We start from the raw sequence: 60,948 nt of genomic DNA, 5'->3' as shown, positions 1-60,948 counted from the left end.
ATGTGGCGGTATCACCTGGCATCATGTAGGCCGGGCAAGAGCTCAGCACATTCTGAGCCGGCCTAGAGACCAGCTTGGGCTGGGTGCCAGCCTATCTGCTCGGCTGGAATGGATTGGCTGGGTGTCGGGCCAATAATTTGGCTGGGTGCTGGCCTAAAGGTTCCCCGGTGGAACTGCTCTTATGGTCACCATTGTGTGATTTATTAGCACTAGGAGTCAAACTCAAAACATGTTGTGTGGAATATGGGCCTGAAATTTATCCCCAATCGCTAGGGGTGGTGGTTACATTGTTCCTATTTAGGGGTGGCAACGATTCAATTTGGGGACTAAAATATTATATCCATCCCAATAACCATAAAAATCAACCATATTCATAACCGCAAATTAACTATCGGAGATTATCCATAACTATACCCATCAGATAACAGATTCCTCATCAGTTAACGGAACTCATTTTCGTTAATAACAAAAATATATATTCGTTCAGTTGACGCATTATAATATAATAGATATTAATTTTCTCATTATAATATAATAGATACATTGATGATGTTTGTTGATGTTTGATCTCTCCCTTAAGCACCGTTGAGTTCTCATTGGTTTTAATTCAAAACTTTTGAACTTTCTCACAAAAATGCAACTTTTGTAATTCTCAAGGTAATGAATTTGGTGAATATAATTGTATTATTCGGATCGGATTTGAAGAATGATACAAATCGGAAACCCCTATAACAATATCTGAAACCATAATGGGTAAAATTTCAATTTTCCTCATATTCAAAATATAACTGATTTTCATCCCCAAATCCGTTCCACTCGGACATTATCCACGATTATCGAGTTTAACGGTTTGAATTGTCATCTCTATTTCTATTTTTATTTGATGTAATTGACCAAAACCCAAAAACTTCTGAAGGAAAAAAAAAAGAGAATCGTTATTAGCACTTAACATTCTCATTTTGCACTCCAAACTTCCTATATTTAGAAAGAAAAAATACAGCGCAGAATGAGATTTTAAAGTGGCAATAATAGTTCCAAAAAAAAAATATGATCAATGCTATAGTAGTTACACCTGTTTGGCCCAATGCTGGGAAAAACAAGAACCCAAAAAATGTGGCAGGTGTGTGTGTGGAAGTAGTTTCAAATTGCATACATCTTCTTATAGTCATTGTTGAGGAGCTCAGATTCAGACATTACTGCAGACAACGACCACGATCGCGATCTGCTGTCCAACGATGTTCTCCCAATGCTCCTCATGTTTTTCGCCTCAATCCGATGCCTAACTACCCAGAAACACATAGTCCCTAAAGTTGCAGCCATAATTACAGTTCCTATGATTGTTACTCCAATTGCTAGCCACTTCTGTTCGCCCACCACAACGAAAGAGAGCGCCAAAAATGCCACGGAAACAAGCACGCAAGCCAACCACATCAGCTTGTTGATGATCGCCATCATCTGCTTCTTCGCCTTGCTCTCGATTACCACCACTGAAGTTTGCACCACCACGACAGCAAGAGAAATGAAAAGCGCAATGGAGTCGAAGATGAAGAAGATTATGAAGGCGAGTTTGGGAGCAATGTTTGCCTCGCCAAGTGACTGCCCCTTGGGAATGTCTCCAGGGTCATCAACGTATTGGCCAGGGATTTGGAAAATTGCTGCAAAGGTGACCGTGGCAATGAGGACAGCCACGACAGTGTTTGAGTTTATGGCATTGTTGAGGCCTTCCGAGTGCATTTTGTGAAGGCGTTTGGCAATGCCTTGGACGCGTCTTCTGGTTTGGCGAGTGTGTTCTAGCTGGTGGTGGACTTCGTGCTTGATGTCACTCACTGTTTGTTTCAGCTCTCGAGCTGGGTTTCTTGCTTGTGGCTTGATTTCTTTAGCACTCTGGACACCGCGCTCTTGGAGAAAAGCTTTAATGTCCGAGTTCCCAGTTTTCTCGGCAGTGTCAAGGGCAGTTTCTGCAGACTTGTTTACTGCCCTTGTGTTGGTTTCACTGTGTTCGAGTAGCGTCTTCACAATCTGCACACATATAAACAGCATTATGCTCGTAAGATTGAAACGTACAATCTCTCTGTAATTTGGTAAAGGGGGTCATAAATTCATCCGATGAGCCAATCAAAGGTAAAAGAAGCGTAAGCTTATACAAGACTACTATTTTTCCAGAAGATCGAGATCTAGCGGTCCATTGCACTATAGCAACGCATAGGCAGCTGAGAGCATCCGAACATAACATACTCTATAGGCTAAGAATTTTGTTGAAAGCAAATCTTTATTGCTATGATGCATTCTACTCAACTAATAAAACATGAAAACTCATAGTGGTCAGGGAAAAGGTCAGTTTACCTCCCCTCTACCCTTCCGAGTAGCTATATGCAATGCGGTATTGTCTTTGTTATCCGCCATGTTTATCAAAGAAGGATCTGCGTTAATCAACTGCTCCACCACCTCAAGATTCTGCCCCTTAGCCGCCATGTGAAGTGCCGTTTGCCCCTTCTTATCCACACGTGTTGCGATACCAGGCTCCTTGTCCAAAAACGCTACCAGAACCTCCAAATGACCATTTCTCGCCGCAGAATGCAGCGCGGTCTTGCCATTGCTTTTAGCAATGGTTGCCAGGCTGCTTCCTGCTTCCAACAGAAAGTTCACCACCTCGATATGCCCTTGCGCCGCAGCTGTGTGCAAAGCCGTGGTGTTTGATAGATCCACCGTCATGGTCAATTCCGGATGAGCCTCCATAAGCACATTCAACACATCTGCAAAAAACCCAAAACATTAATCCGCCACCGAAAACAACATAACACGAAAAATGAAAAAATAACCGAAGGGTCTCATGGTAGACCGTAGACATACCCATATCCCCTTGTTTGGCAGCAATGTGGAACGCATCAAACCCGTTTCTCGCTTTGATTCCGGCGTCAGCGAGATCATAGTACTTGATCATCTCCCTGACCAAATCAACATAACCATATTCTGCAGCAATATATAGTGCTGTTTCATCAGATGAGTTCTGCTTTGTCAATAACTCCTTCAACGCACCCTCTTCTGTATTTTCAAGGATATCCATCACCACCGCCATGCTTCCTGACCTCGCTCCGGAATGCAAAGGCGTGTCATCGCGCTTTCCTGTTAACTGCTTCGTCATCTTCTTCCGGGGCAAGGTTGGCTGCGCCGCCGCCTGCGGCTGCTCAGCCGAGGCCGCCTCTGCCTCCATTACAGTAAGTTACAAAAATATCCCCCTTCTTTCTCTCTCTGTCCTCCACAAGCTAATTCTAACACCAACGATTGAAGAAATTCTCCTCTTCTTTCCGGCAAAAACCAGATCAAAAATTGAAGTTTTGATCCAAAACAGTCATCATTTCTTCAAACCAAGTCAAAGAAATTCAAACTAAAATCCCCTGAATTCCAGCAAAGCCAAGGCCTTCGAAATCGTCTTCTATCTCACACCTCTGGTTCTGAATTCTCCTCCACCCCAAATCACTGCCCTGTTTCCACAACAACAAACCAGAGCTCTACCAATCAGTCCCATCTTCAACAAAAAAAAAAAACACAAAATCACATAAACAAATTATGGGTTTTTGTTGCTGCACTTTTCCCAACACATCCCAATTTCTCATTCAGTTTTTAATCCAATAGAATTTGAAAAATTGGATTAAAAACCAAAGAAAAAAAAGGGAAAAATAAAATGAAGAAATGATATGTACCTGGGCTTGAAGAAACAGCAAGAAACTTGTATGTTCTCCTCCACCATGTAACTAAAAACAGCCCATAAAATTCAGGAGCACAGCAATGGGATCGAACAAACACGCTGTAAAAAGATATTTAGGAGACAAATGAAAGGAAACAGAAGCTTTTTTTTTTCTTTTTCTGAGAAGCCCGTTTATTTCGGAGGTAGAAAGAGCAAGAAAGGAATTAGCTTATATTGTACATGCAGGTGAATATGTACATTTCAGGAAAATAAAATAGGCCAAGAAATGGAAAATTATTTTTTAAATTAAATTAAAAAAAAGGCACTTGTATTGTACGCGACAACAGCAACAGCTGCAACTTTTATGTGAATCTAAATCGAACCCAGAATAACCAATAAATGATTGCCTTTTGTAAAAGGTTGTATTGATATATAACAATGGTTATATATATATATATATTTTTTTTTTTTAAGGGGATCGGATACTCTTTCGGGATTGAAAAAACTCATAGAAGCATTTCAGCATTTTGTTATATTTTGTTATATTTTCCTTTTTCTGTTATTAATTTTGATATTTATGAGTCATGACCTATCTACTTCTATTGATAAGAATGCCACATTTTGATAAGAATGCCACATTTACTTTTCGAAAATGTCAAACTTGTTTCAACCAAAAAACTAATTCTACCTAACTTTAAAATTTATGTGTTTATGAATTTTTACAAGTTATATGACTAGTGCTTTTAGGATTTGTTTGGTGGTACTTTTAAAATGATTGAAAGCATTTTTGATAAAATTGTTTTTCCATGATTGAAGAAGCACCAGCTATACGCTTCTTGTAGGAAGCACTTAAAGTATTTCCATGATTCACTCGCATTTTTACTAACGATTGGTTACAAAAGCACTTTCATAAAAGTGTTTTTGATCATTTCAAAAGCACTTTCAGACGAGCATTTAAATAACTGAAAGCGCTTTTGAAAAAAAAATGTTTTTGGAACTAGTGAAGAAGCACTTCAAACAAATTTTATCTAAAAATGCTTGCAATCATTTAAAAGCACTTTTCAAAAGAGCTCATGCTAAAAAAAACCATCGTTTCTCTCCTCTTTCCATCTTTTTGAGCAGTAAAAATGGTAATATGATTGATTATCAAAGCTTCCATTGACTTAAAAGTAGAAGAGAGGAGGAGGAGTGGCTTATAAACACTAAACAATTGACTCCTGAAGAAGACTGCCATGGGACATGCAACATAACACCTCTTTTGCTTGCGTCACAAGTTAAACAAATATCAAATAACAAATAATTTTCACACTTTTTCTTTCATGCACACCACACCGTTACTTTTTTGTGACTCATAAACCGAAGAAAGTAGAAAATAATTAAAATTCAAAAATAAACATAAATGACAAAATGAGAAAAAAATGTGTATAAAAATCATTTTCCCTTATAAATGGATCGAGATGGCTCCACGTTTGCTGTCCCGTATTTCATGTCTCATTTGTGTCTTCGGTTTAATTTTAAAAAAAACTAATGAAAATAATTTGAAAATTTTGAGTTTTAATTATAAAGATAAAATAAATGGTAAAATAAATAGTAACATGATTGATTTTTTTAATATAAAAATATGATTTTTCTTTAATGTGAATAGTACCGAGAGTTTTTCGTTAAAGTTTTCTTAATTTTATGACAGGTGTCTCCTACGTTACACCCACATCTAACACTGTTAACTTTTTATAAAATTCTTTAAAAAAAAAAAATTAAAGAAACAACTCTCAAGACCCACCCCCAAGACTTTTCATGTCTCTCTCTCTTTAACTCTCACCTGGGAATTCTTGGGTTGGACTGTGATTTAGAAGTCAGGTGTACAGAATTCAAACGACGGTTCCAATGAGGGGTGCCGTCAAGCACAAATTCTCAAAAAAAATCAAAGAACTACATACCATTGCTATCATGATTGATCAGATCTGGAAAAAAGAAACGAAAAAATTAGAGCTCCGACCGTTTCGCTCCCAATCGCAGCGTGTGGGCTCCGGCCCTCTTGGCCGACCGATCTCGCCGGTCTCTTTATTCACAACCCATCGTCGTCATCTTCTTCTTCTTTAGCTTGATTTTCTAGGTTTTCTGCGATGAGTTCAGTTTGCTCCTTGCTGGGTTTGTCTGTGCTGGGTTTGCGATTGCGAGGAGGACGAGCACAGAAGCCGAGTGCCCTCTCTGTGCTGGATTTGCCATTGTTCGATGAGAATAGACGCTCCAGATTAACCGGTTTGGTTTAACATTTGGTTTTTATTTATTTTTTAATTAGTTTTATTAAAACTTAACAGTGTTAGATGTGGGTGTAAAGTAAGAGACACGTGTCATAAAAATTAAACAAGAGACACAAACGGGACACGAAATCCGGGACAGCATACCTCAAGCCTAAACTCGTTGGGTTTTTTATTTTTGTTTTTGCATACCAAATTGTTGGTTATGGAGTGCTTATATGAAGCGCTATAAAAGTGCCAGTGAGTAAAGCACTTATCACACAACATGTTGCTTTTTCTACTCCACAAATATAATTTGGGATTTGGTTTGGTTTACATAGTGATGTCTCTGAGATTTCCTGTGCAAGTTTATAAAAGAGTCCCTCCTTCTTAAGGTAGTTTCCAAAAATATAAGACAATGTATTGATGCTAGAAAATAATAATTTAAATCAAAACAAACTTTAGAACTCATTGATTATAAGTTCACATATATGGTTAAATAACAAGTAAAAACAACTACAAGCATAACTTTCAGTAAATAATTAAAAACAGTTCAATCTAAAACAATCAAACAAGAAAAAAAAAGCTTTAAAACTCTAACTTTAAAGTTCCACTTTAGTATATTGGATTATATATAATGAAAACAAATCGCTTTTTGGATGTTATTAGCACTCAAAATATTTCATCCTACGCTCCGAATTTTATATTTAGAAAAAAATATTTACACTTATGAAAAATGCACAATAAGATTTTAAATTGCTAATAAAAAAACTTAAAAAAAATGTATAACATTATTACATATAAATATTAAATGACAAAAAATTTTGAGAGCTCCTTTAAAGGTGTCACATCCCGGCCCGGGCCCCCACCACATCTCGGGCTCAACTTCGCAGTAGCACGATATTATCCGCTTTGGGCCCCGACCACGGCCTCACGGTTTTGTTTTTGGAAACTCACTCACACGATAACTTTCCAGTGGGTCATCCATTATGGGATTGCTCTCGCACAAACTCGCTTAACTTTGGAGTTCTGATGAAATCCGAAGCCAGTAAGCTCCTAAAACGCCTCGTAATAGGTAAAGATGAGAATATACATATAAGGCATATAAGATCTACTCACATTGGCGATGTGGGATGTCACGATACCAAACTGATACACCCCGACCCCGGATGTCCACTAGGACTTCGAATCGAGTTGTGTTGGCCGACACCTGGAAGGTGACAAAGCCATAAAGTGTAGTGACGTGGAAAATGTGAATGAATTTAAACCTAAAAGTACCTAAATACAAGAGTGCGCTGTGAGCGGGAATGAACCCATTTCACACGTGACGTCAGAGTATAAGTAAAGTACAGTAGAGTGGATTGAGAATCATACCATCGAAGGTAATCTCCAATACTAAGATTTGCCACGAATCTCCGTCGATAAGAAAGCTCAGCTATTATAGCCTGGAGGGACGAAAAACAAGGGTGAGTGAGCCTAAAAATAAAGTTTTAATATCGCCCAGGGGAGTGGACCATGTAAGCCTTATATGTATATTCTCATCTCTACCTAGTATGTGGCATTTTGGGAGCTCACTAGAGGCATGTGCGATTGCACTTTTCGATCTCCCCAAAGCGGAAAGGGATAATTTCGGTTCCATTCTATCTAATTCTCCTCATCAAACATTATGGACCCTTGAAATTTGATCTAACGATTAAAGTTATTATAACTTTTAAAGTAGGCTCCTATTTTTAACCGTTGGATCGAATTTTAAGGTCCGAATTGCTTCCCCCCCCCCCCAAAAAAAAACCCAAAAAAAAAACCCACCAATTTACAAAATATAATGGATGATGGGAAAACACCACTAGAAGCTCAGATTGCCACAGGCATCACATCAAATTAACAAAAGTTGACAATAGCCTTTGGATACATGTTCAACAACGATTTCTCCTAAGTTCATAATTTCATAATCTTTTGTGATTTTCACACATGGAGTACGTGAGTCCATCTTTAGAATTAGGGTCATGCATTATAATCACACACTAATACAAATAATTAAATCGTTTGATAAAAGAACATTTTCTTTCATTCATTATTGGTACATTATTTGAAGGGAAATGCTAAAAAGATTTTCTCAAAGTGAGAATATCTAAAAATATTCTATTATTTCACAATTTAACATTAATTTTCGTACCAATCTTATATAATATTATATAAAAAAACATGCGGTATCAGAAATCTTATCAAAAATTTCAGAGTCTCGGAAGGTAATGTGAATTCCAGCGTAAAATGATTGCACACTTTACACAGTGTGTGGATCGATTTAATTTGCCAAAGGTGGGCCCGGGTCGGCTAAAACATTTTGGGACCTATACGCAGGTGGACCGGGGCTGGTTGTGGACGGAGGCGACAACGCCCACGTTGCCACGGCAGTCCAGGACAAGACAAAATCCACGAGTGAAAGTGGACCCCACGCGCATTTGTCAAATCCCGCGGGCCCGCGCCCGACTATCGCTGGACGCATCACACCATTTGCTGGAGAGTGGAAGCACGCGCCGCGTAATGTGCGTACAGGGATGTGAATGCGTGGGCCGACAATTGCTGATAAACTCAGATGGGTTATATCCGGATTAACCGATAACGGGGGAGATCCCAACTATCAGAGCACACCAACCCGACACCAGAACAAGCAAGATTGCCTAATTTTCAGCTAACCGATTATTCCCCTTGATTTTTTTAGCTCAGAAATATCCCTCTGATTTGGAATTCCTGATTAAATTTATACGTTTTTAATCGTTTTATCCACATGATTTTTGGACTCATATGATAGAATTAAGGATTTTGAATATCGTTGGATCGAAAATTCAGGTTAATAGTTTAATTACATAATATAATAGTTTGGTTTACCAAATTATAATCAGACAAGAGAATGTGTCTTGACGGTGGTGTTGATTTCTAAAAACACTTTCGAACTATAATCATTTGAGCGATAGTTGCTGTTTATAATTTGACAACATAACAACTTATAGTTTCAGCCTATTTGACAAGAGTATGCTTCTTTATGGTGATCTAATTTTATTTTTATAATCTCCTCAAACTAGACTTAATTCAATGAAGAGTCTAGATTAACCGTTTGAGAATTTGTCTTTTCAAATTATGTGACACAAGAATATTTCTTCATCAACATATATTTAAGTCATATATATGCGAGAAGTAACCATTATGGGGTAGGTCAGTGTGTGATTGGAGATGAATTTCAAGCAGTATTCCACATGATACGTCCTGTGTTCGTTTTTTTGTGGTGGTGAATCACACGATGGTGATCATGAGGAGGCTGAAATGCCTCTGTGAGTCTTTTTAGCTCCCATAAGGGTAATCTGCCTTGGCAAAGACATCAGTTGGTCCATTTAAAAAAATATATATACACACACATACATGCTTCAAGGTTATTAATCATATTGCTAATTACCTCTCATGTTTATATGATATTCGTCCATGTAAATGAATCTTTCATAGTGATCATGAGTTAGCAAGCATGAGCCATGTGGTATTGTTCTAACTTAAAATTTTGACTAAGTTTATTATATGTCATTAGTGGTTCATAAGTTTTGGGTTTATCTTCATAGTTATATAAAGTAATCTTCTAGACTTATATGAGTCATGGATGACGTACGATTGACTTTGTGAAAAGTATAGTGGAGAGAGTAAACGTTGAGGTGTTATTTTCCTAAGTGTAACACAAAGTCAATTAATTAGAGCCCCCCTAATCTTAATTAACAAGGATCTCGTAGAAAAATGTGACATAAAATAGTAGGACGAATTGAAGTTTGGTGGCTCAGAGGGAGACTGATTAACCATATATATATATATATATATATATATATATATATATATGCCTTGCAATGCAAAGGTCCAAAAGGAAAATGATGGATGAGACTGTTTAAGTCCAAAATGAGGTGAAAATCAACGAATCGGAAGTCAATAACCACTCTTTTCATCTCATAAGTTATATAATATATCTAAGAGAAATACTAAAACGACTTTTACAAAAGTAGGACTCTCTATTATCTCATATTTTTCACATGTTTTATAATGTTGGCAATGAAATTGATGTTAAACTATGAGAGTGAAAATATCTATGAAATTCATGTTACAAAAATATAATTCTCTATTATCTCATATTTTTCGCATGTTTTATAATATGGGAGGTTGCTGGACCAAATTTGTTTAGTTGTTTTTGTCTGTGGTTGTGTGCCAAAAAAAAAGTTGTACTTCAACCTATTGCTCTAGTGCAACCGTCACCATTGATTTATAGGAGCATGATTCTTTTCCCTTCTAATTTTTTTAAATGAAAACTAATGAAAATGACTTGAAAACTTTGAGTTTTAATGATAAGGAGAAAATAAAAGGTAAAGTGAATAGTACCAGGATTGACTTTTTAGTGTAAAAATGTGGTTTTTCGTTAAAGTAAACAGTACCAGGTGCTTTTCGTTAAAGTTTCCTTTTTTTAATAGTCAAAAGAAGACAAAAAATAATATGTGAGATGAGAAAAGGAAAATAGATGAGAATAAGACGGAAGAGAATCCTATATCCATAACCAAAGAAATTACAACATTGAGATAAAAAAAATAAAAAGAAATGAAGCAGAATCTCTTTAATATAGAAGTCAATGATGGCCAGCAGAAATCATAATTTTCCACCTTTTAAAAAAAAAATAAAAAATAAAAAATATAAGTACTTAGTATCGAAGGAAGCACAGAAAGCTGCATAGTTGGTGCTAACTGGTAAATACAGCACCAATTAATTGTATATTTAACTCACAAAGGCCAAAATTAAAAGGAAAAAAAAATATTTTTATATAAATGTAATCTTGTGCTAGGTTATGTTATAATTAATTAATTATACACAAAACAAGGCACAGGGAAAAGCACTGTTTGCGTGTTTGTTTGTGCCCCCAAATCCAATCACAGACTACCTACTTAGTAAAATTAAAATATAGTTTTTTTAGTACATATATTTTATATTAAGGGAAAGATGAGTTTGGTCAAGTCACATAATGAGCAGCCTAATTTAGTATCGAATTTGTCATTCACAAGATTCGAATCTAAAATCTTTTACTTCCACATGAAAAAAAATATCATCAGATCGTAATATTGAGTGACAAACTAAAATATAGTTAAACACATATAACTCACATGTATGTTCTGCAACACAAATGTATAATAATTCCTTGCCTTCAGAGGCTTGAAATACTTTTTGAACAGATTGTAAGATTGTATTCGTGGTTTCTCGTTAGAAGTGATTTATTTTTTAAATTAAAAAAATGCAGAGTAATTCTCCGCACGTGTGGTTTGCACGTGCTGATCCAAACAGTCCTCCCTTGACCCTCCCATGTGGGAATCTGTGCGCTGAGTATAGTGCACCAAAAATGTTGGTGTCATTCTTTCTCATTGGGGGGATATTGTGACAGAAAATTTTCAGGCTGCTTGTGCATCGCTACATCATATTTCTAATTTATAATTAAGGCTCCTGATTATAGTGCTATTATTTATTTATAGAAGAAAATGTAGCAAAAGTTTTTTAATTTTAACTCAATTGAAGTAATGATCTTTCTAAAAAACATGTTTATTAGTCTTTTAACTCATCAAAACGTGTAGCTATAATCATTTTCTTCAACTCCGTTAAAACTTCAGTTAAAAGAGTCACGTGTCATGCACGTGAGGTTGAATTAAGAGGAAAATATGGAAAATCAAATGTGAAAGTTATTGCAATGGTCCCTCAACTTTAACACAATTGTAGAAATTGTCTCACAATTTAATCCAATTGTAGCAATGGTCTTTCAGCATGACTCATTTTGATGAAAGTTTTAACGGAGTTGACCAAAAAAACTATAACTGCACGTTTTCATGAGTTAATGACCAATAGTCACAAAGTTTTAGTTAAATGATCATTAGTACAATATTTTCCTATTTATATTACAAGACATAAATTAATGACGTTACATGTTATTGTGTTACAGTGAATTTTCCTTAATTTTAGAACATGTAAACATCATATGCTTATCTAGTAATATAATATATGGTATTATATATTTATGAAAAATTTATAGGAAAACTAATGAACAGGGCTTGAAAACTTTGAGTTTTAATGATAAGGACAAAATAAAGGGTAAAGTGAATAGTATCATGATTGATTTTTTAGTGTAAAAATGTGATTTTTCGTTAAAATGAATAATATCGAATGCTTTTCGTTAAAGTTTCCAAAATTTATTGACTTGGGCTTTGCTTTCGCCATCATTGACTCACCAAACACGGATTGCTTTCATGATCGTTTATGTCTATCAGCATTTTGTTCGTACACACTACTACTGCTAAACTGAAATATCCAGTTTTCCAGTCAAAACAGTGCAACTTGGAAAGCTTCTAGGTCTAGTAAAAAGAAGTAAATGGAATAATATGAGCCCAACTGCAGTTTTGGTTCTTGTACACGTGTAGTTTGCGAAATTTTACTATGCTCCGATAAATAGGATGTGTCGGTTAATATATCCAAGTCGTTCCATCTACTTATTTTGATACATGTTTTAATTCTGATAATATCAGAGGCTGTTTGATAATTATTTTATTTTTACTTATTTGAATTTTGAAATTGGGTAACTACTTTCGGTTTCCTAAAAAAACGAAACTTCAAAACCAAAAAATGAAAACCACTTTCTTAAGTTTTCAAAACTTTTGTTTTTTAAGTTATATTTTTCTAAAACTTGAAAACTGAAAGTAATTACCAAAGTTTTCATTTTTCAAAAAAAGTAAAAATTGAATACTAAAAATTGAAAAACAAAATGATTATCAAACGTTTCGTTAGTCGTGTTTTTATGTATAGTTGAACTTGATTTCAAACTTACAATGTATACCACACATAGAAGAATTTACATGACACGAACGTATTATCAGGGTGACGTCTTGTGCTAATAAAAACATGCAAGTTTTTTGTCCATATATCTCTGTTTCATTAATAACGACACCAAGTGACAATGCACCCGTGCCATGTAAGTTCTCTACCACACAAACCCATAAAGTGAAAGAAGAGAAGAAGCAACAAAAAAATGGATCCTAAGCAATGTATCTAGTCAAGTGGGAAAAATAGTGAGAGGGCAATTATAAGACAATATGCTCCACCTCTTTGCCTAGCTTTCTCTTTTATGGACTCCACCTACTCTCCACAAATGGGCACTTTTTAGTTTTTACCTTGCTGGTAAAGTCTCAGAGGTAAATCGCAGTTAAAAACACAAATCATCTGACAGAAGCTTTTACCAATGTACTTAAATCCAACATGAATTGTAACCGGGAAAAATTATCCGGCATGAGAATCCCTCATAAGAATTATCCTTCCTATAGTTTGCTCGGATTTTCACTTTCGATTTTGCAATTTTTTTTGTTGCATGCTCGTCTCGTGGTTTCATTCGGTTTCACTACAATTCAATCTGTCAACTAAGTCGAGATTTTAATCCGTTTTTGTGCACATCTTTTCATTTAAAAAAACCCAAGCTGAAAGGAATATTGCCTCATTTGACGGATTGGACTAACTATGCTAACAAAATAAAACTACAATGGCAAAAATGCAACAAAAAAAAAAACTACAAGGACAAAAGCGAAAATCCAAATGAAAAGGGACCGTTGTTGCAATTTAACCAATTAAAAAAAGGGAATTTTCATGAAAAGAGCTTGGGCTAAGTTTATTTTAACAAAAAATCATGCTATAACTTTATTTAATGAAAAAGACTTCAATTTTAATGGAAAAACTATTAAATTTTAATAAAAAGGACAAAAAAACATAAAGAGATACTTTAGATGCGGTCCCTAGCTATGAATATTCTTTGATTGAAACCTGGTTGGTTTTCAATTTTTGATCGAAGTCCCTGAAATTAATGTGATAATTTATTTCTATGTATGTTACTATATTTTTTAAATTAAAATTTGAAATTTATAGTTGTTTATATTAATGAGATTTTAAATTAAAAAAATCATAATTTGTGGGATTAAAAATATTAAAATATAAATATACTATTATGTGTGTGTGTGTGTGTATATATATATATATATATATATATATAAACATGGGTACATTCATCAAAATTAACCAAAAAATTATTGTACCAAAACATGGGTACATTCTTCAAAATCACTAAAAAAGAACAAAAAAAATGATATTAGGCTTAATAACATTAGTAAATTTCTTCGATTAAACTTGACATGGATACATTCTCAAATCAAAGAAAAAAGAATGTAATCATATAAGATTAAAAATGGATTAGAAAAAAATTGAATAGATTTTATATAAACCATGGTACATTTTACATATAACAAATTGGTATATTTAAGAATGAGTACATTTTAAGACTAAAATTTTGAAAAAAATTACATGAATGGGTACATACATATAACATTAAAAAATTGAAAACATTTTTTTTTAAAAGCTAATGGGTACAAACTTATTCTAATTTATTTATTTATTTTGGAAATGTTTTGAATTGAAAATTAGTTAAGAGTTTAATAAAGGTGTGAGTATTAAAATTCTAAAACAATTATTAATTTTTATTTTAAAAAATTATGTAACTGACATGTAAATTCATTATTACATTAATGCTAGGTACTTGGATCAAAATTTGAAAACTAATAAGGTTTCAGTTAATAAACATTAGTAACTAGGGACCGGATACTAATTTTTCCAAACATAAATTTTAATGAAAAAGACATAATTTTAATATTAAAAAAAACTGACGATATAAAACTTATTACATTGTTTATGAAACTTAACGATACTACACTATTTATAAACCTTAACGGTACTACACTGTTTATGAAACTTAACGGTACTACGGTATTACACTATTTATGAATCTTAACGGTACTACACTGTTTATGAAACTTAACAGTACTACGATACTACACTATTTATGAATCTTAACCGTACTACACTGTTTATGAAACTTACTACAGTATTTATGAAACTTAACGGTACTACAGTACTACACTGTGTATATACGTATATTTTTTTTTTTGCCTTAAGTAGGTACGAGTGAAATCTACACACACACACACTATTTATGATACACATAAAAATACATCTTATGAGATTCTAGTACTAGACGTTTGTTTGTGTTATCTTGCTTTTTCAAAGGCAAAGTTTGTGAATGGAAGTGACATGTTTTGCAATGCAAGATTAAAGATAATTTCAAGTATTGTTGAAGCATATTGGATGGATCATAAACAATGCATCTGGTCAAGTGGGAAAAATAGTGATAGGGCAATTATAGGACAAGCTAATCTTACCTCTTTGCCTAGCCTTCTCTTATATGGACTCCACCTACTCTCCACAAATGGGCACTTTTTAGTTTTTACCTTGCTGCTAAAGTCTCAGAGGTAAATCGGAGTAAAAACACAGATCATCTGACAGAAGCTTTTACCAATGTACTTAAATCCAACATGAATTGCAACCGGGAAAAATTATCCCGCATGAATCCCTCATAAGAATTATCCTTCCTATAGTTTGCTCGGATTTTCACTTTCGATTTTGCAATTTTTTTTGTTGCATGTTCGTCTCGTGGTTTCATTCGGTTTCACTACACCCCAATCCGTCAACTACGTCGATTTTTCATCCATTTTTGCGCACATCTTTTCATTTCAAAAAACCCAAGTTGAAAGAAATTGTGCCTCATTTGACGGACTGGACTAACAGTGCTAACAAAATAAAACTATAGTGACAAAAATGCAACAAAAAAAAAAAAAAACAAGAAGGACGAAAGTGAAAATCCAATTAAAAAACATACCATATACTATTGGGTCCACACTACATCGAACTTTAACGATCTGAGCCATTTATTTTCGAGTTGCACCTTATAGATCACCCTTGCAAAATATTTGCCAAATCGGAAATATATGTGGCATTTAATTGAGTTCAAAGAAATTGACAAACACTTTGTTCTCTATGAAATAATGAAATTTCAACGTGATAATTAAATTGGCAAATGGTTTCAGACTAAATTGAATTTTTGCAAGGATGATCTATGAATCGAGACTTACAATTTGATGACAAGTAACTGTAATTAGCTACGATAAGCCACCATTGTCAAATTACAGGTATATAATTCAAATGAACAGTGATTAAAAACAAATTATGTTTTACAAGCATGTGTGTGAAACTGAGTATAACAAGCAAGGTTATCTGTTTTTGTACCGAATAGCTAATAACGAAGAAAGGGAGTCCGAGCCTTTAGAAGTGTTACTGAAAGCTGCCGAGACACTAACGGCTGAGAGATTTGAGCAGATCTTCCATCAAACATTCTTCACGGCTTCAACCATCATCTTATACAATGTGAATCCACCTTCATGACAGGCTGGCATTTTCGACGCCATGTTCTCTAATTCAATCTGGTATAAAGAAAATTTCATGAGATTTGCATTGAAACTCAAAACGGAAGTTGAGATTCATGAGTGGTCTATTGTATCACAAAAAGCAAGGCATTGTTATTCATCTCAACTTGTTTTGCTGTTAATGAGGAAGATTAGTGTCTCGTCACAAGGTCCCCAGAAGTTTGCATCACTATTGAACCATGTTTCAAACAGTATCACCATAGCTCGCAAACAACATTACCGCACAATTACCTCTTGCCATTCTACCATCATTGACAGCAGAATTTAGATAGTTCAACTTTAACTAAAACAAGCATAAAAGTTAACTGGAATCGCTCCAGGGGAATCACACCCGTTCTTGGCCTCTCACCAAGAATTTTGTCATCTCAACAAAATAATCCCATACAACTATTGGAATTACTGGGGATATTTGGAAACTAAATCTAATCCCAATGAAACTGGAAGTAATCTTAATCCTCATAAAAGTAGGAAATCAAATAACTAAAACCAGATACTGAAATACTAAAACCCTAGAGAGTAACAGACTAAAAAAACACCCTTTAATTTAGGGCAGCCATCACTTCTGTTCCACATCACCAATACAGTAAATAAAACTCATCGTGAGCAGGAAAGATGCATAAAATGTGTAATGGACAATTAGGAAACAAACATACAGATGTACTTACAAGGGAAGCTGAAGGTACTCCGATTTCTTCAACCACCTCACGAACAATGCTCTCAAACATCTCCTGACAAACTTTGTTGTTAATAGCTTTGGAGTCTGTCACGTACTTACAAGGATAAAAAAAAAGTTTGAAATGATCTAGATAATGTGTGGCTAGCATATATAGGCAACGATGAAATCTCACAATGCAGCTAAAAATGTACTAATTCCTGCAGTAATACCTTCTGATCTAACCAGGAATCTTTCCCACAAGGGATTTAAGTTTGTGCCCACAAAAGTCCTGCAAAGCAAGTAGGTAACTGATTTAAAACCCGCAAAATAAAAGGCTGATTGTATATCCTTTTAAAAAGTGGCATCCGGTTGTAATTTGTTTCTTGTTTTCCTAGTTTCATAAGAGGAACCAATTACAAACTAATTTCGCTTATCAAGTATCATGGAATTAGAATCTGCCAAGACAGAATAAAAAACATTTCCACTTTGTTCAAGAAACCATCTCTTCATGAAACTGTATAAATAAGCTAAATTACTTAAAATGCTATCCACCGTCAATATTTTATTTTATTTTATTTTTAGAAGAGGTAATAACTGTGAATAAGCGCATAAATCTAAAAATGTTATTATTTATAAAGGAAAATGTAGTAATGTTTTCTTAACTTTAATCAAATTGGAGCAATACTCTTTCAATTAAAAGATGTGATTATTGGTCTCTTACTTAACTCATCAAAACATGCAACTATGGTCTTTTTTTTTTCAACTTCGTTAAAAATTCCGGTAAAATGAGTCACGTGCCACGCACGTGAGGCTAAATCAAGGAGAAAATATGAAAAATCAAATGAGAAACTTGTAGCAATGGTCTCTCAACTTTCACCCAATTAAGATAAATAATCCCTCAACTTAAACACAATTGAATAAATGGTTCCTCAAATTTAATCCGATTGTAGCAATGAATCTTTTAATATGACTCATTTTGACAGAAGTTTTGACGGTCCTGACGAAATGGATTATAACGGCACGTTTTCATGACTTAAGGACCAATTATCACATATTTTTAATTGAGGAATTATTGCTTCAATTGAGTTAAAATTAAAAAACGATTGCTACAATTTTCTTTGACTTATATTATAAGACAAATTAAAGATGTTACGTGATATTGTGTTACAGTGAAATTTCTTGAAATACAGCACAACATGTAAACATCATATGCTTATCTAGTAATATAATGTATGGTTTATATTTTTATTAAATTTTTTATTGACTTGGTCTTTTGCTTTCGCCATCATTGACTCACCAAATACGGCTTGCTTTCATTGTCATTTATGTCTATCAGCACTTTTTTCGTACACACTACTGTGGGTCCAAACTGAAGTGTCCAGTTTTCCGGTCAAAGCAGTGCAACTTGGAAAGCTTCTAGGTCTTGCAATTAGGAAAATTAATGAAAAGAGTTTGAAAATTTTAAGTTTTAATGATAAGGACAAAATAAAGGGTAAAGTGAATAGTACCATGATTGACTTGTTAGTGTAAAAATGTGATTTTTCGTTAAAGTGAACAGTACCAGGTGCTTTTCGTTAAAGTTCCCCTTGCAATTTTATATATGGATCGATCATTAGCCCAATTGCAATTTTTGTTCATGTACACGTGTAGGTTGCAAAATTTTTCTAAGCTCCGATAAATAGAATGTGTCGGTTAATATATCCAAGTCGTTTCATCTACTTATTTTGATACATGTTTTAATTCTGGTAATATTTGAGACCGCTTGATAATTATTTTGTTTTTACTTATTTGAATTCTGAAATTGGATAACTACTTTCGTTTTTCAGAAAAAACGAAACTTCAAAACCAAAAAATGAAAACCACTTTCTTGAGTTTTCAAAACTTGGCCTTGAGTTTCTAGTTTTGTCTTTAAGGTTTTATTTTTCTGAAACTTGAAAACTAAAAGTAATTACCAAAGTTTTCATTTTTCAGAAAAGTAAAAATTAAATGCTAAAAATTAAAAACGAAATAATTATCAAACGTCTCCGTAGTCTTGCAGTTATGTATAGTTGAACTTGATCACAAACCAAACAAAATTACAAGACAAACATTGCCAAAATTGAAAGGATGAAAAGAAAATAAATTATAAAGATCAGCAGCCTATACAATGTATACCACACATGACGTGAGCATACTGCTACGGTAGCGTCTTGTGTCAATAGAAACGTGCACATTTTTTGTCCACATATCCTTGTTTCATTAATAATGACACCAAATGGCAATGCACCCGAGCCGTGTAAGTTCTCTGCCACACAATCCCATAAAGCGAAAAGAAGAGAAGAGGCAACAGAAAAATGGATCATAAACAATGCATCTGGTCAAGTGGGAAAAATAGTGATAGGGCAATTATAAGACAAGATACTCTTACCCCTTTGCCTAGCCTTCTTCATGGACTCCACCTAGGCACCTACTCTCCAGAAATGGGCACTTTTTAGTTTTTACCTTGCTGCTAAAGTCTCAGAGGTAAATTGCAGTAAAAACACAGATCATCTGACGGAAGCTTTTACCAATGTACTTAAATCCAACACGAATTGTAACCGGGAAAAATTATCGGCATGAATCCCTCATAAGAATTATCCATCCTATAGTTTGCTCGGATTTTCACTTTCGATTTTGCAGTATTTCTTTGTTGCACGTTCGTCTCGTGGTTTCATTCGGTTTCACTACAAAATGCAACAAAAAAACTACGAGGACGAAAGCGAAAATCCAAATGAAAAGGGACCGTTGCTGCAATTTAACCAATTAAAATAAAACCATATATCACAGATTGTAAAATATGTTTACCACTATTGGTGATAACAAGTTGATGACAAGTAACTGTAATTCAAATTAACTGCGACTGTAATTCAAATTAACTGTGATTAAAAATAAATCATGTTTTACAAGCATATGTATGAAACTGAGTACAACAAGCAAGGTTATCTGTTTTTGTACCGAATCGCTAATAACAAAGAAAGGGAGTCCGAGCCTTAGAAGTGTTACTGAAAGCTGCCGAGACACTAACGACTGAGAGATATGAGCAGATCTTCCATCAAACATTCTTCACGGCTTCAACCATCATCTTATACAACGCGAATCCACCTTCATGGCAGCCTGGCATTTTCGACGCCATGTTCTCTAATTCAATCTGGTATAAAGAAAATTTCATGAGATTTGCATTGAAACTCAAAACGGAAGTTGAGATTCATGAGTGGTCTATTGTAATTTGCTTCACAAAAAGCAAGGCATTGTTATTCATCTCAACTTGTTTTGCTGTTAATGAGGAAGATTAGTGTCTCGTCACAAAGTCCCCATAAGTTTGCATCACTATTCAACCATGTTTCAAACAGTATCACCATAGCTCGCAAACAACATTACCGCACAATTACCTCTTGCCATTCTACCATCATTGACCGTGACTTGAATATTAACAAACAAGTAAACGAAAGAGTTCCAATGCAAACAATTGTTTAGAAAATACATACATGATGGTGCATCTCTGTCCGATAAAAGTTTGAACTTACCATTGGAACTGTAAAGAGCTGAGTTGATTCAAAGCTGTCTTGGGCACTAGAATACAGTTTTGGAATCTCCTTTGAGCTGAGACTGCATTTCATGAAGAAAAATGCAGTTGGTCTCACATTAAGCTCCCTGCGGGATAGACCGATAAAAACTTGCTCATGCTGCATTATGGCCAAATGAGTAACATTAGATACTTTTTAGTCAGAGAGGAGAGGAGTTACTAAGTAGTATCAAAAGAAAAAGTTTATTATCGTTGGATAATAAAATGCCTTAAACCTAGAGAGTCCGATTGGTGCAGACAGCATAATTTAGATGGTTCAACTTTAACTAAAACAAGCATAAAAGATAACTAGAATCGCTCCAGGGGCATCACACCCGTTCTTGGCCTCTCACCAAGAATTTTGTCATCTCAACAAAATAATCCCATACAACTATTGGAATTACAAGGGATATTAGGAAACTAAATCTAATCCCAATGAAACTGGAAGTAATCTTAATCCTCGTAAAGGTAGGAAATCAAATAACTAAAACCAGATACTAAAATACTAAAACCCTAGAGAGTAACAGACTTAAACACCCTTTAATTTAGGGCAGCCACCACTTCTGTTCCACATCACCAATACAGTAAATAAAACTCATCGTGAGCGGGAAAGACGCATAAAATGTGTAATGAACAATTAGGAAACAAACATACAGATGTACTTACAAGGGAAGCTGAAGGTACTCCGATTTCTTCAACTACCTCACGAACAATGCTCTCAAACATCTCCTGAGAAACTTTGTTATTAATAGCTTTGGAGTCTGTCACGTCTTTATGGTGATGGGATATTATTCCAACTTCGTGGGGCTGTTAATCATCAAACATTATGGAATTAGAGGTCGAGAAAACCCAAAGGATAAAGCAATAGAATAACCTTCTTATCATTACTACAAGGATGAAAAAAAAGTTAGAAATGATCTAGATAATGTGTGGCAAGCATATATAGGCAACGATGAAATCTCACAATGCAGCTAAAAATGTGGTCGCAAACTATTTTTGTTTCAGTTATGATACCTCTGGATGGCCTCCTGGGAATACAAAGTGTCCGGGAAACTCCCCGACATTGTTACTTCTTTGCAACACTAGTATTTTCTTGTCAGATGTCTCCACAATAGCACCATTACCCAATGGACTTGAGGTGTGTTGACAACGTATGGCATCATCTACAGACAAGCAAAGCTGTAAACGTCAAAGAAATTTACGAACCAAGTGAATAATTATATGCCTTCTGAGTTGAATTTACCCATTGTAAGGCTTCATTATCATTAATTTTACCAAATGCTCAGGATTCCAACAGGAGAAAATATTAAAGATGATCAGGGACTCAAGTTTGTGGGTGTGCGAAAGACAAAAATGAGAAAAATAATGGAAGCTCATTGAGAAAAATGTACTAATTCCTGCAGTAATACCTTCTGATCGAACCAGTAATCTTTCCCACAAAGGATTTAAGTTTGTGCCCACAAAAGTCCTGCAAAGCAAGTAGGTAACTGATTTAAAACCAGCAAAATAAAAGGCTGATTGTATATCCTTTTAAAAAGTGGCATCCGATTGTAATTTGTTTCTTGTTTTCCTAGTTTCATAGGCGGAAAGAACCAATTACAAACTAATTTCGCTTATCAAGTATCATGGAATTAGAATCTGCCAAGACAGAACAAAAAACATTTCCACTTTGTTCAAGAAACCATCTCTTCATGAAACTCTATAAATAAGCTAAATTACTTAAAATGCTATCCATTGTCAATATTTGTTTTTTTTATTTTTTTTTATTTTTAGAAGAGGTAATAACTGTGAATAAGTGCATAAATCTAAGAATGTTGCATTAAAGAATCAGATTTAGACAGTATATATGCCGATTATTTTGTTTGTTTGATTGAGAGAGAGATACCTATAATCTGTCAGACCAAGGTGGAGGCACACATGAGGCTCTTGGTTAGATCCACCTCCACCATTCCATACATGTTGTCCATACTGTATGATTATCAACAATGTACACTAGATCAGTACATTACATGAATATCGAAAATCAAATGAAACTACGGGTTACAATTTCAGACAGAGGGATACTTGTCAGGAAGAAACTAAATGATCCTGCCATCATACTACATAAGTTTCATTGTCAAAGACGATCCACATACCCTGAACTTTGTCCCATTGTACAGTGACGGATTTTTCTGGACCCTTTGATCCCATATCTATAAAAACAAAATAAAACAGCTTAGCCATACAGTATAGAAATGTGAGTGAACACAAATCAGAAAACCAAGCTTGTGATGAAAAAACCACCGAAAGACGCTTGCGTATTCAAGAAAATAAACTCAACCCAGGATCCTAATTTGCAGATACTCCAAGTAGATTTTGTAATGGAACAAACAAGCTCATCTAATTCCTACCAGAACTGGGCTCCCCAAAATGCAACCCATAACACACTGGACTGTTTCATTTCTCCTTAAATTTACAACTCTCTCACCTATCAATTGTAAAAATAAAAATAAAGAAACCCAATACACAATAAATACATAAATGAACATAAATATAGAAAATGCAGCTTACTGACCACACATATACATAATTACACAATCAAAAGATCACCTCAGAGATAGAATTCTCCAAGTTGATGTCTGGGTGGGGAATTCGATCATAAACTCCATCAAAAACCACAGAAATCTATAAACCAACAAAACAAAACTTTCATCAGGTTTGTAAATCATATGCATTTGAAAAGATTACCATTGAAGTATGGCTTTGTTAATCATACAAATCAAGTGAATGATGGAAACGAAGAGTTGAAGAACCTGCGAGGGTGAAAGACCAGATGGGCATGCGAGCAGCAGCCTGTAAGGCTTAGTGATCGTTTCAATCTCTGCCTTCTCCATTGGAATAGCAAGCGCAGACCAATGTCGATGAAAGTCTTCTGGGATTCTGAGAACTTTGAGAAGCCAACGCTTGCAAGCAACTGGCGAGGATGGTTGCTAACTTGCTCTATGGTCCAGATGGGCTTGGCCAGCTGGGTTTTAAAATTTTAGGGCCCAAGATAAAACTTTTGGGCTTTTTTATCAGGCCTGGATCGAGTCAGGCAGGCCCATTGACCAATCCAATGTCTTGGTCCGTTAGGCTTACCAGGTTTGTATGTTAGGAAGTTGTTGTTGTCACTCGGAGATGTATACACCATGCACTCCTCTTTTCTTCGTCAACTGAAGATAATATCTTTGTTTTTATTGTCAAACATGGTCAAACAAAATGCATGTGGGTTGGATCCAAAAGAGGAAGTTTGACATTACCTTATAAACCATCAAATTAATATTTCATCTTTGTCTTTTGACATGTCTATTGGAGATATTCTTAGAGAGGCCCTCCTCGCTGCCGCAAGGACGGCGTAGAGGACCAACCACCAACCGCCTACTATTTTTGGGGGATTAGAATGGATACCTTTCTTTCATTAATTAGTAATCCATCTTATACTTTTCAACTTGAATTTTATTTTTGGAAGTTGTTGTCAATTTCTTCATTCAGTACGTCTTGAATCTATAAGTTATCATAATTCTCTCATGTTAGTACCACTCTAAAATAGGGCACCGTTCACTGTCCAAAAAATGAAAAAGGCAAAGAGAGACGGAGAGAGGTATGATAACTATTTTGGAGTTTAATAGAAGTTCACACTATTTCATTATTTTTCCTGCTCCTTTGAAACCAATTTAGCTAAGAAAATAAGGGCTTGTTTGAATGTACTTTTAAAATGACTGAAAGTGCTTTTAAAGAAAATTGTTTTAGGTCTCAAAAGCACTTGAAGTGCTTTTTCAGGGTCCACTTGCATTTTTACTAAAGATTGATTCTAAAAATATTTTCACCAAAAATGCTTTCAGTCATTTTAAAAGCACATTCAAACAAGTTCTAAGCCCTGGTTTGGTACTGAGGTAATTCTGAAAAAAAACTGGTATACAAAAAAGATGGCAACTTTTTTGTGTTTGGTAAACATTCAGCTTCAGCTTTTTTTCACAGTGTTGGGTAAAAAAAAGCCAAAAACAGGAAGCTGCAAAACCTAGCTTTGAAAAACCGGCTTTTTTCATATCTGTTTTACATAAAAGTTTACTACACACTATAATACTATTTTTTTTTCAAAAGCACTTTTACAAAAAAGTTTACAAAACACTCTGCTGCTTTATTTCACAGCTGCTTATTCTCACAGTACAACAAAAACAATTTTTTTTTCAAAATACATCAATACCAAACCAACCCTAAACCTAGTCACTCCTCCCATTATATGCAGAGATCGAGCTTTCTCTCCTAGCCTTTCGATGCTAGACTCGGTCAAGGATTTGTCTCACCTCAAGTCTTCTTGGGGATTTATTTTCCCAACTTAAATGATCGAGTTGGATCTTCAAATCTGTCGGCCCCAGTTTGGGGGGTTGATGTGATGAATTTACCGTTGATCGTGGTAGATATGTTCCTCTCGGTATTTTTAGAGCCTTGAAGACACAAATTTACAATGAATCTGGTCCATGCGAATGAAATGTCGACAAGTTGCGAGGATATGTCACCCTTTGACGTAGACTCGAGTTGATTTAATTAAGGGTGTCTAGATGTTTAGGTCGACATGGATGTAGAGTGGTGGAGCTCTTTAATTTATGCGGTCATGTCATTAGCCCTTGCGAATTAGCCCTTATGAATGGTGTTCCCTCAGAGCAATCTACCGGGGCTTGCTTTGCCCAGGACCCAGCCCATAAAACAGACTGCTCTCAGTCAATTTGCTCCAGCCCACAAAGTTGCCTGACACCCAGTCCATGCCAGGCAACAGACCAGCCCAATTTTGACAGACCCAAGAGCCGGCCTATTTGGTTGGCGCGTGCACGACACTCGCGCCCAGGGCGAGTAGCCGACAAGCTTGCAGAGGGCTGTCAGCCCACTTGTGCTCCGGAGTGACGCGGCATGCTCATAGCCGTTGGATTTCCAACGGCTAGTTTTTCTAGACCGTTGGATTTCCAACGGTAAAAAAAATTTAAATTTGACTTTTAAAATGGACCGTTCGATCATAGATCAACGGTCCACGTTAATTAACTAAATTAAAATTTATTAAAAAATACAGAAAAATTATTAAAAAATACAGAAAATTAAAATTTTTTTTTTCTATAAATACCTAACCCTCATCTTCCACCTTACACCACATTTCAATATTTTCTACACTTTCTACCAAAGCTTTCATATACTTTTTGTGTGAAAAAAAATACCAAAAAGCTTGTGGTTGAAGAATAAAGAGTATTTGATGAGTTTATGTAATTTCATTTTAGTGTGTTTGTTTTTATAGTTTATTTGATGAGTTTATGTAATTTTATTTTAGTGTGTTTTTTTTTAAGTTTATTTGATGAGTATGTAATTTTATTTTAGTGTGTATTTTTTTTAAAGTTTATTTGAAATTTTATCCGAAATTGGTTAAAAATCTTATTCGAAATAAACTAAAAAAAAAAACACACCAAATAAATGCGCTGGGTGCCAGCGCATTTTTTTAGGGGTGGAGATGCTTTGGCTTATTACTGTTCACTCCAGTCTATCACTGTTCACTTGAGTGAATAAATGCGCTGGGTGCTGGCGCAAAGTCCTTAAGGATGAACTTGCTCTCAGAGTCCCTATCTGACACTGGCACTTGCAAGTTTTTAGATCAGATTTGCCACCGTTGGCATTTAGTGAATGAGTTTTAATCGGGAATCCGCGATGTGGTTGAGGTAGCTGGGTCCGACTGTGATGTGAGGTGGAGGTGGAGGTGGCTGGTTCGGGTTGTTGAGAATGACAACATATATTATAATTTTTTTTAATCTTATTTCTATTTATTCTTTAGTTTTTCTTATTGTTTAAAAACTTTTAGATGTTACTTTTACTTTGTTTATTTAGTTCGTGTGTCAATGTGTTACTAGAATTATGGATCCCACAAAGTGGCATGTCAGCAAATTAACAAAAAATTTGGCAAAGATGGATGGTAAGGACGAAATCATGGTTGCTGGGGTAATATAGGGTCCGAATTTTGTATCGGTACGTACGAACCAATACTTTGGCGATTCGATGGTTCATCTAGATCTCTAATCAGATTAGAAAAAAAATAAAGAAAAGAAAAACGCATTTGGTCACTGTAAAATCGGTGGTAAATTTGTCGTTGTCGTGGTTGAGGTTGACGAGAAAGGAGAGGAAAGAAGAGGTTAGGGAAGGAGAAAAAAAAAGGAGAGAGAGAGAGAGAGAGAGAGAGGGAGGGAAAGTCAGAATGAGTTTACCACTGTCGTGGTCCTTGTGGTTGTCGAGGAAGGAGAAGAAAGGAGAGAGAGAGAGAGAAAAAAGGGAAAGTGAGATTAAGGAGAGCTTATCGAGGGGAAGAGAGTGGGTCGGGTATGAATTGCACAGGAGAGAAGAAAGGTTCAACATTGCGAATTTAGAACGAATAAACTGAATATGGTACTGTCTATATATACTCTTTGGTTAATGATATTTACAGGTTACTAGCGCATTTCGTACCCAAACCAAATCCAACTCAAAACTCAAATCGTACTCCGTATCTGGCAGCTACGGACGAAATTGATGAGTGGGTGCAGAAAGAAATTAAATATATGGGTACAAATAAAAGCTAAAATGAAAATTACTATAAAATGGATGCAAATTAGAAAGTAAGTATAAATAAAACTAAAAAATATGATATAAAATTTAGCTATAAATACAAATATACCAAATGTAGCGTTGTAAATCAGGGCTGGTTTCGGTTTGGTAATTGAACCGAAATCTCTGTCTCGAAATTCAAGCTGAAAAAGTTCTTAAAGAAGAAAAATAGACCAAGCAACAGCTGCAACAACTAGCAGTTCAGCGGCTTTCTTTCACATTTGTGGTTCATCGGTCATCACACCAGGAAATTCGGCTAATAACGCAAAATGAGGGATAGGATTTTAATGAAATCACAATTTGGCCGAAGAGTTGTTAAGTTTGGTGGCAAATTAATGCGTCTGTTTGGTTTTTCACAGGAGAAGTTAACTGTGTAACTCAAAGGAGAAAATTTTGCTATACAGGCCTACTACTTTTCACTTCTCCTTTTTGGTTGAAGGCTGGACAGAAGGAATTACGTTGTTTTCACATTTCTATTGTTTATTCCTTGATTTCAAACTACCCTAAACCACCCATAAACCATAAACCCTAAACCACTCCTAAACCCTAAGTACCGCCTTATATTGACTATAACACAATAAGGATTGGATTTAAATGAATAAGCTTCTATAATTATGGTATATTAAAAGTAGAGGTCACTCAGTACTATGGTCTGGTTGTATTCCTCTTCACTTGAAAGTGAGAGGCCTTAGGTTCGAATCTCATAGATGGCGAATTCAATACCAAATTAGGCTGCCTATTATGTGGCTTAGCCGAACTTTTCCTTCCCTTAGACCATCTCCAATGGTGGCTTATAACCTAAAATTCCTCTTCCCCCCCCCCCCCCAAAACCCACTCCAACCCAAAACCTAAACCAAACCTAAAAGAAAGGCAAATACCAGCCACAATTTAGCCCACAAAATAAAATGTGACCCACGGATGAGAGTGAAAAGTGGGCTGTGAAGCCCACACCCCAAAACCCAACTCGCCTCACGCGCCCTCTTTCTTCTAGCCGAAGGCCCACCCACGTGGGTTGGTCCCCTTTGCTGTCATGGTTACTGTATCCCAACGGCTACTTTTGTTCATCCAACGGCCACTTTAATTGGACCGTTGGTTAATCCAACGGTCCACGTTCAATTTTTTTTTTATATTTATATATTTATTGAATCTAACGGCTTAGATCAAATATAATCAAATCTAACGGTAAAAAAAAAGATCTAACGGTCCAAATTTAAATCCAACAGGTAAGATAATTTAAAAAAAAATTATTTAACTTAAAATTCAACCAAAAACTCTATAAATACCTATGTGTTTGTTCAAACATCCACACAAAACTAACTTTTCTCCTACAATTCTTCCAATTTTTCTTTCTACCATTTCTTCTCATTTCCAAAATTTTCAAGATGGCAAAAGAGCATGTTAGAGGTCGTAATTGGACCTTTGACGAAGATATTGCTTTATATTTGGCATGGATTTCTGTTAGCGAAGATGGTGCCGTCGGCACCAATCAAAATAGAAAGGTTTTGTGGGGTAAAATCGTTGATAAGTTCCACGAAAACTCCAACACCGGTCGAAGGGAAGTTGGTGTTGTTTATGATCGGTGTATTGATTCAGTGCTTTTTCAAAATTTATCGGAATTTAAATATTTTTAGGTTAAAATATTCATAAAATTAATTTAGGATAGTCTACATAAATTTTTTTTTTAAAAAAAAGTTAATTTAAAAAATAGCCGTAAGTCATTCTTTGATAATTATGGGCTAAAATTTTAAGTCAGAATGGTTGGAGTAGAAAAACTGTTTCTAGGCTAAAACCTAAATTTTCTGGGCTAAATGTTTTTAGGTTTTAGGTCATCATTGGAGATGGTCTTAGTGTAAAAATATCGACATACTAAAAAAAAATAAAAGGAATAATTTTCATTGTGAGATATTAGAAATGAATTTTTTTGGGGTTTTGTTATGGACCACTAACCGTACCCATGTGTCAGCAGAAACTAAGAAAACCGGTATATCCATAAAAGATCTTAATTAGATTTTCAATATTCTTTCCGGAATAACGTTCTTCTGCTGGTGGCCACAGAAGAGCTAAAGTTCTTCTCTGCATGTGTCCAAGCAGTTAACACACACACACACACACACACACACACACATATTGCAATGGCTATATAGTAAGTGCTAAAAGTCCCACATCGGTGGATTCAAAGAAACTCAGTGGGTTTAAATAGTAATACCCTACTCTAACTAATACCGAGATTTTTTTATGGTAAAATCACATACTTGACGGATTGGGCAGGTGGTAAAGTTGAGAACAGTATCGGTGTCGTTAGAGTGGAGCGGGTCCGGCGATCCAAAAATTCAACATGATATCAGAGCCCACGGTTGCGGGCAAGTGCAAGCCAATGAGCTTGTGTGCAAGCCAAAGAGTTTGTCACCCATAAGGAAACAAAGTTGAACTCTTAATATAGAGATTACTGCTGAGTTCCATTGAAAAAAAGTGGTCCAACGTGAGCTTACCTCTGAGTTTCAATTACTGATGTGGACCTCCACGTGTGAACTACCAAATGGGGTTACACGTGAGGGGGATTGTTAAAGTCCCACATTTGTGGGTTCAACGAAACCCAATGAGTTTAAATAGTATTACCCTACTCTAACTATAATACCAAGACCTCTTGTGGAAAAACTCCACACCTAACGGATTGTGCATGTGGTAAAGTTAGAAATAATATCGGTGTTGCTAGAATGGAGTGGGTCCAGCGATCCAAAAATCCAACGGTAGGGAACTTTGATTAAAAATAATTTTTTTGAATTGATTTAATTTATGATGATGGTGGAGTAGTAGATGTGTAAAAGTTAATGCAGTAGATCGCGTTAGCTCCATCGACCTGCAGCAATTCAGTTATTGGTGGTGATGCATATGAAATTTATGCACCTTTCTTCTCTAATGATGGGAAATAGATTATATTTATACAGTTATTTACCGTTTGAATTCAACGAACTCACGAGAATCGAATTCTTATTGTAAATTTGAGAACAAAAAGTTTATCGATGAAGCTTCCAAGCCTTTAAGAAAATTAAGTTAGGAAAACTAAATTTTTATACTAAATTTGCAAACTAAATAATGTGTCACCAATAAAAAAACAAGCACGTTAATCTACATTTAATTATTAATCCAATGATCTACAACCACATCATTTAGTTTGAAAATTTTAATCTCTTTAGCATTACCTGAAAATTAAATGAAGTCGTACTTTCTCAAAGATATCCCCCCAGCCTCCAAATTAAGGGCGTGCCAATTTCAGGTTCACAATTATCCTCTCATTCCATATGTAGTACAGTACAAGGGTATATATATATTTGAAGTGACTCCCCAAATTGCAAGAACCATTATTTGGGACATCAAATTGCAAGAACCATTCATTGAGACATCCTGACTTGTAAGAGCATCTCCAATGGAGATGTCAAAAAATAAATGTTAAATGTTAATTTAATGGCTGACGTGGCAATGTCAGATTTTCTCTTTTTCCAATCAATATACTTTTTTTTTATTATAAATGATATTCATACGACATATTTTAAAAAAGAAATCAATTAAAATAAAATTCAAAATTTATAATTGGTGCATTAATAGGATCCACACAATAAAATAATTAAAAATGATTTGACATCAGCTTTTCTCATATATCAAATTTGACATATGAAAACTCACATGTCAATCCACATATCAGTTGAAGTTTGCTCATATCTTCAAATTTGATTATATGGCATTCCACTTAGGATTTGACATCTCCTTTGAAGATGGTCTAAGTCGGCATCAAAATTAACTCACTAATCCAATTCTAAAACATGCTTAGACACAATTAATAACCCGAGTTTTGCCCTTTTTTCTTTATTTCGTAGGCGGTTTCGAAATTGAAAGGATTAGGAATACATTAGAAAAATGGTTTCCTTAAGGTATAATACCCATAAACATGACGGGAGTTTTGGTTAGAATGAGTTATGACCAGAATTTCTTTTTAATATCTTAGCAGAAGATGCAAATGTTTTCATTTGAATTTTGATTGATCAATATAATTCATTCGACAAAAAAAAAATGTAATACCCATAGCTATTTTGGGAAAAATGTTTCTAACCCTAGTGTTTAGGAAATGAGATTTCCCTTTTTTTTTTAATGAGAAGAAATGATATAATTTTAATTGAAATGAAACAATAAACAAGAATCACTCAAGCACGGAGCTAATACGACAAACACTCACGATAAAACCACCAATAAGACACAAGTCATTAGTTACAACTTGATAAAACATGACGAATCTCTAAAAAGAGTACACTTGTCAACTCACTAATAACGAGACCACAAACCTTGCTTATAACAAAACAACATAACACAGACAACTCAAACTGAACTTTTTTGTAAGAGAATCATCATCCATGGCCATTGTACAGATAAAACTAGGTTAGATGGGTGAATTTATTTGCCTAATAAAGAAAATTTATTATAGGTAGTCCAGCATGTAAAGCATGTCATGTTACCACAGTTTATACACCCAGGATTTGGGCCCCATCTGCTAGCTATTGCAATCACTCCATAAAATCAAATGCAAAAAGGTTCTTCTTATATGCATCCTCTTGGAAATAAATACAAAGCAAAATAAATCTGTATAAATTAATATGTAGGACAAACTTGTTTTACATAAATGTTTCTGAATCAAGGTAAAAAGATAAATTCAAATGAAATGTAAAAAAATCCTAAAAGAAGAGAAAAGGGATTTAAATTTCAAAGCAGCAGCATATTTTATTAGTCATGAAATCCGCAGAGGGATTCAATAATAAGAACTTTATAGTATACAGAAAAGAAAAAAAAAATCAAAATACAACAAAAACAAAGAAATTAAAGAGTAAAACCCCCAAAAAAGTTATACTTTTCAGAAGTAATTAAAAACAATTAGAGAGATTGATATCACCTTTAGTTTAAAGGTTCAAATAATTATCCACGTTGAATGTGCTTGGATCCTCATGACGAATCCAACCAAACTTCTCCAAGAAAGGGTTTGTGAGCGTCTTTGGTGGGTACGTAGCAATGTCCTCCTTCCAAACATTTTCATCCCCCAAATCCCTTACCACCTCCAACAAGCAACTGTTGCATTTAAACCCGGCTCCAAAGCTTATCATCAAAACAGTATCCCCTTTCTTCAACCTCTTCTTTGCCTCCATGTATCCCAACACATACCAGAGGCTGCTTGCTGATGTGTTCCCAAATCTGTGGAGTGTCATCCTTGCAGGTTCCAGATCATACTCGCTGAGACCAAGATTTAATCCTATGCCGTCGATCACCGCCTTCCCACCGGTGTGGATGCAAAAATGATCCACCCCAGTTTTGAAATTGATCACAGGTTTTGGTGATGGGCTAGAAATAGCCCCTCCCTTGGTGGATTGTTGTGAGGAGGTCTTTTTTTTCACCAGGGTTACAAGCAAAAACCTCATTAGCTCCCTGATGGGTAAAATCTTGGGGGATATTACCCTTAGGTTGTCCACAAAAGCTCGTGTGGCCGCCTTGGGTAAGTATTTGTCTAGGTGAAACCCTAGATACCCTTGTGTATCTTCTTGTTGGATGCAGCACCCGTAGGAATCGTCTCTCCCGCCGTGATGGGTTCTCACCAAGCATTTCAATTTGAACATGGCTCGGTGTTTTAAGGCCCGTTTGTTCGTCAGAAGGATCGCGCAACCGCCGGACCTGAACAAACAGTTTGCCAGAATCATGGATCTGGCATTGCCTGAATACCAATTGGGGCTCAAGGACTCAGAAGTGACCACAAGTGCATAAACATTTCTGTGTGACTTGAAAATGTTTTTCACTATGTCAACTGAGATTAGGGATGCTGAGCAGCCCATCCCACTGAGGTTAAAGACCTTTATGTTCTCCCTCATCTTGTAGTGGTTTATAATCCTGGAGGACAAAGATGGAACAGATGCAAACATGGAGACATTCACAACAAGCACATCAATTTCTGAAGGTGAAATCCCTGATCTGTCAAGGAGTTTCTTGATGCTATCATGGAAGAACTCCTCCATCTCAGAGATGCTGTCGTCCAATGTGGGACATGATTCCCTGCCTGAAAACATTATTCTTGGAGCATAAGTTTGCTCACCAATCCCTGAGCTTACAATTGCCTTGAGGAGGAACTGGTATTCCAAAAGACCAAGATTCTTGGTCCTCTTGATAATCTCACCTGAGAACTCAGTGTCTAGCTTTCTGTCATCTGTGGGCTTGTAGCAATGGTAGTCCAAAATGTAGCACTCTTGGTCTCTCCTCTTATCAAAAAGCTTCCACATAATAAAAATGAAGTACAAGGCTGAAAAAACACAGACTAAAGCAAGAAGCTCCATTATAAAATGTAGAGAGAGAGAGAGAGAGAGAGAGAGAGAGAGACAGAGAGGTGGATGGAAATGTGAGCTTATTGGGTAGATGGGAATTGAAAATGGGAGTCTTATAAGAAGAGAGGAGGAAGAGGTACACTACATGTGAAGATGCTAAATAATCATTTGCAACTTCTCAACCCCCACCATGTGTCTGTGGGTCAAGCTTTTTGACAAGTGAATTATATCCTGCATTTGGTTCAAGGGTTGAGGTTTCTACTCTCACGTTCTGAGTTTGAACTCTTTTTTCTCATAAATTATTATAATAATTTTGAATCCTTTCTCTTCCATTAATAATAAATAATATTTTTTTTTACTCAGAACTCCATTTTCTCATAAATTATTATAATAATTTTGAATCATTCCTCTCCCATTAATAATAAATAATATTAAAAAAAAAAGACAAGTAAGATAACCATGCATACACTCTTGCTAATGTTTTAATTTAATTTTTGGGGTGTGATATCCACACACCTCATTTTACTTCTCACACACCTTTTTTATTTTCCACCGTCGGATCAGATGAATTGAAGAAGATCAACGAACATAAATTATCAAGGGGTGTGTGAGAAGTAAAATGGGGTGTGTGGATAACACACCCCTAATTTTTTAATATAATAATCACACAAAAAAATAAAGAGAGATATGTTTAAAAAAAAAATTAGGTTCACATCCTTCTTTTTTCAACTCCATTTATTGAAATCTTATTCATTTTCAAATTTTTATCGAGGTCCCTTGATTTTAATAAACGTCATCAATTATTTCAATAATAAAGTATTTTACACGTCAAGATAACTAAATTTTATTTCTAAATATAGTCATTTAGTGTTAGAAACGTAACATTTGATATATATATATATATATATTTGTGGCTAAATTGTGTATCATATATTTTTGTTTTTAGTTTGTACCCATTTTAATTTGCAACGCTTCTTTTAAATTGTACCAATTTTGTTTTAAGTTTTAGTTTGTACCCATATATTAATTTCTTTTTGTGTCCATATTTTTCAAACTTTTATTTGTACTCATATTTTTTTAACCTTTTATTTGTACCCATAATTTATTGAAAATGTACCCATTTATCTTTAAAAATATACCACTTTGTTATATGTAAAATGTACCAATTTTTCTTTATAAGTACTATTTTTTTAATGTAAGACCTATTTATTTATTTTAATCTAAAATGTACCCATTGGTTTTTTTATATCAAATGTACCCACTGTTTTTTATACAAAATGTACCCATTTTTTTTATATATATATAAAACATACCACCTGTTTTTATATAAAATATACCAACTTTTTGTATGTAAAATGTACCCTATAAAAATTACCAATTTTTTGTATGTAAAATGTCATTAATATAAGTAATGAAAAATCATGAGTTTTATTTACATAATAATTTATCTAATGACAAATTGTGACATGCCACATCGCCCAGGGGAGTGGATCCTGTAAGCCTTATATGTATATTTTCATCTCTACCTAGCACGAGGCATTTTGGGAACTCACTGGCTTCGGTTTCCATCGGAACTCCGAAGTTAAGCGAGAAATGGGCTAGAGCATTCCCAGGATAGGTGACCCATTGTGAAGTTATGCTCGCGTGAGTTCCCAGAAACAAAACCGTAAGAGTGTGGCCGGGGCCTAAAGCGGACAATATTATGCTACAATGAAGTTGAGCCCGGGATGTGGTGGGTTCTGGGTCGGGATGTGACATCCCACATCGCCTAGGGAAGTGGATCCTGTAAGCCTTATATGTATATTCTCATCTCTACCTAACACGAGGCCTTTTGGGAACTCACTGGTTTCAGGTTCCATCGGAACTCCGAAGTTAAGCGAGAAATGCGCCAGAGCATTCCCAGGATAGGTGATCCACTGGGAAGTTCTGCTCGCGTGAGTTCCCGAAACAAAACCGTGAGGGTGTGGCCGAGGCCCAAAACGGACAATATCGTGCTACGGTAGAGTCGAGCCCGGGATGTGGTGGGGGCCTGGGTCGGGATGTGACAATTTGGTATCAAAGCCTATCCCTGGCCAAAAGTGTGCCGACGAGGATGTCGGGCCCTTAAGGGGGGTGGATTGTGACATCCCACGTCGCCCAGGGGAGTGGATTCTGTAAGCCTTATATGTATATTCTTATCTCTACCTAGCACGAGGCCTTTTGGGAACTCACTGGCTTCGGATTCCATCGGAACTCCGAAGTTAAGTGAGAAAATGGCTAGAGCATTCCCAGGATAGGTGACCCACTGGGAAGTTCTGCTCACATGAGTTTTTAGAAACAAAACTGTGAGGGTGTGGCCAGGGCCCAAAGCAGACAATATTATGCTACGGTGGAGTTGAGCCTGGGATGTGGTGGGGGCCCAGGTTGGGATGTGACACAAATCATGTCATTAAGATAAATTATACTTTTTTATATAAATATAATTTATTTTAATATTTTCAATACAACAAATCATGGATTTTATTTAAAATCTCATTAACATAAGTAACTACAAATATCAAAATTTAATCTAAAATTATAATAACCTACATAGACATACATCATTGCATTAATTTCAAGTACTTCAATAAAAAATTGAAAACCAATAAGATTTCAGTCAAAGAACGTTGATAAATAGGGACCGCCTCCAAAGTCACAAAAAAAAAAGTGTGTGTTTATCATTTTCCTTGATATCAAACTTTATTCCTAATCAAATTAAGTCGCATCTTAAGCGTGCAAAAGTAAAGCTATTGGGGATTGTTAATTGGGTTCTATGCTCTTTGAGTAACTTCTATCATGCATAAACCTTGCTCATCAAAAAACTACTAGTTGCAAGACATTGTGTATTTGACCTTTAAACTTTATAATTTGGGCTTGACCAAAGTCTTTAAGTCAAAATCAAATTGTGTAGTATTATTATATTGGAAATGTATTATAGTTCACAGTTAGTAGCTTACCCAATGTGGTTACCCACATTTAAGAGAGATCAGGGGTAGCTAGAAATAAAAGGAATATTATTTTTGTAGGGTTTTAGAAGAAAGAAAATACAGATTGCCTACGACTAGCTAAATTTCCATCGAAATTAGTTGGAAGAACAATAACCAAGAAAAACAAAATCTATGAGGCCATAATGATTTTACAATATTGATTCGAGAAATCCTTATGAAAACGATAGTCAGCACATACTCATGACAAATTTAGTAGGAGCAAAATTTTATAATTTAGAAAAAGACAAGGAGAATGTGAGTTGAACTAGTAGTGAGTGCGAGTAAAGTGTGCTCTACTTCTGAAGTTGCGCGACGGTCTTTGTTTCGTTGTGATAAATTTTTTGGGCGACGAAAATCTTCTTTGTACGACAACCTTTATTTCTTCATGATAACTATTAAACGTAGTGGTGAGTGCGAGTAAAGTGCTCTACTACTTAAGTGGTATAAACGTTTCACTCAGCACGAACAAACGTAAACACATATGTTGTATTAACATTATTTAAATGTTCTTATAACTTAGAGCCCCTCAAACAAATAATGGATCCACAACTGATGAACTGAAGATACATTATCTCTTACAATCAACTAGGGTATTGTGTATCTTACTTTAATAAAAGTATATTATTTTAATTTTGGGGATTTTTCTGCTGGATGCTGGTGTCTGTTGACTTGTGTTAGTTTTGTAACTAGCCAGTTGATTTGTGTTGGACTTTGGCACTTTGGTAGAACATATATTAATGTAGAAAATTTTATGGTTGGAAACTTGGCATTTATGTATTGACTCCGTTCAGTCTATTCCTTGATTTGAGCGTTAGGTAAATTTTTTTGAGACTTTGTACGACCAATATTTCGTCGCACAAACTCGTATCATTCGTCGCGCAAAGTGATACGGTTTTCAAAACCAAAATAACTCGTCCACAATTTTCTCAATGTCTTTCTCTATTCTCTTGCCTCTCCTCTCTTTCCCTCTCCCCAAATCCTACCCTCTCTATCACACTCACTCCTCTCACTTAATCTCTCTCTCGCTATCTCTCACCCTCACTCACTCTCTCATCTCTCTCTCACTATGTCCTCTAACTCTCTCACACTCACTCCTCTCTCACTCACTCTCAATCTTGCCAAAAGGTATTTTCTCCGCCAAAATTTTTTTTTTTTAATTCATATGTGTTTTTGGAGTTAATTAATTGGGTTTGGTGTAGGGTGGAGTTTGAGGTAGGATTTGGGGTATGCCAATTGTAGGGGAGATTATGCCAATTTTTTGGTATTATTTTATGTTGTTTTTTGGTTATTTGACCATGTTTGTTTTGTTCGTAAGGAATCATCGAAACTTTGACGGCGAAAGTTGAGGATTAGGATGCTATCGGACCATATCCCCCGCCACTACCACCACATTAGACTTGTATTAGGATTTTATTATTGTACTTTGTTAATTTATGTGTACATTTTTAATATAATATATATTATGGATAATTTGATCACTATTTTTCATATGTAATTTTACTTTGAATATGTCAATTTAAATTAAAATAATTAAAAAAAATAAAGATACAATTAAATTAAATTAAAAAGGTAAAACTTCAAAAAATCTTGCGCTACCAAAAAATTTCGTCGTGCAAAAAATTAATATAACTAAATTAAAATAAGAGAAATAATAAAACAAAAATAAAATACCTTGTGCAACAAAGGATTTCGTCTCGCAAACAATTAATTTCGTCGAGCAAAATATTAAATTAATTTAATTAAATAAAAAATAAAAAACCAAAAACTTTGCTCGACAAAATATTTCGTCGCACAAACCCTATCATAACGAGCTTTGTGCAACCAATTATGCGTGACAAAAATTTCGTCTCGCAAGGTTTTGAGCAACGAAATCATACTTTGCGCAACAAATCTTATTTCATCGTGCAAAGTATTTTTTGTAGAGTGTTAAGACCTCAAGACTACATGTGTATCATTCACTATGATCCACCTGCGTCAACTTCTCAAGTCAATCCCAAAAAAGCTATATATTATATTGCAGGGATGAAATTTTGGACTAACGACGAAATGAGTTAGTCAAAATTAGATATTGTATTCGTCATCCATATGAATTGAATAAAAGGCATTCTACTTACAAATAGAGAAGAAAATTCTACTAAACTGTAGTGACCATTAAGCCTAAACCTCTTTGCAACTCGGATGCAGTGATCAAATGAGTTAGGGAACAACTAGCTAAATTACCATTGAAATATTGGATGGACGTACGCACGAAAAATTAATAGAAGTTCATGAATTCTTATTGTGAATGCGAGAGTAAAAGTACTCCATCATTGGAGCTATAAGTCCACACTTAACTAGGTCAACGTTTAGAAAAGCTTAGTTTATAACTAAAATGTACTTGTGACGTAACTTGGCCAGTCGGCCTCTTGCAAGTTGCAGTCAACCAGGGCAGAGGCGGCGTTGAGAGGGGAGCGAAAAGTGCAATCGCACATGACCTCCAAATTTGAAGGACCCTCCAAAAAATTTTGGTATCTTATATTTATATGTAATAATGTTATATATTAAAAATACTTTTATTAGCACTTTAAAATCTTATAGTGTACTTTTTGTAAGTGTAAATTTTGTTTTCTTTCTAAATAAAAAAAATTGGAGTGCACAATGAGATAGTAGGAGAGCCAATAACAACACCTTAAAAAACGATTTTCTTTTCAATTTTATTGTATAATAATGCTATATATTCAAGTGAAATTTTAAAGTTAGAGTTTTTTAAGCTTTTTTTCTTTCCTTATTTGGTTGCTTAAGATTGAACTGTTTTTTATTATTTAGTGAAGATTATATTTGTAACTCTTTTTACTTATTTAATGACATTTGTAAACTTATAGTGAGTCCTAAAGGTTGTTTTGATTTATGTTATTATTTTCTAGTACCAATATATTGTCCTACTTTAAAAAAAAAAAAACTATCTTAAAAATGGGTCCCTTTATAAATTTCGCACATGGCCCTCGAAATCTCAAAGACGGCCCTTGTCACATCTCGGCCCGGGGTCCACCACATCCCGGGCCCGCTCCACCACCGTAGCACGATATTGTCCACTTTGGGCCCCGACTACACCCTCATAGTTTGTAGCTGTCGCCAGTAGTTGATATGCATGGGACATTGCTAAATTATACAATTAGCATTTATGTATTGACTTTGACCTAAACCTATTACTTGTTTTAAGCATCAGGTATATATATAAACAATCTGGATTATGAGTCCAAGCTCTCTCTCTCTCTCTCTCTTTCTCTTCACGTAAGAAGAAGAAAAAAAATAAGTGGATGAGTTATGTGAGGAGAGAGACATAAAAAAAGCGCGTCAACCCGTTTGATAAAAATTTAATTATCTCCCATTCTAGAGTCTAATAAAGTCGGAGTTTTCAAGCTTTAAAGATGTTATGAAAAAAATTTGTACAAGTTGCTTGCTCATTCAAATATATGACCTCTATTCATCCTATCCAAGCTAGCTCTGCAAGTCAATACCAAGCTAACTATATATATTAATATCCATTATATTACCCATAAAACCCTAAACTATATATATTAATATCCATTATATTACCCATAAAACCCTTTTTCCATTCGCGCGTGTTGCTTTTCTACACACAGAAAACATGCTGGATATACGTACGTTAAGTTATTAGCTCCCGAAAAGTTTAACCAGTTGGAATTCGGATCACTTGGTAGGGAAAGCTTCATGCCAAGCATTTGAAGTTTTTCGAATGTTTCCCACCCGATTGTAGATGAAATGCCAAGATTTTATGACGAAGGCGTTTTTTCCCAAGGAATGAAGAGAAAATTATTGCCCAATAGCTTATTTGTATTTAGTAAATGTTGTTACATTTTCACAAAATTTCCATAAAATGATTTGATATTTAAGAAAATGTCCATAAAATGATTTGTTAAATTTCCCAAACATTTTATGGACATTTTCTTAAAATAATCAAAACATAGTAGGTTTTTTCAGTTTTACAATTTACAGTTCAATATTATATATGAGAAAGGGGTTAATTACTTTATGTATACCAACCAAATGTAAACGAGAAACGTTGATTGCAGATTCGCATGGCTAGGCGACTATAACCGCTAAAGCAATGTCTGCCTCACTCATATCAACAATTGGAGTCTCTAACCTACGCTCAGCTTAAGAAATATATAGGGTGGTATATACTGAACCCTATGCTTGGAAGAAAATAATTTACGTATCAAGAGATAAGTTAGTTGGAAATGAACTAGAAAACGATAGAGACAACGAATTTGAAGTACATGTAAGTATTATAGCCAAATTTCTATTTTGATAAGAAAATAAATTTACTCAAACAAACCTAACTTATGCGATTAAGATCTATTTTGATAGGATGTTTTTTTTCTTTCACCGATGAAGAAAATAATTTGAACTTAAAGACCTCTTACAACATTGTTGAAGAGAAGTAACATTAATAAACTAAAGAAACAACTATGAAAAAGAGAATCCATGTCGGTTATAGAAGGCTACCACACAACTTGATTTATCGGCTAATAATTAAGTTCATAATGCTCATCCATAAATATTAAGCGACAATTTAAAAGAGTTATGAGAAATGTTAAGGAGACTCTCTCAAAAGTGAAACTTTCTGTTACCTCATATTTTTTGCATAATGTTTTATAATGTTGGTGCTGAAATTGACGTTAAATTGTAAGGTGTTAGAAAGTCCATGAAAAATCTCATTTTAAGAAAGTCTCCTTAATTAGCATTCAAGAAAAATATATGACGAGAAGAACTTCATAAAAGCCTGCTTATTGATATGAAGATAGGAGCAGGTCCGTGACAATAACTAATGTGAAAATTATTAATAATCAAGCTAGTTTGATGGTGGTATCTTTAACTTTTAAGTATAATCATTTATCTAGAACAGATAGAGCCGTGCTTTACAAGAAACAGAAAAGCTAAATTTTATATATGTGATTCGTATGAGCTATGGTGAGACTAATTTTAAGTTGGCCAGTGTGGTAAAAAAAAAAAACTTGTTAATCAAACCTCTATATCGAAATTTGTTAGCAATTATAGTTCATTCACATGTAAGAACAAAAAGAGATTTTCATTACAAAAAATATTACTACTTTAAGCTAAACTAGAAAAGATATTAAAAACAAGAAAAATTTAAACTAAAACCAAGTAATGAAGGAAAAGAAGAAATTCAACCCAATATCCCTCCACGGTCCACCCACCACACGGCAAGCCTTCCTCCGCTCCAATTTCTCAACAAAATTTAAGTAGATATTCAACATGTGAGAGTGTGAAGGTAAAAGAGAGAAAAATTTTGCAAGGGCTTATAAGAGATTGGGTTACTCCTCACATTATCAAATCTTTACAACACTGCAACTTAATCAAATCTTTAGGGAGGAGATTTAAATTAAAATGTGGATAAGTTGGTAGGATAATACATGCATCCCCTACATGGGATGCACATATCTCTTATTTGTGAATATGCATCTTGCCGAATAAAATCAACGATCAGAACATTTTAATTTATTAATCTTCATTTGAAGGATCACTCCTACAAAAACTTGAGATCGTTTAATCATCCAAATGCATCAAATAAATGGACGGTTCATTATGAATATTCTACTTGGTATCTACATCGTCTATTTGTTCTATATATTTGAATGATTAAACAATTTCTGATTGAAATGATTTTTTGGAAGAGAGAAACTGAACGATACCTATTATAAAATTTGTACGATCAAGATACGTTATTCAAAACGAGGAAATGAGCTCATCTCCAAAAGGAATATTGCAAGTTTCTCTTATCCAAATTGATAGGTGTAGAGTGTAAGTAGAAAAGGTCTAAGCCACCCAAGTTGTATATAACTCTATCCATAAAAATCATTTTATATCTTGACGTGTAAAATCCTCTTTATGTCACAAGATCTGGAGAGACAAATTATTAAATGATGAAATAAACATCTAACTGATAAATGGCTGCAACCTCAATCTCACTATGTCATTCTTGTCTTTATTTTTTTTACCAAAAACTATATGCACATGCAGATTATGCAGATGCAGTTCAACTGAAAATAGGTATATTTATATTATATGTATACATATATCTGCAACTCACATAAAACAATTGAATCAATAAATATTGATGTAATTGGACAGCTAATTCCATAACCCTAACGGATATGCAATTTTAATGCAAGTTGTAAAAGTAAGCATCAGCAAGCACCTTCTGAAGTTAATTCCAAAACCCTAACGCATACGCAACTTTTGCTCTGATCACATGCATATTAAACAATCAAATCACATGGCCGTTTGCTTTCAAGTTTTACCTACTTTTGTACACAATTCATTAAGTTTATTATTAATTTTTTAATTAATAATTTTTTCGCAAGGCCGAGAGTTTTAACGAAAAGTTCACGGTACTATTCACTTTAACGAAAAACCATATTTTTACACTAAAAAGTCAATCATGGTACTATTCACTTTACCTTTTATTTTATCCTTATCGTTAAAACTCAAAGTTTTCAAGCTATTTTCATTAGTTTTCCTTTTCTTTAATGCTCAACAACCATTGCACGTGTTGGATGGCAATATGTCTCACTCACTCTAACTAAAGCTGGAGGCTTAAATGTAAGCGGCTATATGATGGTCATGTTCATATAAGGATAGTGGTATATATCATACTTATTTTTACTTCTTATACATCCTTATTAATTTTTTACATTGATATTCTTCAATTTATCGAATTCGACAGCAGAAAATTGAGAAAGATGTGTGAGAAATAAAAATAGGTATATTGATAGTACTACCCTTCATATAATCTCAACGCAAATTTCATTTTCCTTACTCCAGAGCAAGAGCAAGTGGTGTTAAAGTGGGATATCAACTAGTCATAAGTTGAATATAGGACACAAAGAGAAATAATTTGAGTATATGTGTCAATGGTTTCTCTCGGCCCATTACCAATCACGAAGATATTGTTCTTAAATTTGCATCTTACACATAGTATGAGGGTTTTATCACTCAATGCAATTAGAAGTAGAGCCATATAATATAAGTCATTTAATTTGATTGACATTTTAATTTTTTTTTGGTGGGGTTGGGGTGTGGGGGGGGGGGGGGGAGGCGGGGATGTTTCTTGTATTCATCAACACACTACCACGTGAGACCATCACATAGTGGGCTACACCAATTCCGCATCGGTCATTCAAGTGGAAGTAATGCAAGTTATTGAATTTTTTTTTTTAACAAACGATATTATCTATACTAAGCAAGGTATTAAACTTATAACTCGGGCATGGTAAGGTAAAGACCAAATTTCGGCCCAGTCAAAGAACTTGCTCTTTGTACTATATATATCAAGATTTCATAGTGTCAAGTGATTCACAACTAATCAGTTATATTTAGTTTTGCTTTGTACCATATAAAAATAATTTTATCTTTTTTTAATGATAGAAAAATCTACACTAAATTCATCTAAACTATGGAAAGAAGAATACAAATACAAAACCTTGAATGCATGAGCAAAAACTCTTAACCAACTAAAGTACTACAAGCCACTTACAGGTAATTCATCATCTATGGAAAAATAACCCATTTTGACTCTCTTCCACTCTGAATACAAGTACAATTACGGGCATCCAATTATTCATTCATTATTCATTGTAGTAAATACAATATTCAACATGAAAAGATTATATTAAATGTGGTGACCATGTGAGGTACCAAAGTGTCATATTGTTCGGGTGCGAAAATGTGAATCATGTGTCATAATCTACTAGTAAGACGGGTTTTCGGCTTGAACTCCCAAGAGCAAAATCGTGTGAACTAGGACCTAAGCCGTGCTCGATTGAATAAAGAAAACAAAACTTTATTTAGAAGTAAAATATCAAAGGAAAATGATAACACACAATTTTTAGCCTCTTACACACTCTTATTTAATTTTGATAGTTGGTTCCATTTGATTTGTTTAATTTAATGATTAAAAATAAAAAAAGAAGCGAAAAAGTGTGAAAAACATATTTCCTAATATCAAATCAATTTCTTTTTGTTTTGTTTTGTTTTTGTTTTTGTTGTAGTGGCCCTTTACTATAGTGGTGAAAAAAAGTTGAGTCATTGCATGACAATGTAGGTTCAAACTCCGTCGATAACTAATCTAACAAAATTTCTTGTTTGAAAAAAAAAAAAAAAAAATCAAATCCCTTTTCGCATTGATGTAATTCCGCTAAAGGGTAAAGAGACTGATACTGAGGAAGCCCACCTTTAATGGGCTGTGAACTTTGAAATGTGCTAGGCTGCTAGCATATCAACCCGCCTCTACTGGGTCTTCTATCCCTCTTGTTGTGACTTGTGAAGAGTGTTTTTTTTTTTTTTTTTTTTTTTAATTATTTTTTTTTTTTAATACATTGATAGTTTTACACTAAGGGGAGGGGGAGTTTGGCTAAACCACACAATAGGCAACCTAATTTGGTATCGAATTCACCATCCACAATATTCGAATATAAAACTTCTCACTTCCAAGTGAAGAGGAATACCATTAAAACGTATTACTGAATGACGACTTGTGAAGAGTTGTGGTAACCATCCTCGCAAATTCTCTTGTGTGTATCACCAAATACAGACTTACTATGCGGATGTATTTAAGTCGTTCGATTTGATCTGGACGGCTCACAGCCAACCGAGCTCATTCGTGGAAAAATGACCTGTTAATTAATGGATTAATTCTGAATAAAATATAATAAATGGTGTGAAATTCGTAAAAACGTAGGAAGATGGGAAAAAATATATATTTCGGAAGTTACTATGGACGTTTGTAGGGTGCTCGTTGTTTTGATTCAGAAAAATAGAAAAAAGTTGTGTCAAAGGAATCACAAGGTGCCACATGGCACATATTGAAAGTTGCTGCAAACTCGTTTAAGGGCGCTCATCATTTTGATGCCAAAAAGCTCGAGACAAGTTATATCAAACAAATCACAAGGTATCACGTGTCACGTATTGAAGAAAATACTATGTAAGGTACAAAGCTGTATCAAATGAATCACAAGGTGCTCGTCGTTTTGGTATATTGAACGTACCACGTTGAATATATCACGTTCCCAGTCACGTACCAATCAACGAAATATATTTTTATTAACTTTTAACTCAAACTCTAACCATACATTAGTGGATATATATGGTTTTAAAAATCCAAACGACTTGGGTGCTACGATCCAATAATTCATTCCTCACCACCCCACTTCCGTCAGCTTGCTTCCCCTTACCTTGATGCGCTGCAAGCACCCATATCAATCAAACCACCACCATCACAATTCAATCGAATTATTTAGCTCCTCTGTCTAAAACACCTCAGATCCGTCGAGCTTTGACTGAGAATTTCAATTTCTTCCCCAAAAATTCTCAGGCTTTCGATGGTATCGATCAACCCAGTACCTTGGCCACCACCAATAGAGCCTCTTTGGTCAGCACCTTCTTCCAAGATCTCTAAAATCAGCTGAGCAATGTGGCTCTTGAACTATACGGGTCTTTGGGACCCCCTTCTACCGATAGACTGCTAATCACAGCCCAAATCTTCGTCCGCACGAACCGTCCGCAAGAGAGAAATGCTCAACCCATCATACTTTGTTTTTCTATGACTTGCTGTGGTTTTTAGTTTTCCATATTGGCCCAAAACATAAAATTCAAAACAATGAAATCCACCATGTTTATCGGGAGATTAGGCATACATGGGCTTTCATGTTTGGGTGGGCCAAAGTCTAGTTGAAGATGTTTTTACGGTCTCCTTGGCCCGTTTGATTTCTATTAAACACTCTTTATAGTCAGGGCTTAGGACCGATTACTCCTTATAGTTGCTCATTTAAATTTGTTTAAAAACTTTGGTGATGCAGAACTTAAGCGAAATGAAAAGAGTACAACTTTTTTTTATGAATTATTGATAAGGTGATCGTCATGTGTAATGCTACTTTGTTACAACCTTATTAGAATAAAATTTGATGAGATAAACCCTTGATTGAAAAGAAAAAGAGTACAACACGCTTATATCTTGTCAAACACTCATTTGATGATTTCTGTCTTGGTTCGATTATTGTGCTGTAGTCTGTGGATTGATTCCGTTTGTGAATTCTTTATACTTGCGTTGCACGGATTGTGATTTTCTGGTTGAAAATGGTCACCTCTACTCAATTGGCACTTACTCAATCGTCAATTTTGTCTCAATTCCTAGTGTGGACAATTTATGCCAATTTACTTAACCTTTACAAGACTTGACATTGCCTATTATGTGAATCAAGTGTGCCAATTTATGCATTCTCCTATGGAAATCTCATTATGTTGTTGTCAAGAGAATTTTACGATATCTCAGAGGTATTTTAGGTTGGGGCATTTGTTTTAGACCTGGCTCATTGGTTTTAAAAGCATACATAGATGCTGATTGGGCTGGTGATCCCAATGATATGCGCTATACTACAAGTTTTATTGTGTTCTTAGGCTCCAATCCAGTTTTATGGAGCTCTAAGAAACAACATATAGTTAGCAGATCCTTGATAGAGGCTGAATACAAGGCTATGGCGACCACCACTGCCGAAATTGTTTGGCTTCAACAACTTCTAAAAGATCTTCATATTGACACTTCTTCTCCTCCATTCGTACATTGTGACAACATCTCATCCATCACTTTAGCTACTAATCCTATCTTGCACTCTAAAGCCAAACACATTGAGGTGGATTGTCATTTTGTGAGAGAACAATTTCAACAAGGTGTTATTTCTCTGCAATTTGTTGCTTTGATAGACCAATATGCAGACATTTTCACAAAAGGCTTATGTTCTCCTTTGTTTACAACACATTGTTCCAATCTTATGCTTGGTTCCACTAAGACATAAGATTGAGGAGGAATGTTAGCATATATTAGTGGCCAGGATTGTGACATGTGTCACTGGATTGTTATAAGTTGAGTTATTTATGCTGAAATGTATTTATAATGAAAAAATCCTTGTAATAATTCATTAAATATAATGAGAAAAGTTTGTTGCAGATTTACTCTCTCTCTTCGAGCTCTCTCTCTAGATTCTTAAGCTTTCATCTTCCATAGCTAGTGTTGACACAGGGGTGGGCTTGGGGTTTTTTACGCAATCAGGGTGGGGAAGATAATAGCATCGTAGTGGGGCTTTAACGAAGCTTTTAGTTCTTCTTCTTTTCTTTTCTTATTTTGTTAATTTCATTTTTATTTATTTGTTATTATTTTTATAATATTTTTTTATTCATGTGGAATCTATATATGTGTCATATCAGTATACTAACAAAAGTTTTGACGTAATTCTAATAAAAAGACGACGTTGATTTGCGTCAACAATATTAAAAATTATAGTTGTCCATTTTTAATTTAAAAAAAAACTATCTTAATTAAAGGAGTTAATTTCAAATAATTATTTGTAATAAAAACTTGGTAAATTTTTTTTTCCAACGCTGAGTCTTAAACGCACGTGAAAAATAAAAGAAATTGAGCAGGAAAGTGCAGGAGAAGCAGCCTTTTTCTGCTTCTTTTACTTCGCTTTTAATGATACGTGGACTCTACAGCGTCGCAGACTTTAGGAAACGTCCTTGAACCCTCAGCTTTCTTCAGGGTCAAATAATTAAAGGCTCTCAGTCAATCACGACCCCAAAGCCGAAAGGTTAGAAAGTCAGATGATCGAGAGCCTCTGATCCTACGACGAACATCAACTTGTCAAACGCCATATATGTTCATACGTACGTCGTCTGGTCATTTTCTGCTTCAATCTTTGATCAATCATCAAGCCATCCGTTTCCTTGTGATGCATGCCAGCTCTTATCGTTTTGTTGAAACCGGATGCTTCTGTCTCAATCAAAATTGTGCTCCATTGTTTCCAGGTTATTGCTTATTTGGGTTCAGGTCAAAGTGATGGAGAAGTACAAGCCCATAATTGAGAAATGTTAGGTTTAGTAGATCGTTAGATACGTTACGGAAATGATCACATTTACTTATATTAAATGGATAAGAGTGACTAAATACAACATAATTTCACTTGTAAATGATATTGCACTATTGATATGTATTGAATGAATGACTTAAAATTATATAGTTACATGCATCGCAAAGTTTAGATCGTTGATACGTGTGGAAATGAACACATTCACTTACATTAAATGCATAAGAGGGACTAAACACAACATATTTTCACACTAAATGGTATTGCGCTATTGATATATATTGAAGGAATAAGGGTAAATTACATAGTAGTCTCTCAGGTTTGAGGTCTATTGCAATCTTATACAACATCTTTAAAACATTTCACTTTCATACCTCAAGTACTATTTTATTTCAATTTCATACAACCGTTAGATTTTCCATCCATGGATCTGTTAAATGCTGACGTGGCTGCCACATATATGACACGTGGCTGCCAAATGTCTGCCATGTGGCAAATAAAATAATTTTTTAATTTTTTTTAAAAAAACCTGAAATTGGAAGAAGAAAAAAAAAAGAAAAAAGAAAGGGACCGAACCCAGAAGAAGAAGAGAAGAAGAAAGAGGAGGGAGGAGAAAGAAGAAGAAGAAGAAGAAAAAAAAAAGAAAGGGGTCCGAACCCAGAAGAAGGAGGAAGAAGAAGAAAGAGGAGGAGGAGGAGGAGAAAGAAGAAGAAGAAGAAGAAAAAAAAAAAAAGAGGGACCGAACCCAGAAAAAGGAGGAAGAAGAAGAAGAGAAGAAGAAAGAGGAGGAGGATGAGGAAGAAGAAGAAAAAAAAAAAAAAAAAAGAAAGGGACCGAACCCAGAAGAAGGAGGAAGAAGAAGAAGAGAAGAAGAAAGAGGAGGGAGGAGAAAGAAGAAGAAGAAGAAAAAAAAAAAGAAAAAAGAAAGGGGTCCGAACCCAGAAGAAGGAGGAAGAAGAAGAAAGAGGAGGAGGAGGAGGAGGAAGAAGAAGAAGAAGAAGAAAAAAAAGGGACCGAACCCAGAAAAAGGAGGAAGAAGAAGAAGAGAAGAAGAAAGAGGAGGAGGATGAGGAAGAAGAAGAAGAAAAAGAAAAAAAAAAGAAAAGAAAAAAGAAAGGGACTGAACCCAGAAGAAGAAGGAGGAAGAAGAAGAAGAGAAGAAGAAAGAGGAGGAGGAGGGAGAAGAAGAAGAAGAAAAAAAAAAAGAAAAAAAAAGGGGTCGAACCAAAGAAGAAGAAAGAGAAAGAGAAGAAGAAGAAAGAGAAAGAGAAAGAGAAGAAGAAGAAGAAGAAGAAAGAGAAAAAAAAAAGTGGCAGATATGTTTTTTTTTTTTTTAAATTAAAAAATTATTTTATTTGCCACGTGGTAGACATTTGGCAGCCACGCGTCATATATGTGGCAGCCACGTCAGCATTTAACAGATCCATGGATGGAAAATCTAACGGTTGTATGAAATTGAAATAAAATAGTACTTGAGGTATGAAAGTGAAATGTTTTAAAGATGTTGTATAAGATTGCAATAGATCTCAAACCTGAGGGGCTACTATGTAATTTACCCAAGGAATAACTTACAATTACATAGTTACGTGCACCTCAAAGTGTAGATTGTTGATATGTTATGTAAATAATCACATTCACTTACATTAAATGTATAAGAGCGACTAAACACAACATAGTTTCAAACATAAATAACATTGCACTATTGATATGTACTGGAGGAGCGGCTTACAATTATCTAGTTATGTGCACTATAGGGGGATTAATCCCACCATTATTTCCAAGTGTGAATCGTTGATATATAGCTTATAAGATTGTTTACAATCACTTACGTAAATGCACGTGAGCGACAAAACTCAACATAGTTTCACGTGTAAGCGGCATGCCACACATGAATAACTATGAAGTGTTAATACAATGTCGAAACAACTCACAATTATTATAACTATGAATTGTTAACACATTGTCGAAACAGCTCACAATTATTATAAAGTAAAACCATCGACTAAACCGACATAGTTCCTAGTAATTTTCAAAGGGGTCAGAAATCACTTTTTGTTTGGATAAAGCCGGCAAATTATAATATGCCATCTCTAAAAGGAAGAATCCAACAACACCATACAACATAATCTGCCTTTCAATCCGTCTCACAAATCAAAGAATTCTTGTATAATGTATTAAAAATCTTTACATGTTTTTTGTCCACGCGTCCTATATATTATACTCACTAAACGACGGCACAAGGGCCACAAAACGACACCCCAACGTCTCTCAACGACCCTGCCTCCCACGCGAGTGTGACGAGGAGGAAGAGCCAGAGGACGAGGAAAATGACGAAACGCTACCGCCACTCGCCACCCCATACAACAGATCCGACAAGTAATTATCCAGATTCTCCGGGGCATATCTGACCAACGAGTCCTCCCCGCACGCTCTCATTATCCCGTTCCTATGGTTCTCGTAAAACTCCCGGTAAGTCGGCACCAACTTCTTCGCCACCGAAACTTTAATCTCGTCTCGGAGTTTCGGGTCCATCACGACCCACGATGTTTGTTTCTTGTATGCCTCCTCAAACGCCGCGTTGAAGCGCTTGAAGTAGATCCTGGCTTGGTCGGATGAAATCTCAGCGGTCGGATCTTTCGGTAGGGAATCGAACACCTTGGTCCACCCCATGCGCTCGTAGTTCGCGGCGTACTGTTGGACTTTCGAGTCGTGCTTCTCCACCCAGTAATCCCCGAGCAGGTACTTGAGGTTGGAGCTCCGGACCTTTCCGACGACGTATTGGAGATTGTTGGCCAAGAACAGATAGGATAGCGCCACGTCCTTGTACAGCGCAGCTTTCCCGTCGAGCTTGCAGAGAAGTACGAGAACGAGCCAGGCGACGCGAATAGAAAGCTGCGATTCCTCGGCATCGTAGCACCCGAAGTAAGCTTCGGGTAGCGGTGTCGAGATCGCCAGCGGCCAGTCGGCGACTATATCGGTGAGGACTTCGGTGTAGTCGGTGAGGAAAGTTAAATAATTCATGACGTAGCGCGTGAGCGGGTGGACTCCACCGGCGGGGACCGGGGTCTTGGACGTTTCCTTCTGGATCGCCGATTCAAATTCTTCAAGCATCGAACGGACGGCCTCGCCCAACTTCACCAGGGAGTTAACCGCCAGAGATCGGACAGCGGAGGTTGATTCGAATGAGAAAATGGACTCGATCTCGGGCCAGAGATCCGATACCGCCTGGTACAAGTCCAAAACACGGAACATTTTCTCGGGAGAAAGTTTCTTGCTTTTTCCCACCGATTCCGGGAAACCAAACAGGGTCATTGCCGCCTCTTTCGAAATCTCGTTGAAGCAGGACTCGGCGATCGAGTTCGAAGCGGCGAAGACGTGGTCGCAGAGCAGCCGTTCTCCGTAGAACAGAGTCTTAACGGAGACTTTGACGGCGTTTAACCAGTTCTTGATCTTTGTCTCCAGAACTTTCCAGTCCATCTTCTGAACCTGTGAGAGCGTCATCTTCTCGACGCCGAGGAGGTAAAGGCTCTCGTCGAGGATCGATTTTCTGATGATGTTGTAAATTCTCACGCACTCCTTGCCGTATCCGGAGGCGATCATGCAATCGGCGATGGATTTCAAATCAGACATCGCGACCCAAGAGATGTGGTCCACCGACTCGGTTGCGACTCGCGACTCGTCCTCCGACTCGGAATCTTGATCTGATACGCTGGTCCGGGTCGAAGCTCTGGAGGACCGGCTGGAGACCGTTTCGGCGTCTAAATACTCCCGATTGGCTGACAGAATCTGGTAGAACTCCTTCTCGAGACGTTTCATGGCGGATTGCATGAGATTCTGAGCTCGAACGAGCTTCTCGGCGCTGGTGGTTTGGGAGATGAGGAAGTGCTGCATGGCGGACTGCAAGTCCCCAACGGATTTGAGGTAGAGTCTCGCCTCTTGGCGGTCGTCGTAGAAGATGGAGGTGACAGCGGTGTAGGAAGTGGAACCAGAGTCGGAGTCCCACTTGGTGATTAGGGCCTCAGCGATTTCGATGTTCTCTTCCATTAGCGAGTCGGAGAAGCTGTGGCGCGGCGACGAAGGCAGCATGGCGGTGGTTCTGGAGGGAGAGTTTGAAGGCGACGGAGACGGAGATTTGAAAAACAGAGTCCTCATTCCTTTCCTAGGCATCTACAGATTCCAGAATTCAAAACCCAGGTTCCAAAATTCAAAATTTTGATCGGTTGATTGGGGATTTGGAGGTGCGAGAGAGAGAGAGAGAGAGAGAGAGAGAGAGAGAGAGAGAGAGATGAAGGTATGGAAGGTGAAATGTTTATGGAGGGTATGAGAGGAGTGAGGGGGTATTTATAGAGGGAGTGGGGGAGGGTGAAATGGAAATGTTTGACTTGTGAGTCCATGTATTTATGTCTGCATGTGATTGGGTGAGTAGAAGTATGAATACGTACGTACGCGGTCTTGAAACAAATGGTAAAGTAAATGATGATTTGAAGGTTTGGAATTTGATTACGCTAGTGATGATTTATTAGGGTCCAGCAGAAAGGGACCAGGGAACTACTAGCTTTCTTCCTCTCCGGCCTGAAAATAATAATAATTTCATATTTATTACTTTTTTGTCAGGAAAATATACGGATATGTCAAAACTATCACATAGACTTACAGTAAAAGATGACAGCAAGACTCTCTCCACCGAGCTTTTAGTTTCTTATGTGGAGCTGAGTCGATTGAAGACAAAGGCCTCTGCTGTGTGTTCCAACTTATAAGTATTTGATTGGTTGTCTCAATAATTGGACCCCGCAAAGTGAGAAAAAAAATTATAGCACGACATTTTTATTTAACATATCAGGTGAAGTAAAGAATGTATAAAATATCGAATTGCCACATAAGCCATCAAACAATGTGATATATTACATTTGACATCTCTTTTCGAGAATGTCTCGAGATGATCCAATAATTTTTTTAACAGAAGCGATAAAGATAATTCATCAATATGAAAGTTACAACACAGTTAATTACAAAAGTGCCAATTGTGTACATCTTCTCCCGTGACTAAATCTCCTTTTTTGGTTGTACCAGTGACTAAATCTTTGGTTTAGAGAAATAAGCGTACAATCTTATCTAACTTTTAAACAAGAGACTTGGTCCTCGTAGGTCTGGCTTTGAGCACGTACGTAACTGAATGCATGCGGCAGGAAAGAATCAAATTATTATTATTATTATTATTTGAGGTAAAAGGGATCAGATTATTAAAGTGTAAACTTAATTACTAACGAAGAAAAGAAGAAAGACCTTTTTCTGAGGTTGACCAAATTTTTTAGAAGACCGCCAATTCGTCTGGTTTTGAGCTTTTATTGAATATGATTTTGCTTGCTACAGTCGAAGAGAAAAGTAAACAATGAGCCTGCCTGCCTGCTGCTGCTTACCGACTTTCTGGTTTCGAATTTAATCTGTTTTCTTTAACCCAATTAATTTCTAGATGAAAGAGTGTAATTAGCTGTAAATCCAGTGCTTAATAAGGATTAAGATGACCAGTTCTTGGTCAAATGGTTTTCGAGTTCTCATACAGTCTAATCCAAGCAGCAACATAAAACCATGAGATCAAAGGCAGCCATTAACAGTTGGGTTCGATCCATAAGATATCATAAATTACAACAAGAACTACCTAAGATTTCAACTGCCTAAATCTTGGATGCGATGCTAACAGGATCAACGTCGAGTAGGGTTGTGATCGAATGGTTCATTAATTTTTGTTCTTTTATTGGTTGCAAAATTTGAACGTGATTTACTGCTTTAGGATGTAGACTGTAGAGTTCGATTTCAAGGTTTTGATTTAGGTTCAAATCTTGAATTCTGGAAGCACTTTGTTTGAAATTTAACACCCCTTTTGAAACAATGTGCAAAGTTCTCAACTTCATTTAGTTGTCATTGTATGTATTCAGTGCCGGTATTTTTAAATGGGTCATAATTTCGACAAAAACAAAATAAAAAACCTTCATTGGACCATTTCTTCCATCACATGGTGGGTACATGCCAATTCCTACCGATATTTGCCGAAAGTTTATGCGTATATCGAAAACTAATATATTTTGTAGAGGCTTGTCCAGGGTAATTTGTAGGAAAATGTTCGGTACTGTTGAACACTGTCAAGGCTTGTCAAATTTGGCATTTATTGAGTACTTGTTGCGTATGATAGAGTCGCACATAAGAAGAGAGAAAAAAAAAGACGAGGATAGAAGAAAATAAAATCAGAAGGAGGAGGTTGTAATTTAATTTATAGGAGTCAAATAAAAATACACACAAATATACATAGGAATTTTGAAGTTCTTAGGGTCATGGACAATGAATGACCCTATGCTAGCTCCACCGCTAAATGTATCACACTACTAATTCTAATAAGCACTAGCCATTATTTGTCCATTTGGGAAAAATAAATTATGTATTATGAATGCAATGTTGTCACACCTTGTCTTGTGTTATCTCGAGAGATTGTTTTAGTTACTCAAACTCGGAGCAAAATGTCGTACATCATGTATCATAATTTAAGTGAGAGATATTGAAAATATGTCCTAAAATTAATAGAAATTAGAATATATCTACTATATCATCCATTTATATTATAATATGTGATGTATCACTTTGTGTTCCGAAATACATAAAAACCTTTCGTGTATGTTACCTCTTGTTTGAAAGATTCCAAACCAAATCATTGACTGCCTAGGAAATGTCATATTTTTTAACAAAAATAGTTTAACATATTATTATCTGCGATTTTGCATGCATCCAACATATATGCCAACAAAGTGTGGCATAGGACTATCCTCCATTGTTATCCCTCCCAACCAAAATGAGGAATGATTAGAAGGTTCAACTTAATTAATCAGCTAAGCGAGTCAAATCTACTTTAACCTTGTTCTATGCGATATCCTCTAAGGGGTGCAATTTAGGTTGGGTCAACCCGAATCTGCTTATGCCAACTCAAGTTCAGACTATTACTGACCGGACCTCAACCCTTTCATTTATTGGATTGGGTTGGTTTGATGCATAGCTATCCATGTCAATCTAAACCAAACCCGATTTTGAGCCGAATTCACTCATGTGTATATATTACTTCCCCTCCCTCTAATAATAGTAAAAAAATAAAAAATAAAAAAATAAAGGATTGACTATACTTGGAGTTTATTGTTGATTTTCATCCGGTTAATGAATGACATTGCTACTTTTACATTTATCTTGGTTGAAGCTTTGATACATCTTGTAATTTAAAATAAAGTTCGCATGGTTGAACCATTAGAAATAGTCTTCAAGTTGTTTGCTTTAACTTTTGTGTGGATGGTGATGTGTTATAAGATTGAACTCGATAAAGTTGGCAAATCTGAACCCAATTAGACTCAAACTCGACTAAACTCGCATGAACTTGAACCCAACCCAAACTCAAATTGTGAAGATTGGGGTAGAGTTGGGTTGACTATCCAACCCGCCCAACCAGCCCAATCGAGTTGCACCTCTAAGTATCTTTATAACGGTTGATAATATATACAATATAAACTTTTGGGTAGCTAGGAATTTAATTTATGGGCAGTGATTTCAACACATTGTTATTTTACTTTTACATACTTTTGTTAATTTTGATCGTTAATTTTATTTTAATTGTTCAATCTAACAGTTACAGCTACATAATAAAAGAGGTGTATGAAGTGAGAAAGAGTATGGAATTTATTTCTCTTACTTTATACTTTATATATCCACTAAAGTTATATAATTATCAAGTGATGACTCCAAGATTTTTTGAGGGTATGCAATTACTCTATACTTTACATATGAACTAAAATCTTTTAGTTAATTGTATAATTATAAGCTAAATTATATTATTTTGGGGGTATGCAATTAACATGATTTCTATTTTTAGGGCTAGTGTTTATTCACAAAACAATCTCGCAAGATCAACAGGTTAGTATCTTTATGTGATTTTTTAGCTCAAACTCACATCTTTAAATTGTGGCTGGTGTTCAGAGTTGAGGTGGTAGTTTTTGTATTTCTTGTAGTTTGTGCACATGGAAAATAATTAAGAGGTGAAAGCTCGACGTTTGTTAAAAGTGACTCATGCTTCTTTGTTGACATTGCAAGATCAAAGACCATTAGAGGGTGGTGCAGCCTTAGGTCTTCATGAGTTCTTTCTTATTGATTTGACGTGTGTTCTCAGTGGTAGAGAAATTATATTGTACTTATGACGGATGAGTTTATAACTATGAAGCTGTGATGTTTCTTTTAAGGTATGCGGTGTGTGATCGTTTGATTACAGGTGTGATGTTTTTTAATAGATTTTTTAAAAATGAAAAAACAAAATATTTGTTGTATATCTAGCATCATGAATACAATATATATATATACACACGCACGCACGCACATATTATATATTGGGAGCAAAATGATCAATTTTAGTACTTTGATTCATTCTTTGTCGCTAAAATGCAACGTTCCTCCGACATATAGTTAAATTAATTAATCTGATTTTGTATGGTATAGATCTGTCAATATGTGGGCATATCCTTGTAGTGGAATCTAGTGATAAGAAGTACTCGCCATCTCGGAGCTACAAAAGCAAACGATATTAAATATGATCTATTGACATTATCCCCATGGTCAGGTACCAAGCTAAGAATTTGTGAGACTAATCAATTAGATTAATCGAGTTCGTAAATTAATTTATCTCAATTAATTATGAATATATGTCACTGACCAAGTCATGGTAACTAATTATGCCTATAGGTACTAATACATATGTCGATCGACGAAGCGTTTGAAAACATGGGAATTTATCTGCAGGCCCATTCTTCCTGTAAAATGTGCCGCGCATGCTTTATGTGCATTTTAATTATATGTGTATTTTAAATACTCTTACATAAAAATTAATTTATTTTCTTAATTGATAATTAGGAGAAGAGAGTTGAAAGGAGTGAATACATAGCTCATAGAGGAGGACTTGAAACTGCTGAACAAAAGAAGTGGAGGAAGCTTGGTTAAAATATGTTAAAAAAAATTACTACTTAAAAAAGGGACAAAAGTGATTTTTACGCTCATCTTTTGACTAGATTTTAAATATGCAATCCTAGAACAACTAAGATGTAGTTGCCAGAGTCTAATTTCTAAACTTTTTACAAATTAGGTTTTAGGTATATTTACTTTGAACGAACTTCTTCCAAAGTAAATACGTAAAACCTTGGTTCAAGTTGTGGAAATGGCATGTACACAACTGATGATATTTAATATGCATCACATGGAGAAGTTGATATCATCTCATGTGCTGCGTTGTTATACTCTTGTTCTTGTCCATCACTATGAGCTAGAAGTTATGTACGTAACGTATAATCCATGAAGTAGCGTCAAAAGTCTAGCTCTATAAATGGCAACAAATAGTGCTCATGCGCGTTACATGTCTTCACTGTCCACAGGATGTAAACCCTAAATTACCAGCAGATACATTCAGTTCTTGATGAAAACTACTCATACGCGTCTAGCTAGGTGTACAGTTGTGCAACATAGGATCGATCCTTGGAACTTACAATTACGTACAAATGAAGTTTAATTTGGTCCGTCGACTACGGATTTACGAAGCTGTATGGAAATTAAAACTGCACTTTCTTCAACTTAATTGTCTGATTAATACATGTATTTATCTCAACTAAATTTGTCCTTTTTATTTGTTTTCTTTCTTGGTTTATAACCTTTGGCTTTAGTTAGGTCTTTTGTCGCTAAAAATAATTAATTAAGTACTCTTACTCGCCGTAATTATTCTGATTGAGAGACATTTAGCAAATGCTGAGGGCATCTCCAATGGAAGATGCAAAGGTTTTTTAAATTTACATTTTACATTTTTGGTTGGCCGGAAAATACTCTAATGGCGCGATGTAATATATTTACATATTCGGGAAAAGATGTAAATAAAAATGCAAATTTACATCTTTTGGAGGTCGCCCCGCCAACCAAAGAGGGAACAATAAATGAAATTCGAAATTTACAACTCTCCTATTGGAGTGAAATTAACATTTACACCTCTCAGAAATGTAAAATGAGACGCAAATAATGTGACTTTTACATCTCAAATTTGCATCTCTCCATTAGAGATGCTCTAAACCAATAGAAGAAAGTAGAATATGGGTCAAATTTCCATACTTACGCGATCAATGATATTAATCTATGTATTGCTACATATAATTTATATTCTCTCCTCTCTACCCAACTAGTAGTTCACATACCTAATTGTGTCTTAATCAAGTGTTAGAGATCCCATGTCACATTTAGATTAGTATTTAGATTAGTAATTGGCTTCTGCCCTTTTCCGTTATGCATGCGTCATGGGCCTCGTGGCTTGATGTAGATGGCTTCTGTCTTCCTATAACTCCCATAATCCGTGACGTTTTGCAATCTTTGACAAATTTATAAAGTGATGTTTCAGGTGGAATTTATTAGTAAAGTACGCAAACAAAATATGGGAAACTTCCTTTTAACTTCAAAAGTGGATTCGTTTCTTTGTTATGTTCCCTTTCTACTATAATTGACTCGCAGAATATAGATTTGACCCCATCGAACCATTTTCTATCAACGAAAAATTATTGAGTAGAACTAAAATGTAAGTCATATGATGTATTATTAATTAAAAAAATATAAAATAAGTGAGTGCCGCGTGCATGTGTTTATTCTTAGGATGTAGTATATATTAATGATGTCCATGATCAAACGGTCGAACGACCCGTACTCCCTAGACTAAGATGGGATCCAACCCGGTGCAAGTTTATGGACGAATGAATTTTGTTTGCTAATTTTTATGAAAATCAAATATTTATGTTTTCGTTCTTGTACACATTAACTATAACATATTATAAATTTGGTGTACTGTGAATTGTACACCGCGTATAATTGTGTTACGATATGACTGAAAAATTACAATATATGCACGTCCGGATGTACATGCTACATGCCCTAAAGGTGGAGTATGTCATTTCTTTCTTATCAATGGGTGACTGGTTGAAAAAAGGATACGCAGCATAAATTTTGGACATAAGGAGTAGTCTATATATATTCCTTCCATTGTCAGTTTCCAAGTATTCACCTGACAACATTAAGCAGCTTCTGTGGGTCTTTGCTCTGTGGTTTGCTATTGAGGCTCACCGCGTAAAGTTTTGTGACAAGAATGGTCCAATCAGGCCACATGTAGTTGACTCAAAATTAGAGATTGATCAGACATCCGGAGACCAAAAGGATAATGTGAGACTGTGCAAGGGGTCAATTAAGCGACGTTACAATTACAAAGTAATAATCTCTATGCAGGGAAGAGAAGTGCAAGCATGCTTCCTTTTTGGTGTGTGTAAATTTCAAGTATTCAGATTCTTGAAAACGACCCATAACGGATGACACCTAACATCCACATTTGTTTAGGGTGACCTAATGACATTTCAAACCATTTGTTTTTTTATATACAATTCTATATTGGAGGAGAGAAGAGATTTGAACACGCGCAAAACCTTGGATTTATCGGGTAAATTCTCTTGACTAATTATGTACGTAATGTATAATTCATGAAGTAACATCTAAACTCTAGCTCTATTAATGGGAACGAATTAACAAAGTTTTCCTAGTGCAGATACTAGTGATCGAGTACTGTAGACCCTCTTGCATTCACATTTAATTACATGGAGTTCTTGATAGAAACTACTCATAGGCGTCTAGCTAGGTGTGTGTGTATATATATATATATATATGAAAGAGAAATTAAGTATATGGACAAAGATTGTCTGCCCTCCTATGCCCTCCTGTTTATGTGGTCATGATTAAGCTACGTTAATATTTTATATTACTATTCATTTTTGTCTTATTATCTTTATAAAAAAATTATAAAATGTTGACGTGACTTAACCGTGATCATACAAAGCAGGAGGGCACGGGAGGGCACCAGAAGTGGGAGGGCAAACAATACTTGTCCTAAGTATATATATAGGTGTACAGTTGTGCAGCATAGGATTGATCCATGGAGCTTACAATTACGTATAATATGAAGTTTAATTCGGTACGTCGACTACGAATTTACGAAGCTGTATGGAAATGAAAACTGCACTTTTTTAAACTTATCTAAATTTGTCCTTTTTTTATTTGTTTTTCTCTCGAGTTTTATAACCTTTGGCTTTGGTTAGATCCCCAACATAATTGGATGTTAATCAAGTTTTGTCGCCAAAATAAATCAATAAATACTCTTACTCACCCTTAATTATTGTGATAGAGACTTTGTGATCTCTTATAAGCAAGTGCTGAGAGCATCTCCAATGGAAGATGCAAAATACTTTCAAATTGACATTTTACATTTTTGGTTGGCTAGAAAACAATCTAATGGCAGGATGTAAATATTCATATTCACGGAAAGATGTAAATAAAAATGTAAATCTACTTTTTTTAAACATTTTTTGGAGGTCATCCCGCCA

General features: G+C 35.4%; 4 protein-coding genes across 8 annotated transcripts; all 4 read right to left on the bottom strand.

The window, feature by feature from the left end:
* Positions 1–935: 935 nt before the first annotated feature.
* Positions 936–4,069, bottom strand: LOC126590610 (ankyrin repeat-containing protein At5g02620-like). Of its 2 annotated transcripts, none has more exons than XM_050256078.1 (4): positions 3,702–4,069; positions 2,851–3,526; positions 2,344–2,753; positions 936–2,019 (listed from the first exon to the last, which is right to left on the bottom strand). In XM_050256078.1, the coding sequence occupies exons 2-4, from the start codon at positions 3,209–3,211 to the stop codon at positions 1,141–1,143; spliced, it is 1,650 nt and encodes a 549-aa protein (XP_050112035.1). In that variant the 5' UTR covers positions 3,212–3,526; positions 3,702–4,069; the 3' UTR covers positions 936–1,140. The 2 variants fall into 2 exon arrangements, with proteins under 2 accessions (XP_050112035.1, XP_050112034.1); XM_050256077.1 differs by having other exon boundaries at positions 2,851–3,482.
* Positions 4,070–15,926: 11,857 nt separating this feature from the next.
* On the bottom strand, positions 15,927–23,523 carry LOC126591519 (nudix hydrolase 9). Of its 4 annotated transcripts, none has more exons than XM_050257223.1 (9): positions 23,356–23,523; positions 23,153–23,227; positions 22,699–22,755; positions 22,449–22,531; positions 21,973–22,031; positions 21,578–21,726; positions 21,230–21,370; positions 20,526–20,684; positions 15,927–16,325 (listed from the first exon to the last, which is right to left on the bottom strand). In XM_050257223.1, exons 1-9 carry the CDS (start codon positions 23,434–23,436, stop codon positions 16,230–16,232), a joined length of 900 nt encoding a protein of 299 aa, XP_050113180.1. In that variant the 5' UTR covers positions 23,437–23,523; the 3' UTR covers positions 15,927–16,229. The 4 variants fall into 4 exon arrangements, with proteins under 4 accessions (XP_050113180.1, XP_050113181.1, XP_050113179.1 ...); XM_050257222.1 differs by lacking the exon at positions 15,927–16,325 and adding an exon at positions 19,863–20,149; XM_050257224.1 differs by lacking the exon at positions 20,526–20,684.
* Positions 23,524–31,934: 8,411 nt separating this feature from the next.
* On the bottom strand, positions 31,935–33,718 carry LOC126588477 (3-ketoacyl-CoA synthase 12-like). The gene has a single exon (XM_050253570.1). It carries the CDS (start codon positions 33,550–33,552, stop codon positions 32,137–32,139), a length of 1,416 nt encoding a protein of 471 aa, XP_050109527.1. The 5' UTR covers positions 33,553–33,718; the 3' UTR covers positions 31,935–32,136.
* Positions 33,719–50,626: 16,908 nt separating this feature from the next.
* On the bottom strand, positions 50,627–52,786 carry LOC126590646 (exocyst complex component EXO70H1-like). Its single transcript, XM_050256125.1, has one exon. The coding sequence runs from the start codon at positions 52,649–52,651 to the stop codon at positions 50,753–50,755; it is 1,899 nt and encodes a 632-aa protein (XP_050112082.1). The 5' UTR covers positions 52,652–52,786; the 3' UTR covers positions 50,627–50,752.
* Positions 52,787–60,948: the final 8,162 nt, after the last annotated feature.

Source organism: Malus sylvestris, chromosome 11 (genome assembly GCF_916048215.2).
Source record: "Malus sylvestris chromosome 11, drMalSylv7.2, whole genome shotgun sequence".
NCBI lineage: Eukaryota > Viridiplantae > Streptophyta > Magnoliopsida > Rosales > Rosaceae > Malus > Malus sylvestris.
Note: the sequence above shows the minus strand (reverse complement) of the source record. Positions and strands in the feature narration are given on the sequence as shown.

Coding starts and splice junctions, on each gene's coding strand:
- LOC126591519 (XM_050257223.1), bottom strand. CDS start 23,436: ATGGAGAAGGCAGAGATTGAAACGATCACTAAGCCTTACAGGCTGCTG. Junction 21,727..21,972: donor ATTACTGGTTCGATCAGAAG/GTATTACTGCAG, acceptor GCTTGTCTGTAG/ATGATGCCATACGTTGTCAA. Junction 21,371..21,577: donor TCCCAGGAGGCCATCCAGAG/GTATCATAACTG, acceptor GATGATTAACAG/CCCCACGAAGTTGGAATAAT.
- LOC126590610 (XM_050256078.1), bottom strand. CDS start 3,211: ATGGAGGCAGAGGCGGCCTCGGCTGAGCAGCCGCAGGCGGCGGCGCAG. Junction 2,754..2,850: donor TGCCAAACAAGGGGATATGG/GTATGTCTACGG, acceptor GGTTTTTTGCAG/ATGTGTTGAATGTGCTTATG. Junction 2,020..2,343: donor CTCGGAAGGGTAGAGGGGAG/GTAAACTGACCT, acceptor ATATGTGTGCAG/ATTGTGAAGACGCTACTCGA.
- LOC126590646 (XM_050256125.1), bottom strand. CDS start 52,651: ATGCCTAGGAAAGGAATGAGGACTCTGTTTTTCAAATCTCCGTCTCCG.
- LOC126588477 (XM_050253570.1), bottom strand. CDS start 33,552: ATGGAGCTTCTTGCTTTAGTCTGTGTTTTTTCAGCCTTGTACTTCATT.